The sequence below is a fragment of the Platichthys flesus genome, chromosome 16 (genome assembly GCF_949316205.1).
Source record: "Platichthys flesus chromosome 16, fPlaFle2.1, whole genome shotgun sequence".
In the NCBI taxonomy this organism is placed as follows: Eukaryota; Metazoa; Chordata; class Actinopteri; order Pleuronectiformes; family Pleuronectidae; genus Platichthys; species Platichthys flesus.
In genome coordinates, this window is record NC_084960.1 from 5,817,964 (window position 1) to 5,890,052 (window position 72,089).

A 72,089-nucleotide genomic window follows, 5' to 3' on the forward strand; every position below is an offset into this window, starting at 1 on the left:
TCTTATAGGTTCAATTTGATTCTATATCTTCTGGTGTTTGCTGTGTGTGTGTGTATGTGTATGTGTATGTGTGTTTGTATGTGCGTGCTTATGCAAACCCCAGTGTCGAATGTGCCTGTAGGGACTCGGGATATGGATCAATTCACACATTTATTACCAGACAGTCAAAGGTATGAGGTAGGCAGATTATGCCCAGAGGGCACACACACAAACACACACACACACACACACACACACACACACACGCACACATACACACACACACACACACACACACACACACATCACATGCACACTCACACACACCACATGCACCTCTTGTTGCTGACAATTACGAACAAAAAAGAAAAATGAAGACTTACAGTCCCCAGGATTATTTCTGCACAATATCCCCCAAATGTCTAATCGTTTAACAAAAATAAATAATAAGAATTGAGATAATTTGCTTCACAAAAAGAGGAAACATCCAATTAGAAGCAGAACAAGATGCAGTGGTGGAGATTGAAGACAACAGAAAGAAATGTCAGAGAGAGAGAGAGAGAGAGAGAGAGAGAGAGAGAGGGAGGGAGAGAGAGAGAGAGAGAGAGAAGAGGAAAAAGTAGCAATTTCAATTTGTGTGTGTGTGTGTGTGTGCAGTTGCGAAATATGTTTAATCTGTTACAGTAAGGAAAGTCTCCTCCCATTCAAGGACCCTACAGGTCTGGTCAAGAACATCGGTTCTGATTTGGATTGGACGTGTCACTGTTGGTTGGGTGAGTGGAAGAATAAACGCTCTGTCAACACAATGCATGTCCAAGCTACACAAACAGGTTGACGTGTGTTCTCGCTGCAGTGTAGCTGCCGGCCAACCCTGAGCGTTTGTCTCTTTCACCACTTTGTGTTAAATGATTTATATGCAGACAGGCAGTTTGATTCCCTCTCTCCCTCTCCATTGTTTCTCATTAGTCCATTCCACTCTATAATGTCTCGGTCTTACTGACTTTCTCCCTCCCTCCTCTATTTCTGTCTCTCCGTCGTCCATCTCTCGACTTCAGCTGCACATTACAGGGACAGAAGCAGCCTTTTACCTCCATCTCTTTCTCTCCCTCTATCTCTCTCTCCTCTGCTTAAGAACAGATCATTATATACCACAAAGTGCAGACTCACACAACTGCCTTTTGCTGGGTGGTGAAGGGTAAGAGGTTGGTGACACTTGATATTAGGGGGTGGGGATACGGCCGGAAACCTCATGATACAATATGTGATACATGGGCCACGATAACGATCGTATCGATGAAGCTGTACACTTTTCTAAAAAGTCTCTGCATCAACTAAAGAAAATTCGCAGGCTGTTGTTAAGACTCCCTGTGAGCAGAGTACAGTAATGGTGGATCTGTGCTTTGTAAAAGAGCGCAAAGAGAAAGAGAAATCACTGTGAAAGAATAATAAACAACACCTGCCTATACCCGACTCCCTCCACACACACACACACGTTTGAAAAGATGATGTTAAGTCCATGTAGTTATCAGCTGACAGTTGCAAGCTGGAGAAAGGCCAATAAATAATTTAGATTCTGCAGTGAACGTAGATCACTGACTCTCCACATCCACCCCAAAACACCCCGGCCCGTCTCTAAGTCTCACTCTGTCTGTCTCTCTTCAGCCCTTATACACTGTCCAGTGTCCATAGCCTGACTTTGTCTCCCATGGGCCTCCTGGTGTCATGCTACACTAAATATGTAAGGGGGGGTTCAAAATATGCTGCTCACTCACAGACCCTGTGCTCCCTCTCCCCAATTTCCCGACACATTCAGGAGGAAACAAATACAGCGTGGCACCAACCAGTATTTGTTAGCAGCAGCACTAAACTGGTGATAGTGGAGGCGGAGGGCAGGATGACAACATGTATACGTGGATAACACAAAACACACGACTTTCTATAACTTATGGAACTGGATCAATAGACCACATACGTCAGCCAAGGCGCAACAGTGCCGTTAAATTCAATCGAGTTGCACTAATATCTGCAATTTATCATCGATAACAATTCTGTATATTTGCCATTTTTTTCAATAAGATTCTTATATAATCTGACAAATCAACAAGGTTGAACACCACATCTTTCCAAGTTTCATAGTAATCCAGTAGTTTTTGCATAATCCTGTTAATTAACAGACAAACACCAATTAAAAAATAACCTCCTTGGCAAAGGTAATGAGGCAAATCTATGATCTGCAGAGCTGCAGAACTGCCTTTAATTAAATGTTTCTCTTTTTTACCACAACATTAGAAACACGACAGAGAAGCAGGAGGAGCTTGACTGCTCAGTGAAACAGCTGAGCCAAGAGATTAAACTCAAATGTCTTGAATGGTCATTTGTTCTCTCATTGATTCTGGGTCATGTATGATCAGATATAGAAGAGGGAGATTAAGGCTCTGCTCTTCCCACACACAACACAAACATCCTGTCCATACAATACATACAATGAATAGTTCGTGGATTATTCTCAATAATTTCTCAGAATTAATATCCTCTGGTTAAATCATAAAAAACTGATCTGTGTTATATTTCATATTGAGCTCTTTCTTACTATAGATAGCTAGAACATATATTGACTTCCTCTCCATTTACAACAGCATGGCAAAACACACTTGAGTGTGTGCTGATGACGCATGCAATACCATATGGTGTGCATGTGTGTGTAATTGTTTGTATGCTTAATTTAATGTCCTGCAGAGGCACATATTTTAAATTTGCTGACAATTGGCAAATATTTAGAAAGAAACATCAAACCAATGCGTTTGCCAGATAACAGGGTTCTCGATTCGTTCGTAGAGCCGGTGTATAACCCCTGATATGGATTTCACAAGGTCAAAGGGGCATTAAGGGTCAAAGATCAGATGAGGATTTAATTTCTACAGTCCTATAAGACTTCCTGTGGAGTTTCAAATTTCCCCCAGCATGTAACATAATAACCTTATATATCTGAGCACATTATGAGGACAATAAGAGCCCAATCACTACGTAGGATGTTGACTATTTACATTTTGTTGCTTTTGGTATATGATTGAATGATGATTATAGATGATTTTCAGAATCATTTTATCAATAGTACTCGAATGGAAATCATCTTGCGACCGTCCTTCTGGGTCTTGTGACGCCCTGGTTCGTCAACCAGTGAGTTAGAAAGGCAAAAGGTTCAGTTGAAAGCTACAAAACCATAATGACACCACTGCCAACGCCCAATAGTATCAATTTGCACCAACTTGCCCACGTGTTTTCAAATCACTCCCCTAAATATTCCTTGATTTTTTTCCATAAAGATCCTTGAATTCTTTCAAGGACAACATCTATGAAAAATTGTAAATCTTGCTATTTGAAATAATAATCCCCTCGACTAACTTTCGTGATAATCCGTCCGGTCTTTCTATTTGCATCATCTTACTTACACACAAACCAACCAACAAATAAATGCAAAAACATACAACTCCCTGGAGGAGGTGAAGACAACAAAGAAGCTAAAAACTAACACAAAACGACACACAACCAGAGAGAGAGACAAAACCACTTCTCTGGTAAGAACGCCAATCCTATGTTGGGGGGTGGGGGGGTGATTGTGTATGCCCAGGGCATCTTCACCTGTACCTGGTGATAGTGACCGGATTAATAAGAAACCTTCAAGGCACCAAACTACAAACAGTAAACACAAGCACTGATGCCCTGGATGAATCACAGTGGATGTGTGTTGTTCACAGTTCACCTGCATGTGTTCATCCATCCGCTGACATGAGGCCTTTCAAACATGTGGGTCCACATCATGTAAACACACCAGCAGGCCTCAGGTAGCTGCTGCCTCACCTCCAGTGAAACCAGACGCCGACATTAGCATTTCTCCCCCTGCAGTGGACCGCTCCGGTCCATGACTTTGCAGGAAGGACTTATTAGATTAGCAGCAACGTTTGTGGAGCCACCGTTTGTTTCCCCCGTGTGAGGCCGAGGACAGGAAGCTGTGTGCGGGGGCAGAGCCGCACCAGGAGCCGTGGGAGGAGGAGGGCCGGGTCGCACACTTGATGGACAGGTGCACGAGCACTGCTTTTTATTATTTTAATTTCCCCTCATGCTTGCAGCTCACAGTCTTTGAAAATACATTGATTGACCATTTTCCTATAAGGGTAAAGGGGAGGAAGACTTATTTTTTTATCTGTATACAAGTTTTGTCCATAAAACAATGTCAATAAAATAATTCATAACTAAAATAAAAAAAAATTCATCAAAAGCTGTGTATTTATTTATATATATATTGGTATTTTGTTTGTGCATTGTAACACTTGAATGGGTCTGAACTCTGTGGTTCTGATTCTCATTTAGCGACCAACTATTTGTCTACTGTATCTAAATGTGGATGTGAGCGAATAGTTATTTATGTGGTTGTCCCATGGTTCCAGAGTCAGTTCACAACTAAATAAAGCTGCAGGTCATAATTCTGCTGAATGGCGGTTCCATCGAAATTCACACTTCAGGTGTAAAAGAAAAAGAAACTGTTAACTACAGATCTGCATGTACCTGATAAGACCTCTGTTGGCTGCGGGTTCTGATAAAATCCCCTCAAATTCCTCAGTATTTCAATGAACTATTCCACTAATATTTCTGAGCTCTTCTCTGCTTTGTATTAGGGATTAGGATTTACTTAATTGCTGGTTATTAAACTGTCAGTGAGGTATTACACAAGTATCAGTAGAGAAGGAAAAACCTCTTAAAATGAAAGGTGTGAGATGGATTTAGACCGAAAGTCAATCTTTGACATCAGCAGGGAAAAAGGTCTGGAAGCTCAAGGCCGTTCAAATGAGGCTCACATGTCATGGACGTGTGAGGCGGAGAGGTGCAGTGGGGTCGGAAGTTAACTCGGATGACCTTTTAACTGAGACAGACCTCGTCCCTACACCACCTCCCGCACAGTAACTCGTTTAGCTGGAGCTAAACTTTTCAAAAAGGACAATTAAACATGAATCGGACAGATTTAATGAAACCCTTGGCAATAAATGAGTAAATTAAGAACTGATTATAATTGAGACATCCGCAGTTTCAAAAACACAAAGAATTTTGTCATTGAAATATTGTTCGATGAAAATTCGGATCTGTAATTGGGGTTTCACCACGAAATCCATTTGGTTCCTTCTTCTGACCTCAGCTTGGTTAGTTTCCCCACATTTAGCAACATGATGACACCATGTATCTCAAACTTCCTCAGGCTGGGCCACAATACACCACATTTGGTCAGCATGTGAGTATGTGCTCATTTTAGGGAGGGAGGGTAGAAATGATATGTTACTATAGGTGCACCTGGCCATTTATTACAATCCAGTAAACAGCAACACCGCAAAGCACAGCCACAGAAATCCAAGAAACCCTAAAAGCGTTTATTATTATAGTTTCCATCACTCGACATCAACTAAAATACACAATTTCTCTGGAACAGCACCTCTCAGCTCGTTCACTTTACTTTTCACATTACAACACATATTGAACTGGTTCTCTTCATGTTTTCGATTCTATTTCACACAAACACTGGAGCACAGGGGCGCCCTGGCGTCCCCGGGTTTGTGGCTGACCTTTCATAAATGTCTCTCTCTCTCATTTCCTGTCTTCTTTCCGCGTTCAGCTACCGTATCCGACAAAGATGTGTGACGGCTGCCAGTGTTTTGTTTTTCTTTTGAAAGATACCAGCTCTATTCTTGGGTTGCTCCTGCCTCCCTCTCCCCCCATGCCCCATGCTGATGGCAAAAACAAGAACACTCAAGGCTGACTGTGTGCTTAATTTAGCTAAAGATGTTTAAGTCTGTGCAGTGCTCTTTCAAAGAAGACAAATTGTCAGGATGTAAAGCACACAGGTAGCTAAACAATAACATTGCCTTATTTCTCATCCACGTGTCCCACTTAGGAATGACCGTAGAGTCAGCATGCACAACCACAGAGCCCTAAAGCTCAAGCAGCTAAATGGAAATCAGCTGTCATTAATTTATTTACACATGTGCTTTTCCAACTGTGACATATCAACATGTCTCCTGATTAAAAAGGTTGTTTTCGCGGGACAGAACAAGAAGTAAACTTTAGTTTTCTGTGCAAAACTATCATTCTCACTCTTATTCCTGTTTTATTTTGTTCTATAAAGTATTTTGGAGGCGAAATCTGTGGATATTCAGCATCACATTTATTAGACAACTCTCTCTCTCTCTCTCTCTCTCTCTCTCTCTCTCTCTCTCTCTCTCAAACACATCTGTCATTTAGACTAGTGAATAGACTATGATTCAGAGGCGTTATAAGTAGCTCCTGCAGTTCCCCCGAGCAGCCCAATTAGTGTGTGTAGTTATGTCATAGCTCAGGCATCAGAATGGATCAATACAATCATTATTCCAATTTCCGCTCTTGTCATTAACACTCACACAGAGACTTGCTTTTGTGCTTTTGGACAAAAAACACAAAGCCGAAAAATTGAGATTTCGCACACTCCCTGCCCAGAATGGTGCAATATGTGCCGGTTTCTATAACAGATGCAAATGTGGGGGGATGCTGCAAATTTGACAATATCACATTCTGTGTTGGTAGTATGCACGCACACACGGGCACACACCCCCACACCCCCACACACACACACACACACACACACACAAACTCAAACACAAACCAAAACAAAGATTGAAATGATAGCACATTCATTCAGTGACACCTGCATATCATGATAAAGAGGGGGAGTTTCAAAATGAGACCAAATGATAAAATAACCTACTGTGTCAATGCACAAGTTAATAAGCTACCATGCTCACACTCCTCTCTCTCTCTCTCTCTCTCTCTCTCACACACACACACTACCTAGAGACACCTGCATCGTGCTGATATGGGAGCTTGTGTGTACACTGCAAGGATACACACACGAACACACACACAAACGCACACGGAGTCACACAAATTGTAGCTGCTTATTTTCATCTCTCTTCCTCTCTGCCACCTTTCCCTCCCTTCCCCCTCTCTCTCCGGTGCCTCCATACCCGCGCTAGGCCTTTAGCCTACTGTACATGCTGACATCAGCAGCCAGCAGCGCCCCCTAGACCCCCCCCCCACACACACACACACCCAACCTCCACTCACTCACACACACTGGGAGCGCATATCAAAGCAGGTCCCAGACCTGTCTGGAAATGACTAACAAATGGAGCTGGTGTTGATCTACAGCCCCATAAAAGAGGCCCCTGGTTCATGTCCCCTTCCCCTTAATTACCTATAAATTAGCCTACATGTCCAGCGTGTCTTGGGCCCCCCCGTGCCCCCTCGCGTGCTCTTGCATTGATGCATCTTACACCTTTGACTTTGGGTCTGAGTGTAAAACCTACACCTCACGGAGCAAGAACAAAACAAGTCAGACGTCTGTCAGCACTTTACCTGATCCGCGGGCATGGGCTAACAGCTTTCACTCACTGTACACTGCCAGGAAAAGGATATGGCCATTCGGTGATCTTTTTGGCGTATTTTCTCACGAAGTTGTCCTCACTGAAAATGAACAGCGAGCGGTTGACGGTGAAACAGTTCTGGCGCACGGGGATGGGATTGTAGAGGGCCATAGTCCGGGCTCTCTGCGCCATAGACTGCTTGTACATTCTCTGGGTCCCGGGCCCACCGGGTGGACCGTGGCCATGGCCGTGTCCGTGGGGGCCTCCTTGCCTGCTACCACCGCGGCCGCCCTGGCCCCCTCCGCCGGGCCCTCCGCCATACCTGGACTGTACCTCGTCTCCGAACCGAGCCATTCTCTGGACACCGAAAGCCAATCTTCACGAAGCAGCGGAGAAGGAGACCGATAATGCTCAGCTGTGCAGCCACACAACATTACATCCCATCTGGATCGGAACGTCTCATATGCACAACGGGTTGTCTCCTGAGCTTCTGCCGAACACCTGCACCCGGCGAGCAGTTCTGCAGCTCTTGGCTTTAGTGGACGAGGACGCCCATGTACCGTCTCCGTCTCTGCGCGTCTGTGCCAGCGGCCGATTGTAGGTGTGAGGAAATTGAGCGTGTGGTCGGCTGGTTGACTGGTTGCAGCTTGTGGTGATTGTGTGGTGTCTCAGTCCCTTCGTGTGTCCGCACAGAGCAGGATTTGTCCCCAGCATGAAATCATGGTGAGACTGTAGCGCGTTAACATGAATGTTTCATGTTCTCCATGGTTCATGCCTGTATCAGAGCGCACAGCCTCCTCAGCCTCTATGAATTTATGTCTTTCCTGCCATGATGCCTGGTAATGACTAAAAGATCTTAAATATCACACAGGCCTCAATTAACCAAATTGTTTAAAAAATACCGGAATACAGGTATGAGCCTTTACAAACGGCCGTCAGTGACGTTCGAGTTGGCATTTTGGAAACAGATGCGTCTCCGAAGATTTAAAAGGCATTGAAAAGGAAAAAGATCCTGCTATATATTTATTTATTTTTGAAATATCCGCAATGTTTGATACAGTGTGTGGCGATAATGTGGCTCTGGAACCTCACAGTTGTATTCCCAGTGCGCTCCGACAAGCCCTGAGACCAGGGAAATTGTTGCGTTTCACGGGTCTGATTTTCAGAAAAGCACAATCTCAAGTGGAAAGAAGGAGAAATACCGTTTTCCCCGTTGGAACGTCGCTGTCATCGTTCGTCTCGCGCCGTGGATGAAATATGTTTTTTCTCAGACAGACATTTCGGCTGCATCCTCCTTCGTTACGACCATCATCTTCTGTCCGTCACCTGCGCGGCCATCCAGACGCTGAGCGAGGGACACACGGACGGCGTCGTCAAAGACAAGGGTACGACGGCTGCTTCTCCGCCTTCTGACAGCCTCTCATGATCGTGGTCCGGTCGTTCGAGTTCCAGCGGTGCCGAGAAAGTCCCTCACCATCCCCGCCCTGGAAAGTCTACACCTTCGTCCGCAATGATAAGCCTAAATGTCCTGGCAGCGCGTCCTCTCTCTCTCTCTCTCTCTCTCTCTCTCTCTCTCTCGCTCGCTCTCTCGCTCTCTCTCTTGCTCCCTCACTCTCGCTATCTCTCTCTCGTCCTGTGAGGTATAGACTGGTGCGCTCCTCACGGCCTCCTCTCTCTTCCTCCAGCGGCCCCAAGGGGAGGAGGAGGAGAGGGACCGACGGGAGGACGGATGGATGGAGAGATGGATGGATGGATCGGTGAATGTATTGAGACAAAAATGAAAGGGAGGAGACCAGGTGTTTTTGTGGAATTCAGTGCAGAATCGGCCTGTTCGTGAGATAAATCGCACCGTGCGCGAAATCGTTGCCTCCGCGGCGTGTGCGAACTGTAACGAGAGCTCGGTCGGTTCTGCAGCTGCAGCACATGACGCACGCAGCTCGCTCAACTTCCAGACGTAGGTCACGGATCGAGGCACCGTCTCTCGCCTGTTTATTTCACGGTGCTTTGGTCTACATGGCCCTGCCCAGTTGGACCGGACCGCTCGTGTCCATGCGTAAAATAGCCAGTTGGCGTAGATGCTGAGGAGACATCTGCAACTGTGTGTCTGTGTTTCTCATGTTTCCACACCTCTGCATCAACAACACTTTGCTTATTATAGCCAGGTGTGCGTGTGTGTCTGCGTGCGTGTTTTGTGAGGAGTGGGGGGAGGGTGTGGGTGTGGGTGTGTGTGTGGGGGGGTGTTGTTGGCATCACGCAGCTCCTGCAAAGATACAGCTGCAGCCCAAACTGACAATGACTGCGCGCCCACATGTAGGCGCGTGAGTATTGCGCGTCAAAGTGTGTCCGCGCGCGAGTCTTCGTGCGTTTGTCAGGGAAGGTGGAGGGGGGGGGGCTATTCTTAGCAACAGACATTTGGAAATTAATGGACGTAGAGAGCTCCCTCCTCCCTCCCACCCCAACAAAAACGACTCGAGGATCTGCTTCCTCCTCTTCTCTCTCCTCTCCTCTCCTCTCCTCTCCTCTCCTCTCCTCTCCTCTCCTCTCCTCTCCTCGCCTCCTTCTCCTGTCCCCTCCTCCTCCTCTTCCTCCTTGACCATATAATTTGCACTATGGCACAGGCACAACAAGGCAAGGTGTTTGACCAAGAGAAAAGAGAATAAACTGGAGTTTTTGTTTATGTTTTTGCTGCAACATGTGGGCTAATCCACTAAATCTAGAGCTGCTGAACAAAACGGAAATGATGCTGTTTGTGTTTGAATACTGGTTTTATTTCTATCCTGCTTGGACATAACTACTAAATTGTCTGTTTATGAAGATTATAGAGGTAGAAAGTCTCATATTCAGTGATTGCCATGAGTCACCATTAACTACACGGTGAGCACAGAACACTGCTTCTGCGTTATGTCAGGCCTAGAACGGGAATCGATCACATCACAGGACAACATTTTCTTAATCTATCATGTGACCTAATTGACTGACTCCAGAAATAGCCGCCTCTGTGAATGGGAAATGATCATACACCTACAGCGGGCTGTGCGGGTTTAAGGGTGACCGGGGGAATTAATTCACCTCACCAAGAGATCCGTCAGGAGAGAAACCTTGCACGTGGAAACGCTGATCGATAACGGCACGACCTTAAACGTCCATATGATATGTCAGAATGGGATCGTTTTGCTTTTGTGTCCACTTAAGCAAGGCTTCCGGCTGTGAGTGTGAGACCGACCCCACCACAAGGGCATACAAGATCATAAAATGTAATTCTCAATCATGGATAGATAGACAGATAGATGGATTGATGATGGATGGATGGATGGATGGATGGATGGATGGATGGATGGATGGATGGATGGATGGATGGACGGATAGATGGATAGATTATGATTTGGCGTTCGAAAAATAAAATTCAATTGAACAGACAGACAGAGATTGATAAATAGGTAGATAGCTGTTTAAAATAGATATGATGAGTTTAAAAACAATAACGAACGTCATCATCCTCATTATCGATCGTGGTGGACCCTGATCGAGTTGGCAGGTGATGGTGGATCCGGATGGCGGCAGTGGAATGACTGTGGACTATAGTGGCATTCTATCTTGCTGGCTGCTGACCACAGACTCTGATTGCAGCAGGACTGCTTTATATATTGTGTTTCTCCTCAGATACTTGACCATTACTGACATAATCCATCAATTCATTGACCTTCAGTTATCCTTCAAAATGTTTACCCTCATCAATGCTGCTAAAACCTTTATCTTGATGAGGTTCACCTTTACACTTGACATCTATTGCACTTCTGACCGTCCTGGGAGAGGGATCCTCACATGGCTCTCTGAGGTTTTTACCTTCTTTTACCCTGTTAAAAGGTTTTTCAGTATTTATTACTCTTTTTGAGGGTTAAGGGCAGAAGATGTCACACCATTTTAAAGCCCTATGAGACAAATTGTGATTTGTGAATATAGGCTATAACAATGCAATGTGATTGAGTGATTGATTATGATGTGGAGACGGTGTTCCATCATTTCCTGCTGGCTAGCTGTTTCCAACTGGTGAAAAGAACTAGTGGTTGCCTCATTAACGAGGATCATTTATTCACCTCTCTGAGAGATTGAGTCAGAACAGGTCAGGTCACTGACATCAGAAAAACATGCAGCTGACATCAGGGGTGAGTGTCACACTTCTAACCTCCCTGTCATCATTTGAGCACCATGGACAGCACAGCGACAGCACCAAGAGTATATGGGGCAATCATGTCAGGACCATGGAGAGCGTCCCACAAAACCAGAATTAATGCCCCGCTATTGTGGTCATATCAGCACCACAGACCTCACTATCTTAGCACACTAAGATTTATAGAAATAAATGTTCTTACTTCGCCACAAGCACCACAACACTAAATTACATACAGTGTAATGGGATGAGTAAGATTGAACCGCAAATAGTGGATTGTATGGTCATGAAGAAGCTCTGGAGAATTTAAGATGACAAACTCCTGAGATAGGGAGCAGCCATAGTCTTCATTCACGTTGTACGTTTTGATTCCAGATGTGTCCTTATGTCTCACTGTTGAGCTGATTGTTTTATGTCTGCTGCATATGTTCGCATCTTAGTATATTTTAGCATCAAACTAAATTTTTTTTTTATCTGTAGTCTAGTTTTATGGGCTTTCATATCTTGTGTGTGTTTGTTGTGTTTACATTTGGGTGAGATGATCTGTGAAATCCTCTGTTGTCCCTCAGAGCTGCAGCCCTCTGTCCAAACCCGTTCTTCCATATAGCACAGCGCAAGAAGCACGGAAGAGCAGCGGTTCCAAGGCCAGCCATGCATAAAACATTCTCAGTGTACAAGAACACATGCACTGTCTCTATAGATTCATGCTTAACATGGTGTACATATAGTGTGTTTGGCTGAGAAAAGAATCCATCATGATAGATATCTTTGTCCTACAGCTGTGTCTTTGTTAGACTGTAATCCCACCTGCAGAAGAAAACAGGTCTTTATGTATAATTTGAGAGAAGGAGAATAACTTGTTATGACAGGTGCATTTAAAAATAAAACCTGCACATGGGGATCTTAACAAGGAGGGAAATATAATCAGTTAGTATCTGCTGTTGTTACATTGTGTCTTAGATTCCAGAAGGTTTTATGTAGTTACTCTCTCATGTGATTTACCTGTTACAGTCCATTTACATATAAAATAAATTCTAAAATACTACGATGCCCTTGGATATTGAAAACATGCAGTGTTTAGACTATTGGCATGTTCCAGAAATAATGCTTAGTTTGGTGCAGTTGAAGATTTACAGTTACATTCTGTCTGGATGCTGAGATCTGTGAGGAAGCAGTTGTGATGACAACCCCATTTTCCAAAATTTGGTAATGACTCAGCACAGCTGCTTTTGAGGACAAAACAAGGACAGCAAACAAATTAATGAACCCAACGGGTTGAAAAATATTTTGTTGACTTGAAAATACATTGTGTTTTTATGTACATGTCATTCAAGTGCCAGGATTGTTTCTCTGTCAGATGTTCTCATAGCGGTTGGCTGTGAGGCTGGAGCTCAGAGACGGGGATCTAAAAAGGAGTTTTGTGACTCAATGATTCATAAGGCTGAATAATTCAATGGCTGGATGCATGTAGAGCACTCCGCCCCTGCTGAACTCGGTCCTCCACCGGCCCAATGCTGACTTACATGTGAACCTCTGCAAGACTGCTCCGCACACACCAACACGATTCAGTGGGAGACTGTGGTTGACGAGCAAATGTAAGTTAATAACATCTTAAGGCATGGGTCGAAATTGTTTATTTTGCTGCGGCAGAGACGTCAACCTTTACATAACCAGAGTGAAAAGTGAAGGAGGTGAAGAAGTGCTTCGCCAGTAAACTGGGTCAGATGCTGGGGGTGAAACAACATTTTATTTAGGTGTAACATGACGCTGTCAAACACACTGCGATTGATATAAGCTTTAAAGGATAATTGAATAATGTTGAAATCAACAATCAAGGGGAGAGAGACCTGTCAAGCGGCTCTGAAGGAGTTGGTTTGGCCTCAGATCTATTGTCCCAAATCCAAAGACAGACTGGTTTATCAGGAGAGACCACAGAAACAGATAAATACAGATGCACACACAGGAGGTCAGGTTTACCCTCCCACCTTCTCACTGCCCTCTCCCTTATGTGTACGTGTCATAAGGTCCACGTTGGTTTGTGAGCTTAACCTTAAATCGGTTTTACCTTAAAAACCCACTTTGGCAACAAGGTCTGGTTTTCACCCCTGTGTGTTTGTTGGTTAGCCACACGAAACGGATTTCCACTTCCTTTAACATTGCGAGATAGGGCATTTCGCAACCTTTTCACCATTTCCAAGTATTTTTCTGGAGATTTCTCGTTAAATTGTATGATTCAACAGAAGGGGTAAGGGGGCCTCCAGGACAAAATGACCGATGTTAATGCAGTGAATCATAGAAGCTTTAAATGAGTGCACCAACTGGGAGTTAGAATATGAATCCAAAACACTCATCGTGGCTGGATGAACGTAATGCTGGGGGCAGCACCATGGCGTCCAACAATGAAATGGACATTACATCAGTTGTGTGTGTGCGTGTGTGTGTGCGTGTGTATGTATTGGAGGAGGGGGGAATGTGAGTTTTATTATGGATGCTCACTGACCGAGACCAACAGCAGCCTCACAGATGGAGCACTAATAATCCTTGTGTATATGCAGCGGGTGGGTTTGAATATGTTGTGTGTTTCAGATGACTCAGATGTATTCAAAGCTCGATTTGTCTGTGAATACGGTGGATGTACCGCAAGGAATTCCACACAGAAAACCCACTGCATATTTCCAATCTTCTGAAATATGCACGATACATTTTCCAACGTCTAAATCTATCAACTCAGTTGTAAATTGGGGGATGGAGCCGGTCCTACACAGGCATGATCTTCTTCTCTGTCTCTCGTACTTCTCCTGGCTTGGTGGCAGTTATTCTTTTCATATCTGAACTATCTGACACAGAACACGAGCCTCAGTTTAAGTTCACTGAGATCTTGTGAAGGCAAAAGAGATGCATCTCTCTCCTCCTAGGTTTCCCGAACAAAGGGTTCACCTGGTAAGAAAGTCAATGAGGGAGCATAAGAGAGACGCTGGTAACCTGTCCTGAGCTGTAAGTAGGCCAATGCTTTTTCTTCCTCTGCTGAAATCTCTAGTGAGGATGAAGTCACTGCTTTATCTGCACTCAGAACTATGTTTTGCTCTTTTGCTTTTTTCAACTTAATTTCTTTCTCAGTCCTTCCATGAACTTTAAGGTGAGTGACTTAAGTAGGTTCCCTATCTACTTGCTCTCACTGTGAGTGCACATAAGACATTTTATGCTGTTGGATTGTTTCTGTATTTACTCATTTCATTATAGAGTTCATATAGTTCTGTTAATATAATTTGTCCATATTTCATACATTTGCTTAATTTACTCAAAGATTCATATTCATATATATTTCTCCCAACTGTGAAAATCTCTTTTTTAACCTTCACAGTGATTAATGTATGTATTCATCTCTTCTGTCTCATTAGAAAGAGATTAATGATATTAATAATTAAATTTAAATCCAGTTACTCTATAAATATTATCTTATTATAACACTTTATAATGCCAAATGCATCCTTAAAATTGGCCCTGCATTAAAAATTTCCTTTCCGAGTGTTATGTCCAATTGACTTTGCTTTGGACAAATTAGAATCACCTCTTTTTATTTAGAAGTTTTTGACAACTGGCCTGAATGTGTTAACAATCCCGGGCTGCCCTCCAGTGTTCAGAGGAAGGTACTGCAACCTTTGCATCGACTGCACTCCGTGTGGTCGCTTGACCCTTTGAGTGTTCATGTCCCAAAGCTATGGGAGCAACAGAGATAAAAGAAAGGCTGGCACTCTTCTTTAGTGCACGAAGGCCTGGAAGGCTGCACACGACAATAATATACAAACAGAAGTAGAGAAACAAGGCTGTTGAAAGAGTTAGTGACAGCACACGCATCTCTTCATTGTGGTCTTCATCGTGACCTATGACATCAGAGCCAGACCGGAAAATGTGAAACATGTTGGATAACGTACCTTTTTATCAAACCACCAATTTAAATACTTGAAATTGACAATTAAGTGGCTCTGGTAGAGGGGTAGGTGAGCATTAAAGGGATAGTTCACAGAAAAACTACTCTAATCATCACTATGCTGAAGGAGGGATGGGTGAGGTGTTTGAGGCCACAAAAGGGTGTTTCAGCCAAAGCGACCTCTTCATCAGATGAAATAAAACTACAGAAAAAATGGGTGAAACCACACAAGCAGTATGGAGGGATGTTTTTTTTTTTCTGTTGTTTTATTACGTCTGAAGAAGTGGTCCCTAGTTACTTCAGTGGATCGGATTTGGCTGCATTGTTGTTTACCCTTGAGACTCCAAAATGGTTTTGTTGACTTAAACACTTAACACACATAGTGGTGAGTAGATAATGAGTGAGAATTCCCATTTTTCGGTGAACTATCTTCCAAAGGGAGAGTGGTTCTGAAGTGCATTTCTGTATCGCCCGACACTATTGACCCAAAGATAGACTGGTTTCAAAGAAAAGCTCACAAAGAAGGGTTTACCCACCCTCATTCTCACTGCCCACTCCCTTGTGTGTGTGTGTGTGTGTGTGTGCGCGCGCACACATTGTTTTGTGCTAGTTAGACATTCCACATTTATCACATGTACACACATGTAGTCAAATTCTTTACAGCCTATGTGTACACAGGTAGAGCCAGTTCTGATCCATGTTAGAGGTAAAACAAATTAAGGTGCAGCTCACACATTGAGCTTCGCACGCACACACACACACACGCACACACACACACACACACACACACACACACACACACACACACACACACACACACACACACACACAGTAAACACAGTAAACACTAGTAAATATAGAACCAAATTGAACCTAGTGACGCATTACGATATAAGTACAGGAACACAACACAAACACAAAAACTAACACACGCACAAAACACACTTTCATGTCATAGAAACAAGAAACGTTTTACATATATTCGAATAAATAAGTTTCAAAGGCCTTTTCCCCGTGTATCGAGGTAGGACTACACCGCCCACAATGCATTGCGCTTCCAACATGGCGGCCCCCGTAACCGTCTGACATCTGCGGGAAAAAGACAACAACAACTGAGGGGAAGGTGAAAAGTAACGTGTGGCGAGTTGATGACAGTTCCGACCGGAGGATGAGGCTGTTGTTGTCGATGTGGACGCGTCTCCACAGACCTCCCGCCCTCACCGGCGCTCGGCTCTGCTCCGGGGCCCGCGGCGGTCCGCTAGCTGCCGGGGAAGAGACTCTGATCCGGTGCTCCAGCCCGGATCTGCTGCGGGCTCTCGGCTCGCAGGTGGAGGTGAAGACGGCCTTCATCACCGAGGAGGAGGAGGCGGCTCTGCTGGGGGAGCTGGAGCCCGGACTCCGGAAGAAGCGATACGAGTTCAACCACTGGGACGATGTGAGTTAGATCACACAAGGAGCAGGTTCCTGGAAGAAGTTCATCTGATCAACACGTTTCAGCCGCAAAGTGCTTTAAAATGAACTGGACGTGTAGTTATACAGCGTTGTCTCGAACTGCAGATATGTACAAAATATCACCTTGCTCAACGACTCGTCGGTAGGCGGAATGAGGGAGACGGGGATCGAGTACAGTACAACCACAGACGATGAGGTTATTTCGAAACACCACAAACAGTCTCTGAGCCTTTGGTTAGGAGACAGAGACAAAGATAATAGTTTGCAGTCATTAGACACACTAATGTTCCAAAAACGTCTGCTGTTTGGCAGACGTTTCCGGAGCATCCGAGCACGGACTACCAGACTCAAAAACAGCTTCTTCCCCAGGCCGTAAGGCTTCTGAACAATCAACACTGACCCTCTGAACAGTCACCATGTACATTCTGCTCCCCCACTCATACAAATACACTGACTTCACATATATTCGTATTATTTAACTTAATATTCCCCACTCCTTCACCCTGTAAACTGCTGCTTCATTTGAATATGTTATATGTTGTATGTGATATAGTATGTTATTTTTCTATTTTGTAAAGTCGTCTATTGTGTAGATGTTGCCTGCCATGTCACAAGAATTTCACCGCTCCGATGACGCTGTCATTGGTGCATGTCACAATAAACTTTGATTTGATTTGCACTGCTGCGAAGATAGTGAGAGTGACGCTGACTTCATTTGTGTTTTGATCCCTTACCCACATTCAGGCTATTCACGGCTACCGGGAGACTGAGCGCGAGAGGTGGGGGGAAGCGAGCGAGCAGGTCTTGAGTCGTGTCCGGTCCGTTGCGTTTCCGGAGGGCTGTTCGCTCCTCGGGCCCGTGCACGTTCTGGATCTGGACAAGACCGGCTACATCAAGCCGCACATCGACAGCGTCAAGGTGGAGTTCCCCTTTCTTTCTCTGTATGCACAGTGCGGTATGTGAGGTGGCTGGATGATCAACATCGATGAAGCATCATTTACAGACAAGAAACTGACAATCATATATCTCAGTTTTTTTAGATTGGACAGAAAAGCTTTAAAAAACAACTTCTGTGTGGAACGTGCTATTATGCCAGCTTTGTCCTTCCTGTGATTTTGCCCGTCCATCTTCTAAATTCTCAGTTTTGCGGCAGCACCATTGCTGGGTTGAGTCTTCTGTCGGACAGCATCATGCGTTTGGTGAGGGAGGACTCCAAGAACCATTGGCTAGACCTTCTGTTGCCCCGACGCTCACTCTATATACTGAGGTTGAGTAAACTTTATACTGGATTTACCATAATATATTCAGATGTTATTTTGATACGAACTGTTTCCCCTCCGGATTACCACTTCTCATGTGTATTAGATATGAAGTGCACGGCAGTTGTTTAATATTTGGAGGTACAGCTTTAAGAAGAGCAGGGATGTTCATAATGCTCTCTTGACATCTTTCCAGGGACCAGGCCCGATTTAGCTTCACTCATGAGATCCTGAAAGATGAAGAGTCTGTGTTCGATGGAGAGAGAGTTCCTCGGCAGCGACGCATCTCTGTCATCTGTCGAAACCTTCCAGACTGACGCCCACACTGACTCGACTTGGACATTCATAATGGAGCATTACTTGAATTTAAAGGAACTGTGTCACTGGTCTCTATCTTTGAAGAAATAACTAAAAGTCGTGTTCTAAAGTTCAAGAGTGAAGTGTTTATATTGATATATATAAAAATATATGAAGAAGAAGTAAGTCCTGCACAGGGGGCATACAATCTGACTTTGTCTACAGAGTTTGATCTTTAATAATACATGTTAACACGCATGTGAACAACAGCACACTTAATGGATGATATTTTGATAATTTAATCAAAGAAGTATATTAACTTCATAAAAAAAAATTGAAAAATGTCACATGGGCCTCTTGGCACCAATGATTCTTTACATTTTGAATATTAAGTCTGGTTGAACACTTCTGTTGAAAATATGAACTAACTAAGCAAACAATTATCCTATAATAAAGAATCATAAAAGATCCATAAGGATACATTAAATATTTTATTTTTATTTTATTTATTGAGTCATTAACTTATCCTCTATCCTAGGAGACTACTTTATATAACCTAAAGGGCAGGATCTGATGTTTCTTATGTCATCTTTCCCTCCAGTCGGTATAAATCCCAATATACAATGGGAAATTGATATGGGTACACCCATAACTGCAGCTCAATTGGAGGCAGTTCTTACAAAGGCTCCGGAATTATAAAATAGTTTTAGGTGCACGATCATGCAAATAGAGAAAAAACATAGGGCATCAATTACACTTTGCACATTACAGGGGATGATTTTCCAATTGAATTGTGCTGGCATTGTTTTATTAAGTGAGGTTAAATGTGCATTTGTTGTTGTTTAATGTCCTGTTCTTTAAACAGCTTTGGTTGGAAATCACTGAAAATGTCTTTTATATGAAAATTATACTTTTTAATGTTTTGCTTGAATTTTATTTAACAGTTAGGGATGACGTGCAGCAGCTTTTTAAAAAAAAAAAGCTGTTCAGTACCACTCTGTTGAAAACACTTCAGCATACTGTGTTCAACATCATTTTAATACACCCAGGCCTAACAGTCCAATCAAGATTCACCAAATTGTACACACTCATAGATGTTATGGATTTAGGGACACTGTGTTCTCTCCCCTCTCTAAGGCAGAGTGCATGTGGATGTCATGTCGGGGCAAGTGTGAGAGCTTGGGCAAGGTTCAAGGCTTCACTCCCTAGACCCCACAGATATGAGACGGCGTGAGCAGGAAATACAGTCTCCAGAAATAGAAAACACACTGGCTTGCATAGGAACTAGCAGACCCATAGACTTAATGATCTGTGAGGGTTTGAAGTGTGACTGCAGTAAAGCAGTCTTCAGAATATGAAAGGACATCCTGCATCCTGTTGTTGTATTGATGGATTCAGATTTTCTCCTTGGCCAAGCTTCAATAAATATTTCAACATAAGACATCAGAGGGCTCCTGAACACTTTCTTCCCTGATGAGTGGATCATTGACCAGGAGATTTCCCACAGCAATGGATATCCCTATGTAGATGTCCCTAAATATACTTAATTTGTTTTTTTTTATTAAGAACCATGAATTATTCTGTAGGGAAACTATGCAAATGTTAAAGAAAGTGATGAATCTGAATCTGCCCCCTGATCTGGATCTACACCGAAACTGAATGTGTTCTTTACTGACCCATACTGCAACCCGCCACCAACTTTCATTGTATCTCATTTAGTCTTTTTTGCCTAATCCTGGTAAAACTTACAACAATCACCTAGAGGACATTCCTCCTGTAAGTTTTTTTTTTTCATGAAGATCTCTGCATTATTCCCTAATTGATACAACTTTTTTTGTTTTAAATCCCATTAAATCTTGCAATGTTAAAGAAAGGGAAAATAAATCCTTGTTCTGCCCCTGTATTCAAAATCATCCCAAATATTAAGGATGAGGACGTTTCAAGCATATTTAATTTGTTGCCTCACCTTTGGGGTGTGCCAGAGTGCACATGCTGGAAAATATGAACAACTATCTAGTGTTTGCAGCTTGTTTTTAGCCATGTCTGCAAACTAAGCGGGAGTAAAGAACTTGTACAGACATCAGTGTCTACGTAAAATGACAGAAACCATCTGTTTTAATGTGGTCCTTATCTCATACACTAACGTGGAGGAGGATGGATTTAGCAGCCAACCACCAGTGGGCAATGAAAATCCTCTGGATTCACATTTGGGGAGCTGTCATTTCCATCGTTGTATAAAGTCTATGGACACAGCAGACCAAATAACACAGGTGTAAGACCTCTGAGTGTATCAAATTTAAAGGGTACATTTTATTGCTGACATTTTTAGAAAATACAAATACGTTTTAATTATTCATATGAAGCTTGCTTCAAACCAGATACATGTCACAAATCGTTGCCAATGCAAACCTGCTTTGCTTAGTTCTTCTATGACTTTTATTTACAACAACAAGTCACTGTTTATCCATGTGAGATATTGTGAGATTAGAAAGATACTAAAAAGCTGAAAGGAGGCAGAGGAGAATAACGCTAGTTTTTCATGTTTGATAGAAATGCTGAAACACTGCAGGGAGAAACCGTCCTGATGAACATGATTAAACCCCTATCCTCTGTCTCCTATTGTGTGTGAGTGTGAGCGTAAGTGTGCGCGCGCGTGCATACCTGCTTGCGTGCAAACTGTTCCTTTAAGTTATTTTTGCAAATGAGCCATATGATGTGATCTGCATCCAAGTAAAGTATACAAAGCTTTTTCTTTTCAGGTCCTGTCTTGTTAACCTGTTTTTCTGTACATCAGTCAGTAGGCCTGAGCCTTGTGAGTTTTGGTCCTGTAAGGTGTGTCTGTAAATCTGCCCATCCATCTGTCCTCCCAAGAGGGGTGTGGTGGTTTTGATGGATGTTTTCTGGAAGCAGCAGCTGTCTTACACAGAAGAGTTTAATGTAGGCTTGATGCATCAAGTGGACAAGAAGGTGGAACTATACCAACACTTACAGAGTAACATGAGTAGTCTGAAGATGTCTCATCCCTATTTATATCCCTCAAACCTATTGCAACAGCATATGTGCACTGGCGTAAGTATGAAATTCCATGAGCGTAGTCACTACAATGTACCGCAACGTGGCTCTTTGGCTATAACCTGACCTTGGGTATTGCTTTGAGAGAAGGGAGTATGTGTGGACTGAGAAAGGCTCTATTTTCCTAATTGTGTAGAGATGTAATGTGTGTTCATTTATGGTACGATGGGGATACCACACATGGATTTGCAGCATTACCTAAAAGTATTTAAGTGCACTAAAAAAACTGCCAAATGCCTGGAGTTGGATATAGGTTAAAAGCAGCCTTTCACAAAGCCTCGCCCCATAGAAGGGATATAAAGTGCTTGACTCTGTTGGTTTGACAGGGATAGTCAGCCAAGCTCTCTGTGTGAGTTAGACTTATCTATGGTTCACATCACACCCTCACCCTGAGCATTATGAATACATAACTCTCCGTCATGAGGGACCATTGTATTTTCTCTTTTTTCCATGTCTAAGGTATTTGCATCGATCCTACAGCAGCAACCCCCTCTGTCTACCCATTCATTTTCCCTGATGTGTAAAAAGCTTATTTGTATTTTTACTTAATCCAAACTTTTAAACATATCACGTGTCACCTTCAATCTGAGACGCCCACACCTGTGCATTGTGCAGCTGTCCACACTCATTAACCTTTGTTAGTCAAAGACAGATAACCAGTAAACGTCATCGGTGGGGGGGCGGGGGCGGGGGGGGGGGGGGGGGGGGGCTTAAACACTGAAACAGTGACAAAAGGTTGAACAACTTGATGGACGAGATGGGGAAGGTGATTATTGCTTGGACATTAGTGACTGTGGCTCAGTCTTCCTTCAGCTCCCGAACACACAGGTAAGGAAAAATAAAGTCCTTAGAAATGTTTGTGTTAACTGTATAAATTTAAGAAAATATTTATGTAATCATTGGGTTCATCTCCTTTTAGAGAGGACATGAACGGGTCCATTTATGCTGACAAGATGTATTTATTCGTAACAATGCAATCCTTTTTAAGTTACGTTTTCTGCGTTTTAGGTCTTTGGGTCTCTGTAAAAAGTCTGCACACTGGTCTCACTCGAATGTAATTTACTGTGAAGACATGTTTAACTGTTTAACATGACACAGTTTCACAATTTTGTTAGTACATGGTGATATTTGAACACTCACCAGGTTTGAACACTGACCAGAGGCAACATAAGGCCCTAACTAAACATCATTTTGGGTATAATTTAACTTCTAGCCAACTAGCTTAAAAAGATGACCTTTTTTTCAGTGTAATTGGAAATCTAAATATATCAGCAAAAGATGTAAATACTAATAAAATGTTAAGAGAAGAACAATGTCCTGTCACATAGTAAGGAGGAGAACAGCCCTCATGCTTTACATTTGACTTGCACTCAAAGTCAAGGTCCATTGATCGCTTGAGGAGAGAAGAGACGCGAGGACTGACAGAGTTATTCTTGTTTTCACTCACTTTCCCACTTCTTTTGCTGACCAGCTTTGCCGTCCTGGTTCTGTTGGTTGGATTGATTCCAACGAAACCTCTGAAATCACAAAATCACACAGAAAGAAACTTCATGAAAAAAACCTGCGCTGACAGCTCCACTAAAAGAGTGAACCGAATCCATCAGGTTGTTCAAGACAAGATAATCACTTGCCCATTTAATATGGAAAGCAAAACTCCACAAGATTGCATGAGCTGACCAGAAGTGATATAGTTGCATCAACATAACTTCAGGCAACAGGTCCTCTGGTTGGAGAGTTCCTGAGACTTCACTGCTACCACTCATTGTATTGGAACTGTTGTTTGTGAAACACAGCCTGGATACATACTGGAGCCTTTTGACATCACACCACTTAGTGGCTCCAGTGTGTTGTAATACTGCCATTCAGTAACAAAAAACATCGTTACTAAGTAAGGAGTGGTCTGAGGGCAGCATAAAATGGGTAGGAAAAATCATTAAATATTCAGTTAACATATATTCTATGGTGGATTTCAAAACATATTTTTGACATGTTTGTTGTGGTTTAAATGTTGTTTGGTAGTTTTCCCAGTTTGCTGCTACTGTTGTTGGGCTGGTCAGGAGATAAAAGCATAACGTTCATTTTATTGCAGTAATGCTTTGTGGAATCACAAGGTATTCAAAAACTATAAAAGCAGTTACGTTAATCATTAAAATGTATATATATAAACCACACAGGAACTGCAATAAAGATAAGTCCGTTTCATTTTTATGAACAACGCTGACTATATAATATTCATTGCACATAAACCAGGTAGGATGATCAAGTTCTTACTTCACGTTCTGCAATAAAGGTCCAGTACACAGACAATAAAGAGTTAACATATATTCTATGGTGGATTTCTAAACATATTTTGACATGTTTGTTGTGGTTTAAAATGTTGTTTGGTAGTTTTCCCAGTTTACTGCTACTGTTGTTGGGCTAGTCAGGAGATAAAAGCATAACGTTCATTTTATTGCAGTAATGCTTTGTGGAATCAAAAGGTATTCAAAAACTATAAAAGCAGTTACGTTAATCATTCAAATGTGTTTATATAAACCACACAGGAACTGCAATAAAGATAAGTCAGTTTAATTTTTATGAACAACGCTGACTATAAAATATTCATTGCACATAAACCAGGTAGGATGATCAAGTTCTTACTTCACGTTCTGCAATAAAGGTCCAGCACACAAACAAGAAAGAGTTTATATATATTCTTTTGTGGATTACTAAACATATTTTTGGTATGTTTGTTGTGGTTTAAAATGTTGTTTGGTAGTTTTCCCAATTTGCTGCCACTGTTGTTGTGCTATTCCCCCTACCAACCCTAACCCTTCAATTGAATGACTCTACTCCCAGGGTTATGTCCAGGCAGCGTCGTCAGCGCTGGTTGGTAACCTAACCCTTAAGACACAAAATCCCAACTATTCCTATCACTCTATCTGTTAAAATACATGCAAAAAATAGCTGAGTTGAGGGTAACAAGATCATATCAATGTAATTTTCATAAGCTTTAAAGTATAATCATTTCAAACTTACATATGTTTGCAAAAGTTTTACCTGCTAGAACAAAAAGAAAAAACGGTATTGCAAGTCAGCCGATTTGGCTCACAGATTATCAGTGATCGGCAGATAAAAAATGCACGTATGCCTACCACAACAATGAAATCCAAAACTTTCAGTATAATAATTAGTTGTGCATTCATTAGCCTACATAAATTAACAAATTAACATGCATAGTGGATCACAATATACGCTTTTAAATGTGTGAAATTAGCTCTTCTGTTTTAAGTGCTTTATAAACATTATTCTAAGCCAAACTATCGGTTTGCCAAGCATAGAGAACCCTCCGACACTGGATAGGTGGGATGTTGGCAGGGAGCTCCTACACTTTGAAGAGCTGCAGGACAGATTTGGATTCCACCATTGTTTAGTAACTGCAAACAAAAGCTTTGGTTTAATTAAGGTCTCAACAATGTTTTTACAAGGACATCCCAACAACGTTGACGATAACAGTGTGGCCAGAAACGCAGATTGGTCACTACGCGATAGCACTGGACATTGTAGGGCCGCCGTCTCTACATTGTGCTGTTGGCCAGTGGACAATGTAGACATTGCGGTCATATACGATTCATACACAAATAATATTACACTAATTATTAACCTAGGCCCTTATCTCAGACATAGGCCTCTTACTTGTAGCTGTTCCAAAGTTCATTCATATGCGAGCCATGCGTTCCGGGAAGACAAGTGGAATGTGTGCATAGCCTTGAGATCATCGATGGCAGCCGGGGTTTTAAAGTCCCATGCAGGCCTCTCCATTGTCCTTTGTCTGGCTTCAATCAAAACAGTCAGATAGTCTCGCATGGCAGGGATCTGCAATGAGGAAATTCAGGTTTAAAAATGTTCCCCAGCAAAGGACAACCTTCAGAATTGAGGGGACTCACACAGTTTAACCTGTATTGCTTATCGCTCCTCTACTCCTCAGTCCCCTAAAGACCGTGAAGATATAAACGATGGCCTCAGAGAGCAGCGCACAGCCAAAACGTGTCCTGGTAACCGGTGCATCTGGGCTGATCGGCAAAGCCATCGAGCATGTGGTGCTAAATGAAGGTGGAAAACTTGAGGGAGAAGAGTGGTTCTTCATCTCTACTAAGGATGGAGATCTAAGGTAAGTTGCTTCTTACCTCCTTTTGACCCATTCAACCAATTCATTTCCATGGATTAGCACAGGTGGAATGGAAATGGTGATAAATCATTTCCATGGAAGAGCACAGGTGAGAAGGAAATGGTGATAAATCATTTCTTTAATTAATACACAATTTAGAAAAACACATGCGTTAAAGCATTTATTTAGAAACTAATTCAAGTATCAATAAATGAATAGACTATGTTACAAAGTTTATAATTATTACATTCGATATTTTAATGGGCAATGAGAAAGAATTATCACAACAACCGTGACACTTGTTCACAGTGATGTCTCATCTGTGAATCATACATGTACACATACCGTTAACCCATACATATGTTTATTTTATCTCATGTGTAGACTATTTTTTACTGTCACGTTATTCATCAAAAAGAAATAGAATCCCATAGGAACTGATTTGGTGCAATAGAATAATGATTATTCCCTGTTTTGTTGATGGAGGTCGATAGAGGCTTTGCAGGGATCCATGTTAGAACCTTCAGTCAAACTACCTGTTCCTTATAGATGTTGTAAAGTAAAGTTATTGTTAAAAAATATTACTTTTTTACCAGTGTTTGATGCCCTGTTAAAGAGACTTGCGCCACTATGACATCTCGCCTATGGCTCCAACATTGCCGGGACTGGCCCTGCTAACGTGGGCAGTTCTCAAACCTTTAATTCCAGGTTGTAGCCAGACTGTAAATAGTTGTGGTGCTTAATCTGTGTAAATCTGAACAGGGATGTTGGAGAGACCAAGGCTGTGTTTGAGAAGCATCGACCCACTCATGTCATCCACCTTGCTGCCAAAGTGGGAGGACTCTTTTTACACTTGAGGGAGAACCTTCAGTTTCTGGTGAGATAATGTTGAAGAAGCACACAACGACTAATCCCATTCATCCAAAAGTGCAAAGTGTTGCAGAAGAGTCTACTTTAACCTTACTGTAAAAATGTGGTCTATGGAAAATATCGACATTAAATCTTTTTAACTGTGATGGTTAGTCACTGACAGTCTGACTACTTCACAGAGAGAAAACGTCAAGATCGATGACAATGTGCTGCACACAGCCCATGAGATGGACGTCACCAAGGTCGTGTCTTGCCTGTCAAATTGCATCTTCCCTGACAAAATTACATATCCCATCGATGAGACCATGGTGAGCTTCTTTAGGGCGCGTTATTCGCCCAATGTTGTAGTGATTCTCTAAATGACACCAAACCCGGTCCGAACTTATTAGGATGAATAAAACATGTGTAACTTGGTCTTTACTGTGATGCTCTACTCTTCAAGGTTCATGAGGGGCCACCTCATCAGTCCAACTATGGATACGCGTATGCTAAAAGAATGATCGACATTCGAAACAGGTAAGCGTTATAAACAGGGATGTGTTCTCCAGTCAAATTGCATTTGACTAGAGATTATTTTGTTGCTTTCATTTATCCTGTGGTTTAGCAACAGGAAAAGCTGACGAAGGCCAACTGCACTTTTCAGAATATCTCATTGTCTGTAATACAATGAGCTGCAGGTGCACATATACTACTATGTGCTCTCTTTTCAGTCCAGTTCATTACCTGACCTAATGCCTGTACTGAAGTTGAGAGCTTCGACTGAACTTAATCTGATCCTTTGTTTCTGATCCTTTGTGTGTGTGTGTGTGTGTATGTTTGTGTGCGTGTGTGTGTGTTGACAGGGCATACTCCCAGCAGCATGGACGCTGTTTCACATCGGTTATCCCGACCAACGTGTTCGGGCCCCATGACAACTTCACTGCAGAAAATGGCCATGTGCTGTCAGCCGTCATTGGCAAGACATACAAAGCCAAACGTGAGAAACTCGCTCACACTGATCCGTCAATGATTCCAGTACACACAGACCACAAGCAGTTAAAGAGTGGGTTTTCTCCTCTGTCTCTCACAGTGAATGGAACTCAGGTGAACATGTGTGGCTCTGGAAAGGCTGTGAGGCAGTTCATCTATTCTCTGGTAAAGTATCTGTGCGCTGGAACCTACGTGTGACTGAACAGTACATGTTTTACACGGCAACTTCTTGTAACACAATGAACACACTTCAACATGTTGAATAAGAAAGTTCCATTGTTTGTGTTTATTCTCAGGACATGGCTCGTGTAATAATTTGGGTCATGAGAGAATATAAAGAGGTCGAGCCTATTATCATCTCTGGTGAGTACAGCGCTGCGCTCACCCTTCATATGCGTAATCTGCTCATTGTAAAAATCTTGTGTGATACAACACAAGTAGGAATTTAGTTATTAATTCGAAACATAGAGGTGTGACACACTTTGTGCCCTGTTCATTCATTTTTAACTGTTGTTTCATATCAGTGGGGGCGGAAGAGGAGATCTCCATCAAAGAGGCCGTCGAGATGGTAGCAGAGTGTTTGGACTTCAAAGGAAAAATAGAGGTATCTTTCAAACATTAACATCCAGTGATGCAGCTCCATCTGTCCCTATTGGCTGGCGTCATTATGACGTATGACTCGATGACTGAAATTATTTGGGAATGAACAAAACATGTGTTGCTGCGGAACTAAGTGAAGCCAGACTATACTGCAGCCTGTTAAGATCAAAACAGCCTCAATGACCATCTGGGTTCCCCTTGACTCTTCCCATCAGTACGACAACACCATGTCCGACGGCCAATTGAAGAAAACGGCCAGCATCGCTAAGCTGAGAGGCTACCTTCCTGATTTCGCCTTCACGCCCGTTAAAGAAGGTCAGAGTCCATTGTGCTGTGCATCTTAACGATGAAATTGATATGTAATATTCATGCATTCTACTTAATGCTAAGTGTTGTGTTGCAACAGGACAAAACCATCAGCAAATGTTGATTTGTGTAAACTTTATGTATCCAAGTGAAGTTAAACTATCCTTGTTTCTGTCTTTCCAGCCATAAAGATGACCTGCGACTGGTTTGTGGAAAACTACGACACTGCTAAAAAATGAATGTATACATGTTCCTTAAATATCAAATGAAATGTGTCTTTCTTAATCAATGTTTTGGATTTTCAATTTTGTAGTTTTTTTGGGGGGATTGATGATGAAACCTGGGGGTGGGTGATGTAATCTATGAACCTAAAGGTCATTCTAACCCTGATCTGAGCAATAAAGATTTTTTTTTTTTTTAAATGCTGTTGTTTGTATTTCATGTTGAAGAAACTATAAGTATCAGAACACAGATAAGTAGTAAAATGATGTGCAGTTCAAACACAACAGACATTTACAGACACTGCTGTTGTTGTTTGCTGCAATGCAGATAAAACTGAATGATATCAAAAGTATTTCAGTTACAAATAAAAAAAAATTGTAACGATGATTACACAATGAAGGAATGGATGACCATGGAATTGGGTGGAAGATTCTCCTATGTGGACCAGGAAAGAATCGTGATGCAGATCCAGCTCAGTGGCAGAACCAGGAATTTGTTTTGAATTTGTTTAACATTGTGAAATATTCATGGATCTTGATGAAAAACATCAGGTACATTTAGGGAACTTATATCTATGAGTGTGTAACAATTTGGTGCACCTTGATTGAATTTAAAGTGTTAATACAGATTTAGTGTAGCAACCGTTAAATATGAAGGATATGGGGTATTGTATAAATATTCAAAACGGTTTGCTGATATATGTCAAGATATGTCTCACTTTTTTCACTTTTCTTTGCTGCTGTCTTTCTGTGTTCTGAAGAGAGACGGCCACGACCCATTGGTCTGTAGTGTGGGCGGAGCTGTGTGCCCTGACGCCAGTTCAAGTGGCGTGGGCTATTTGCATATTTCCTAAATATTTAGCTTTACATTAACATTTAACATGGAGATATGACATATACAGTTATATTTCTTATTTTTTTTGCATTTACATTTAGATGTACTATTTACATTTAGATGAAACATTTACATTCATATTTAACATTTAGATACAAAACTTAGATTTATATTTAACATTCTACATTTACATTTATATCTAACATTTATTTAAAATTTAACATGAAACATTTAGACGTAGCATTTACATTCATATTTAACATTTAACATTTAACATTTAATGTTAACATATTGATATAACATTTAACATTCAACTTATATATAACATGAATTTCTGTAAATTTGCTAAACATGAGGAAAGTGAGCTAAATATTTGAAATATATCAGCGAAAACATTGTTTATTCATATTTTCATTTGGATCCCCATAGAAGGAAGCTCCAGATATAGTCAAGTTAGGCAATAGCAGGCAATTTGTATTTGTAAAGGGCAAGTTTAAAGGTTCCTCCTCACGTTTGGCAGCTGCTGCCTTAAAAGCATAAGTCCTGTTTCTTCTTCATTTGTATTCGCAGGGATTTGTTAGATATTTACATGAAACCTTCTCCATCATGTCACAGTTTTACAAGACAAATGGACAGTGAGCGCGTGCATGCCGTCTCCTGAGGTGCTTCACAATTTGTATCCCAGGTAAATACAACAGAGTGGTGCATTTGATCCACTGAGCTCATATACTGTACACTTATATTACACCCCCCCCCCCCCCCCCCCAACTAAGCATGCTATGACACATAACTGTTTTTTTAGCTTAACATTTTACGGTTATTTGGTTTGACAAAATCAGTTCGGAGACCATAGACTGAAGTTCCTTCCCGTCCAGGGGGAATACCTTAGTTTTGTTCAACAAAACATAACGTAATGTATCACAGCATAATACAACACAAATAAAATATGACAGATAACACAATTAAAAAATGACAGAATACTAAACAACACAAAACAACTTAACATTACGCTAACGTAACATGACAGGACATGACATGACATGACATGACATGACACAACACAGATATAAGATAGCACAACACAAATAAAAATGTGCACAACACAACATATCATAACATGACACTAAGATAAGGCAATATAAGGTAAAGCAACATGACAAACTGCCACTATTAGCTCTGTGTCGGTATTCGACCATTTCATCTTCAGTCCTTATTGAGTTGCACAGATTGCAGTGCAGTGAGCACTCTCCCCTTTCCACATCTTGACAGGAGCTTTGTTAAACTTAAAGATTTTCCATTGCAAGAAAGTGAATTTGCATTGTTTTTTGCATTGGTGCCAAACCTTGTAAAAACAGCTTTTGGCTGCAGTGCAAATTCTGAAATCTACATGGGAGGTAGCTTTAACAGTCACAAGTGCGGTTTGACTGAGAGCGACCTGCCATGATGAACTGCTGCACCTGCATACTTCTCTTAGGTATGTTTATTCATGTTTTCTATACAGAGGTAAGATAATTAATGTTGACCTGGTTTTCCAGTTTGATTGATATCTGGGTAAACGGGATCTGATCTTTGTTTAAGATAATAGCCCCTTAGCGATTGTAATATTTGTGTTGTGCGACTCTTTACCATGGTGACGGAAAAAGTGAGTGAGCCTTTGTATTTGATAAGAACCGCAAACAAGCAAAAGCAAAACAACATCAGCTGCAGATCTGACCTGTAACTTTGGACCATAGCTCCTGCAGAACTGCTTCAGCTCAGCCGTACTTTTGGGACGTCTGGTGTCAAAATGTCTCTTGAGCTCGTCCCACAGTGTCTCGGCTTCAAAAATACAAATTTTCATTGTTTTCATTGTCCTGCTGCATTAACCTCTGTTGAGCTCCAGCAGTGAGAGAGCCCCCCTGACTCTGTCCAGTAAGATACACTGGTAAACTTGAGAACAAATGTATCCCTCAATGTTTTTCCCACCAACATACACTGTGTATTCATTTTCAATATGGATAAGAACCAAGTAATTAATGAGTTATTATTTAAATGTTGTACTAAATTGAAGTGACAATACACCATACTGAGAAAGATTCATAGAGAAATACTGGTAATTCCGAAAATTTTCTTAATCTTTTCTCGCCTATGTCGTTGATCAAATACAATCATTTTGTGTAATAAATATAAATTATTACACTAAATCAAACCACAGAACACTTGTATGTTCTGTTGGACACATCCACTAAAAGACAAACCAGCTTCACAATCCTCTGAATCAGTTTGATCTGCACCTGGATTCAAAATCAGTTTTAGTACATTTAAAAAAAAGTATGCTGTTCTCTTGTGTATAAATGGGTTCATACATTTTTCATCTATCGATTTTCCTTTGTTAGATTACAAGACAGACATTCTTCTGGTCAATAGTAAGACGTGGACATATGCAAATGCTTCATGTATTTGATGTATGTTGAGAAGTTCCCTTTTTGAAACCGCTGACATTACTTGGCAGAAACACTTGTTTCCTCTTTGTGCTTCACAGGTTCACTCCTCCACCTCACCCACTGCATCTTTCCGTCTGGTATGGCTGATACTTAAATTGTAAACATCAGAGTCTGGCTATGGTTGAAATGTTTGTGTTCTTTTTTAACACTCACATTTTCACCTTCTGCTGTTTCTCTTCAGGTTCTTGTGACGGATACGAGAACATAACTGACCCATGGCGCAATCTGTTATTTAGATCAACCTCCTTCACTGGCTACCCAAAAAACGATGTACCGCTTCTCAATAAGTGGTGGCGCTTCACAGGGATTGGTGGAGACAGAATCATTACTTCATGCTCCAGTAGGCCTGCTGGTGGTACCGCTTATCCTGCTTATGTTAATTTTGCATATCCAACAACTGAATCTGAAACTCCAACACGAGGGACTACGTATGGCAACGCTGGAGGCTGCAGTAATTATCCTAACACCATGAATGTGGTGCTCTGTCCTGGAGGATTCTACATCTACAAACCAGAAACTCACTCATATGGCAATTTAGCATATACAACCCGTAAGAAATTATTACTCGTGGACACTCTTTGCTTGATATTGACCCATGTGATGCTAACAACTTTTTGAAACTTACACTTTAATAGCACTTAAATGGCACTTACTTATAGCACTCTGTAGTTTTGCTATATTTTGTAGAAATTGTACTTTCTTGATTGTTGTCGTCCTGGGTTTTTACCCTCGGGGTTGAATGCACTTATTGTAAGTCGCTTTGGATAAAAGCGTCAGCTAAATGAAATGTAATGTAACGTAATGTAACTGCTGTTAACGAGACCTACTTGTCACCATGAATATAATTTGTGTGTTTGTTTGTGTGTGTGCATGCGTGTGTGTTGACTCTTTTTAGATCACTATGAGTGTAGCTCAGACTCCTGCGGACCGCTTGCTAACTGCGTTTCTGGGGGGGGTTGTTCTTGCATACTCGGGTATGAAATTCCTCCCAAACACCTACCCACTGGAGATTCGTACGGTTGTGTTGGTAAGTGCATTTGATTAAATTATTACTGGAGGGCATGCACTACACTTCCCGTCTGGAACTCCTGTCTGAAACATCTCTCAACAGACATAGATGAGTGTTTGACGACTCCGGCCCTTTGTGGTCCTTCCTCCACTTGTATCAACAACCAAGGATCATACGGCTGTACCTGTGTGAAAGGATACACTGCCACAAATACAACATTACCACCTGGAACATCCAACATATGCATAGGTAAGAAACTCTCTACACCGCCTATCTCAATGAGGGCGTCTTTCTCTTGAGCTGCTTTGGCATCGCTGTCTTTGTTCTTTATAGATATTGACGAGTGCCTTGAAAACCCCTGTGGAGACCAGGGGACCTGTACAAACCAACCAGGAACCTTTGTGTGTAAATGCAATAAAGGCTACAAAGTTGTACTCGAGGCAAATCCAATTTGCCAAGGTAAGTTCACAGCACTGTTACACTTAACTGTGTATTAGAGAACCATTAATAAAACAACAATCACCAGGCAAATTTGATCATTGAGTCTTTTCTTTGCCACACACTCCTATATAATACTTGAAATTAGATTCCCATCTGTTCAAAACGGAGGCCCCTTTTTCACTTGTCAAAAAAACATTGCAATGCTTTGGTTTTGGGATAAATCCACATCATAGACGTGAGCCTTGTCCCAACTGTGTTAACTGTTCCCTCCTCAGATTTTGATGAGTGTTTCAACTCCACCATCTGTGGCCCTGATTCTATTTGCACCAACGAACCTGGCACTTATGACTGCAAGTGTCAACCGGGCTATGAACCAACGGAACCAGAGCACAAGCCCAACCAGACCAACATCTGTATCGGTATTTGGAGCAGCTGGAAAAACTGCAAAATCCAGTGTCAACTTTTTCTTGTTCGTAAGACATATCGAGAGACGTACGTGAAATTGTGTGTTTGATTGTTTGTTTTGTCATTGGCAGATGTTGATGAGTGTGTCCAATTCAAAGCCATCTGTGGTCCTTATTCCAACTGCTCAAACAACATTGGCTCGCATCTCTGTTTCTGCTTCTCTGGTTTTCGGCTGGAAATCAAACCCAAGGAAATAGCCAGCCAATCAAACCCATGCACAGGTGTGTATGTGCACACACTATAGACCTGTTCGACATATGATTTTAGTATCATAGATATTACTTTCCTTTGTGTGTGTGTTTTCTTTCTCTACAGATATAGATGAGTGCATTGAGACACCAGGAATATGTGGAAAACAGACTACATGCACCAATGTCCCTGGGACCTTCTTTTGCTCTTGTCCAGAGGGATTCTACCCCTCAACAGGAATTGTGTGGACGCTGGGTACTTCATATTGTAAAAGTAAGCTTTGGATGCAATCGGTTGAAGCTGTAGCAACACACTGACATGTCCTGATGTGTAGAAGAACCCATTTTTCATTTTTCATTTTCTCCTGCACCGACTCAACAGGTATTCAGCTGATCCTAGATGAGATAGACGTCCAAGAGGTAAATATGACGGCAAAGTGACATCTTCAAAGCAATAACTAGTTTCGCTTTTCCGCGAAAACACATGTGTAAGAATATACAGACTTTAATTAAATCCAAGAAAACTTGAAAATCTGTATTACGAGTCTGTCAGAATCCAATCTAGGGGCCATGCTTGTGGATACATCAGAGATACAATTGGTGTGACTAACTACTCTTTTCATTCACAAAGAAATAGTTTGGATAGAGGTCCTTTTGTGTTATTATCAGTCAGTACGGTGGATTTAAGTTTAAAGTTAAAGTCATGCACCAGACACACATGCTCTAAAACCATCACACTTGTAACACTACTAGGCAGAGCTGATAATATCTGGTTATTATGTTGTTATATGCACAATTGTTATCAAAATTCAGTCATTGTGATTACTGTACATGAACTGTGACACTTTTCGTATTGGCTGCAGGGTGAGACCCCAGAGAGAGCTTTTCTTGGCAATATGGATAAACAGCTGAGAAACAATACAGGCATGGTCATACCAGGACCGGTAAGTGGATAACTCAGCGTTGTTTCCTCTGTAGAAACCTTTAAAAATACAAGATTGTAAGTTTAAATTGGTTTCATCAAAGATATAATATTTACGATTTCTTTTTAAAAATGTCTTCAAACGACCAAACGTATAATGATAATGTTCTTACATCATCCAAAATCTTTCAACAATGTTCAAACCAAGAGAAAACCACAATTTGTTTTAAGGTGATCATGGGACGTTTCATTTCAGATCCTTTTAATTGCATCATGTCCGTTTTATCTGTGACTTTGCTCATCTCTGCAGGAAAAATACTTGTAATCGATCATTATTCTGAGCAGTTTCCTGCATTAACTAGGGTTGGGGTTAGGGTTAGGGTTAGGGTTAGTGAATTACATCGGCATCAAAAAAGGAACTTATGGGGAATTTTCCGAGACACTGTGTTCTCTCCCCTCTCTAAGGCAGAGTGCATGTGGGTGTCGTGTTTGGGGAAGTGCAAGCTTGGCTAAGGTCCAAGGCTTCACTCCCTAGATGCCACAGATATGAGACGGCGTGAGCAGGAAATAATGTCCCCAGAATTAGAAAATACATTGGATTGTTTAGGAACTAGCAGTCCCATAGACTAAATTATCTGTAGGGGTTTACAGGAAAGCAGACTTAAGAATATGAGAGGACATCATGGACACTTTTGTTATTGTTATGATTGAGAGACCTCATGGGCCAAATTTACATATTGCATGTTTAAGATAAGGTCCTGGTCAAACCAGTTTCCGGAAGAGCTTGGTTCCCGTAAGATAAATCGGACATTGATTAAACTCCAGTTTAAGTTTAGCTGATGTTGTGTGGATCAATCAATCATCAATCAAATGTAATTTGTATGGCCCATATTCACAAATAACAATTCGTCTCATAGGGCTTTAACAAGGTGTGACATCCTCTGCCCTTAACCCTCAACAAGAGTAAAACTACAAAAAAAAAAGTGCAGAAGTGCAATAGATGTCAAATGTAAAGAAGAACATCATCAAGATTGGATACTGGATGTGGATGACACTGCATTAACCTTATTCTCCCCCTCTCTCTTGTGCTCCCTCTGCAGACTGTGGCAAACAGCTTCACAGCATCTATGGTAAAATAAATAATGTCTTTTACGTTTTTTATTCTAATTTCCGATGGCAACATCAGCCGGCTGAGTAATTTCTCACCATTATTTGACTTGTTAAAGGAAGTGGTAGGTGTTGGATCACATGCCAGGTCATTCAGGATGAGCAGTGCCGGCGATGGGGATACCGGCAGTATGATCCTGGAAATCTCAGACCGCTTAGTGTCGGGGATGGTGGTCCCAGGTCAGAACCAATCCAAAACGAACGTGAGGAGTTCAACTCTGGGTAAGATCCACTCTTCTGACTTGACTGCCGGCCTTTATAGTGTGTCCATCGAGAGGATTTCAGTTCAAGCTGTTGTAACATAAATGTGTGATTTAGATTTAAGTCTTGAAACTATTGGACCCGGGAACAGCATAGGGGAGAACTCTCTTCTCTCTGCTAATGGAAACACCATGCAGATCGACCTGGGAGGTCTCGCCAAAAACAACAATGGTGAGTGAACGCGCACAATTAAAAAGGCTGGGGATAATGAACTGGTTTACCTACACCAGTAATGTTGCAGCCACGGATTCTACACGTTAGGTAGAAGCATTATGACATTTGCCCCGCCCTTTCAGTGACATCAACCACATTAAGTAATTTGATTTCAGTCACATGATATCCTCTAACTTATAGTAAAAAGTCCTGTTGACTAGATTTAGCTCGAACTGGAAATAAACAGACTGAAGCTTCGGTTCACTCTTATAATGTAGAATAATTGAAAAAAATCACAACGGGGGTTGTGTAAGTGTTGATATGTAGCATGTGTATGAATTCCCAGATTCTGCAGCAGTTGCCTTCATGACGCTACAGGGAATGGAGAGTCTCCTGAGTCATCAATACTTTCCAACAGAAAACAGGACAGAGATGTACTCTGACGTCATCACTGCCATCCTGCCCTTGATGAACAACACTAACCTCACTGAGCCCGTCAATTTCACCATCTTTCACAAGAAGGTGCTCTCCGGCTCTGAAACTGTTGTGAGTCCATAACTTAAGCATCTCAAAAACTAATATGGGGAAATGTCTGTTTGTTCCGGCAGGGAGTGCTTGAGTCTGGTTTGGTAACCTGTGTGTACTGGGAGGACAAAACACAGGAGAGGAGGTCTGTACAGTGGTCAGTCGACGGCTGTGTGGTTGCATACACAAACGAAAACTACACAGTGTGCAGCTGCACCCATCTCTCCACATTTGCCCTGATCCTGCAGATCGCGGAGGTATTTTATCGTTTAGTGCAGGGGTTTTCAACCGGGGGTCCGCGGCCACCTGGTGGCCTTCGACGGAATTGCAGGGGGTCCGCGAAATTCGCTTTGATATTTCAACACATTTCCTGATTACTCTTGAATATCGTGAAAAATATCTAAAATAAGAAAAATATGTCTAAAATAATATAAAGGTCATGAGGGGAACCTTGAAATCGGCTTGGGGCTAGAAACTGCCAGTAGTTTCCCCCTGTGCATGCGTGTTAAAGGTAGATGTAGAAGAGCAGTTGAGCTAGGTAGAAAACTCTCAGGAGGTCTTGGAGTTGTAGTTTGTATGATGGGAATTTTTATTTTCCCAAAAAGAAGGCCCAAAAGGGCAGAATAAATAATGAAAATATTAAATAAAACCAAATTGCAAAAAACGCACAGTCAATAACAATGTTGATTTGTATTGATCACCGTTACTTTAACGTTCTCTCAACATGTCAGCTACATGTCTACATTTGAGTCATGAACATTATATTGAAGTACATATAGTTCTGAGATGCAGAACAACTACAAACTGCTGTTTTCAATTCTTAAGCACTGAAAACCAACCGTTTTTGTTGTTATTTACACAGATTTTTCTAGATTTGTTTGAGGTTTTCAAATAAAACCAACATGGAAAACCTAATGTTAAAACTTCCTTCTATCCACATGCACGCACACAAACACACACACGTAGGCATGCAAGCGCGTAGGCACATCAGTGTGCCGCGGATTACTTTCTAGTCAGAATGGTGGTCCCTGGGACAACACCAGTTGAAAACTCCTGGATTAGTGTGTGAATGTGTATTTGCGAATATGGACTCCCACACCCAATATCACTCTCATCACACATGTACTGTGCGCTGTGTGTTTTCAGCCTCCACCAGAGGATGACTTCTTAGAGTGGCTGAACCGGATGTGTGTGATTGTCGGACTCTTCTTCTTTGCGCTCGCCATTCTCACCTTCCTGCTGTGCAGCTGGAACCCGAAGATCAACAACACCGCCCGTCTTCACCTCTGCCTCAACCTCGCGTTATCTCATCTCCTGCTGCTGTGGAATGACAAATACGTTGATCGGGAGGTACAGTAAGATCCAGAAGCAGATTGATACCATTGCGAAGGAAGCTGTGTTTGCTTGTTTGTCAATTTGTCAGTGGAATTACACAAAAAGTACTGAACCGATGTGTTCATGGATCGGGGATGAACCACAGTACATTATTAGCACACATCCACAAAAGTGCGGGTTAAAGGGCTCCAGCATTTGGACTTGAACCTAATAACAAAAAAAAACACAGGGATGAAACATGGCCTCCTTGGCGAAGGTAACAAACCGTTTCCCGAAGAATTTATTAATTCTTCTGAGTTTCCACAGCTGGCCTGCACTGTCATGGCCGGCCTGCTCCACTTCCTAATTGTGGCGAGTTTCGTGTGGATGCTGCTGGAGGCACTGCAGCTCTACCTGCTGGTCATGAGGCTCTCTAAGGTGCAGGTCATCCAGAGTGATGGCCTCCCCAGGCCTCTTCTCTACCTGGTCGGCTACGGTGTCCCCTTTGTCATTGTGGGTACCTCTGCACTTGTGTATTCTGATGGATATGGTGCGACTGCAGCCAAGGTGTGAGTAGCATTAACAGTGATGCACACGTTGGTCGACTGTGAGCTTGTGATTAGGGTTTTGTATTTTAAAAATGGATCGTTTGTTATGTGTTGTGCAATGTGTGTTGTGTGTTGTGCAGGTGCTGGCTGTCACAGGAACGCAGCTTCAACTGGGCTTTGACAGGGCCGGTGATCACCGTCATTTTTGTGAGTCCACTATCTTTGCGTTTTAATACAAGCAGCTGCAGTGAAGGATTCATCGGGCCTCCTTCAAACTCATCTCACTCTTTTCCCCCGTTAGTTAAACGGTGTCTTGTTCTGTGCTACTTTGTGGAGTCTAAGACCGACCCTGGCCAACATGAAGAGTGACGTCTCTCAGTCTAAAGACACACGGTGAATATTCATTCTGTTCATGTGCAATATAATCACACACATACTTTTCTTGTTTTTACACTGTCGGTATTAGTTTTATGTTCCATTCATATTTATTATATTTCCGTACCCTATTGCATATTTACTTTTTTTTCTTACTGATGCCTATTTCTGACTCTTGGTGTAATATTGTAACTTTTCCCATTGTAGGACTAATATAGTATAATGTTATATTATCTTATCTTATCTTATCTGTTCTTGTCTTATCAAGGTATTGCCTATACTGTGCCAAAAGGGTAGTATAAGAGAGTCGACATATTATATATCTAAGCGTATCTTAAATTGTGACCATAATCCGCGATCAGCTGCCACCACGATCATGATACATCATCAGTCTTCAAAAGTGACTCTTCAAAGTAATACATAGTCGGAGCAGTTGCCAACCGCCCTGCACTCAACTTTGTATTTGTTTTGTTCCCAGATTGATTGTGTTCAAGATCCTGTCCCAGTTTGTCATCCTGGGCTGCACCTGGATTCTGGGCCTGTACCAGGGAAATCTTTTCTTTCAGGTCCTCTTCATACTCCTTAACTCCCAGCAGGGCACCTTCCTCTTCATTGTCCACTGCCTGCTCAACAAGGAGGTAACATCACTCTCTCTGTTCTAGTCAACCTGACATGTGACATGTTTCATACGATGCCACCACTCACAAGCACGAGCACAAGACTCTGGACAGATTGTATTTCATTGTTTTTTTCTATAGGTGAGAGAGGAATACATCAAATGGCTGACTTGTTCTTTCAACAAGCCCAGAGAAGGAGGATCTGTGGTGAGCTTTATTCGGTTTTATGTCCACTATACAAAAAGTCTCTTAGTGAAACTATCATTTGTACGATGTTGCATGGAGGTCACCTGTATGTTAATGATGTAAACATGATATATTTCAACAGAAAGATGCTCCTTCAGTGTCCGAGGACTTCGACAAGGCTGAAGAATAAAGAGGCTATTGGAAATTTAACAGGTTTGGCACAAGGAAGATGGAAGACAAATGCAAACCTGACGTGTTTATGTGTTGGTTATCGGATGAGTAACCTAATACCTGCCGCAACTGTAGTGACGTTATTATTATTGGAATTATCATCCAGCTTTTAGGACCTTCTTATTAAACTGCGATTAGAATACCAAACATGCAGTTATATACTTGTGAAGTAGGGTTCTGAATAAATGGTCTAGAGTTCTTCACCGTCTCATTTGAATTGGATTTACATGAGAGCTAGGGCACTGGGATGTAAATGACAGAGAGTACACTTGTGATTCCTGTCCCTTGAATTTGTTTTGCAAATTTTGACACGCCTCAGTTTTTACATCTTATTTACTTCTCACACTTACTCAGAATACACACAAACACATATTGAAGGTATATGTTGGAGTGTCCGCCGGCTTCAACTTCTTTATGTATCACGTGTCTCCATCAGACAAAATTTAAATGTATGTAATACTGAACCCTATTCTGCCTATTTATCATTGTCAACAATATTGTGCAGTCCCCATTTTGGCAGAGGGCCACGTCGCTTATTACTATTTATATTTCCTCTGAATAAAAATCTGATTACTCTCAAACTTCCTAACGAATTATAACTCTGTAAAGAATAACGAATCCCACAGATTTTCAGCAGCCTTGTGTCTGATCTCTAAAGAAGTACATAATTAACATAACAGGGCTGAGCTCAAAATGTGTGAGTCAAATCCCAAACGTGATACGTTTACTGATATTGGTGCAGTTCTCCCTGACGACCACTAGATGGCAGCAGCTGCATAGTTATCTGGTTTCTGCGACAGCTTTGGGTTCTGGTGTAAAATCTGAACAGCTCTTATTGGCTTTGTAAAACAACCAGCACATCATTTGGATAAATATCAAATCAGTGCATTTAAAGTTGGTATCCATTACATTTTACCTTGTTTACCAGTGACTATGTTTCATTATATATATTATATATTTCAGCATGCAGATGTGTATTCAAATATATTTGAACATAATCATATGTTTGCATAGATGTATGTGATTGGACTAGAGGAATAAGTGCATTAAAACAAACCCACACACATCTATGTCTACAAAATGAATATTTGATGTGCAATATCTGAGGAGATCAGCTTGGGTACTGTATGTAGTCAGGCTGTTCTCATTCAGTTTTCATTGGAGAGACTATGAATAGTCATCCACTAGAATTTGTATGATTATGAGCCAGGAGGCTGGAGACATGTGATCTGCTGCTGACTGCTCTCTCAGTTAAAAAAACAACAACACATTCATTTTATTCGAAAGGGGGAAATTTCTTATAAACCTGGAAATGTGCATTTTATTGTAATAAACTTGTGTGTGATCTTTAGTTTATTAGTGTTTTGCAATTACTTTGATCAGATTGTTGTTGTTGCTATGTGTGCTTCCCTTACTGTTACTCACACATGTGATCCCAATCCCCCGTGTGTACCGCATGTATCCACATGAGACTGTGTTCCTGTAGTCGTCTCGTGATCCTGCCCTCAGCTCTGTCCAAGCAGGAGGCCTCTGGTGTAACAGCCTCACTCTCTTAAAAAACAGTCATTTAGTTTTTTTTAGAAATCCACTTAATAAAAATGATGACAAACGTACAAATCAACTTTCTCATATGTTACTGGAATATACTGCAGCATATAAAACAGTTGGCACCCAGCTAATTCATCACGTGAACTAATGAGAGATGGACGACTGTGCCTCAAAAAGTGACCTGACAGCACTTATACCATGTCATTTCTATATCGTCATCACAAATATTAGTTTTTAATTCTGTGTTTCTCTGAATTTAGTTTTCCCTCGATAGAAAACGCAGTTTCCTGTGTTTACTGTGGTTGTGTTAGCACCGCTGCTAATTCCACCAGAATCTGGTTCAGGCTTCATACATAAGCAATGCTTGTATTCCCTCACTGTTTGCCAAATGATCTCAGAGCATCTCTAACAACCTACACACCAGCAAATGAGTTCCATAAATCAAGAATGTGTGCATCTCTGGCGAGCTGGAGCTGGAGAGGCAATAATGATAATGGTTTGGGAGCGGAGTTGTGTATGCAAACATTGTCGAGACAGATAGTCAAGACTGAACAAATTTGAGAGCCACTCGTGCCCACCCTGGCTCTGACATGGTATCCAAGCTACAGCTGCCTACGACGGAGGGAGGGAGAGAGAGAGAGAGGAAGAAGAAGAGAGAGAACAGTGCTCAGGGTTAGCTTCAGTGTCTCTTCCTCTCTCTCCTCCCGTTGCTCCTCTTCTCAATACTACCACTTGGTTACCATGGAAACACACTTGCAGCGCCTGAGTCGTGAGGCCAGACGGCCGAGATGCCGTGTGTCTGGTAAACAGCCCTGTGAGCCCGTGCGGAAGTTGTTGGACGTATTTCAGAGTTTGTCAAATTGTGTCGACATCAGACAAAGGTCGTGGGTGCCGGTGGAGGTGCGAGGACCCCGGGAAGGAGCTGAGACGACAGCCGCGACAACTTTAAACTTTTTTTTGCTGTGCAAGTCGGGGAACATTAGTGAGATAACCCAGGCAACTGACTGCAGTCACGGCCCAACCTGATTATCTATGCACGTAAAGGGAAAAGACAGAGAATCTATAGGCATTATTAAACATAATTGCCAATAATTATGTGTCAAACTGGTGGAATTTGATGGTATATTGTACGTCACAGTAGAGCGGTGATATTCTTACCTGTTATCATCATTATCATCAGAGGATAAGTCTTGTTCATTGTGCCCATTGTCTATACGAGGAGGCCTACAGTTAATTCAAGCTCTCCCGAGACTCCGAAGGAAAAGCAGTACAGCTAATGTGTCGAGTAATGATTGCGTATGAAGATAGTTGGATGTAACCATTATCCACTTTGAGAGAATCAGTGCAAAAACCTTTGGTTCACTGTAACATGCACAGCTGAGCTGCCTTTTCAACCATTGGAATTATGTTAATTAAGAGTAGGTGGGTGCATGAGCCATCTCTCATATGCCAACTGCAATTACAGGCAGGAGACTGATGTGAATAACACTGATTATTAAACTGATGCTCGAAAACCTGCAGAAGGTCTCATAGGGATCTGATGCTCTGTACGTACAGTGTGTTTCCCCCAGTGAGGCCCAGTCTTTAGTTTCAAATTCAGATGCTTGATTGTGAGATTGAAGCTAAAACCAGCAGGCGAGTAGAATATGGCAGCAATTCTAGTCCCTAAACTTGGGAAACGGTTGTGGAACAAAGCTTGGCACACCTGGACTCACCCAGGAACGCCTGCATGGATCATGACAGTGCCACCGGAGAGGTGTTGAACTTTAAAATGGAGAAAACACTTGAGGAGACTGACCTAACACCAACACCTGAGGAAAAATGTTTTAAAAAAAAGCAAATAGTGAATTAATACAGGTTTCTCTTTTCCATCATTTCTGTAAGAGAAGGCGATTGAAAACTGCTGCTCTGTAGAGTGCATACCTCCACCATGTCCCCTTAAACTCAATCAAGCTTCACCAAATTACACCAACTCAGAGATATCCCTTCCCTAAATGGGCCTGAGCTTTCTCCATCAAGATCCATCAACTTTTCTTTGAGAAAATGGGGAAAATGTCCAATCCGCACTAAAGTGACTGGTTCTTCTCTGAGTCACCGGGTGTCCTGGCCATCTGCTCCACTTTTTAGATTGTTTTTTGTAATAGTGCTTAAAAAGATACAAACCAACCAACAAACAAACCAACATAACCTCCTGAATGGACATAAGGTTCTTTTGTTTTTCTTTTGACAACCTGTCTTTTCATCATAGTTATGGTTAGCCTCACAAGTGGGATCCAACATGAAAGTCCTTGGCAGTAACTTGAGAATATAAGAGCAGCTATTGATTGGTCGGCTGTCAGGAAAAGTGTCCTTTGTATCAAAGTGGCTTTGCTTGTGAGAGTGGATATAGAGAGAGAAATCTGAATAGACTGCTGGATGAGGCTGCTGGGAGGATGCAAGCAGACAGGACGGCAGCTTCTGGTCCCATCACACAATCTGAAAACTGGTACTTTACTCTCAGAAAAAAAGAAGAAGTGACGCCTCTGAAATATGAGCTATTTTTCTAAGCTTCATAATGGCCCCCACGGCTGACAAAGTCTGACAGTGACCAATCACTCTGTCCTGGTGTCTGCCCGACGCAGCAGTCTCAATCGAGCTGGAGGGACATGATGTTTGGTAAAGACATTCTGATCAATTGCTGTGATTAAACTGGAAGCAAACATTGTGCATCTCAAAGACTTGTGTGTTTGAGTACGTGATGAGTCCTCAGAGTCGTGCCTCTCTCACCCATATCAACGACAGGCTCCTTCTCTGCACAGGCCGAGACATTCAAAGGTTCAGTCTCTGCAGGACCACTGCACAAAGAATGCAAATTGATGCTTCAGTAGAATGTAGCATCATACTCGTCCAACTAAAGTATGCGTAGGCATGCACACGCACACGCACACACAAACCATTTCACATGCGATATAGATAACAAATCTTTTCCATGCATTTGACAAAACAAGTTTCATATCAAACAATCATCAAAAGCTAATAATGTATTATTATTGTATTGATTATATTGAAATCCATGATCTATTTCCCACTCCGTACAGCTCAGCTCTTGCTCACAGCTCAACCCATTGGCTCGAGGCCGTTAAGTGGATCAGATGCTCGAAAGGTGAAGATGTAACAAAAACTTCCAGGCCAGCTAATGACAGGTGAGTCAGGGAACGCAATCTCTCCCTCGCCTCTCTCTCTCTCGCTGTGATTCTCGCCTTCTGCTCTTGTTTTTCTCTTCCGATCGGCTAATTTCCCTAGATTGCTTTCAGCCAATAAACGCAGTCTCAGGGTGTTTGCAGATCAAAACTGAGCAATTTCAGTCTAGACGGGATTATTAGTGCGTGATTTTCTCAATTAGACCTTTGAGATACGGGTCGATATGATTAGGCTATGTGCAGTGGTGGAGGAAGTTACAACATTTACTGTTTGACTGAAAGTAGAAGATTGTTGCCTACAGTTGATCCCGTAATGCCACAGTCCACTACACATTACTCACTACACATTACTCACTACACATTACTCACTATTCCACAGTCTTGAACTTGCTATTGCAACAACACATCATCAGTAGGGTCAAACTAACCTGTCTCACAACGGTCAAGAACAAATATGAATAATCATAATGTACTAACATCCCACCATCGTATATGTGCACGATCGCTAGTATTGTGGTTGTGTCCACTGATGCAAAATAATAATGTGGTTCTGCATGAAGACATCTGTTGTGTTGTGAGAAACACTCATTGTCCATTAATGGCTTAGTGGACGAGTTGTATTTCTGGTCATGGTGCACAGTGTCGCCCATAGTGGGTCAAATCACAGGCGTTCACACGACATGTCCCCTCATAGCAGCAACCGATGTGATAAGCATCATGCCAGGACGAGCCATTGTGCTATTGCTTTACATTAGCGGCACCGATAATGAGAAAATATTAATGAGTCTCTGCACCGCGGCAGTCTCTCGGCACTAATAGACCTCCACTGACAGAGAGAGAAGACGAAGATGAAGAGGGGGTGAGATAATAAGATGGAATGTACACGTGTGATGGCATGTGTCTGGGTTGCGCTTGTTCCTGTGGCTGAGGAAGATGAGCAGATTAGGAAAGAAGCGAGTGAGAAATGAGGAGGGGAAGCGTGTTAATTGAGGATGATCACACCTCCATGTGAAAACAGGCAGAATGAAACCTCCCCGCCGCCCACACATGCCTGCAGAACATCATCAGAGGCCTCGTCAGTCCCAAACGGATTTGCACTGTTTTCCCTCCGGTTGTTTCACAGACAGCTGGAGACCCGTTCACCTCCCGCCCCCTTCCAGCACGCGCTCAGAACAACTGTAATACCTTTCATTGTGCGCCGCTGCATGGAACAGAGGACAATGCCTCATATTGTGTTTTTAATCCGTTTATTTTACAGTGCAAGTTTCCCACGAATAATCAGATCATGACTGTCAAGTGGCCATTGTTCATATAATTAAACAACCTCCTTCCTCCTCCCTTCTTTCTCTCCATCATCTTTTCCTGAGCATCACCTCATTTCTTTTGTTTGAGATTTACACAGGTGTATCGGATGTGAATGTGACAAATATCACGAACGTACGTGCATCCACGTCATGCTCTGATATTCCATATGTCCAACTGTGCAATGTATGTAAGTCCAATTATGCAGCGTGAGGTAGCTGGTAGCAGGTATCACCTCGCCAAACAGGTCCAATTCAATCACAGTCATTGACTCAGACACCAGTTATTCGATTCAGATATGTATGTGATAAGCTGCTAATGAAGATCGATGCGATAGATGAATTGATTTTCAGGAGATGTTTCCTCACGATATCTAGTTGGATCACCTTGGAACACGGACAAAGAGACGTGGCCATGACATTGTCTACTAATTGCAGCCTTTGTTGAAGCACCACATTTTGGGTATTTCCAATACAATGCTAGTTCCTTTATATATTGGATGAATGGTCGTTTGTTCTCCGGTCCTTATTGTTGGTGGAGGGGAATCTATGACTTTCTCCGATAATAAACATCTGTTTTGTAACACAACAACTTTGTGACACCCACACTTTGTGAAAGGTCCAACAGATTACCGAAGACCAACTAAAGAAGTTTGTGTCAAACCAATAGCAAGAACTGGGTCAGGTGGCTACCTAACCTCATTTTGCCAATTGGGAGTTTGTCACAAGCATCCACTGGGTTTTCAGCATATAAAGGCTTGTATGACAGGCAGGTGAGCCCCCCCCCCCCCCCCCCCCATGTTCTCCTCATGTCCTGGGTTAGATAGAAGGGCATCAGCCAATGTTCTTGCCTGTGTCTTAAAGATGAGGGGATCGTACCAGCTTACCAGAAGCTGGGAGAAGCCCGAGACAGCTCTATTGTACCAGAGATAATGATCCCTGCACTGACTGAGAAGTTGAGGTGATGCTTGGAGCCAGGTAAATGGGGCAATCAAGTAGGTGTAATCAAGAGGGATGGAACCATTGCACCTACCTAAATTGCAGAAGTTTGATGCTTAACCATTACTGAGAGATGAGAAGTATGGCTGAGCAAGGTTCATCAGTTGGCTGGTTCTCAGTGAGGGCTTCTAGCAGGACCACCTTCTTGATCCAGCCGCTTACTGAACTTCATGGTGACGACTTCTTGGGCTTCATGGTGCTCGAGCCACATGTACGGAGGCAATCTCTGGACTGTAGCTTGATGACATTATAACTTAAAGAAGATAATACAGAGAATCAAACAACAAGTGTAGATTGGTGAAGCAGGAGGTGGTGTCAGGATAGCGGAGAAAAGTGGAGGCAGGCAGAGCAAGAGCAAGCACAACCACTAGGAGGCAGGGCAAACCCTTTCTGTGCTTGGTTGGGTTGCATCGGTCTGAAACCCCTCTTCCAGTATCTGAAGGAGGCTCTGTGCTCGGTCACTGGGCCTCAGAGCTCAGACGTCAGCTTTCCCCTCACCATCAACAAGGACACATCCCACAAGAGACTCGACAGGACTCTCCTGCATCGAGAAGGAGAGGAGCCGAGGCTGGCGGCAGTGGTCAGTATGGAATCTGTTCTCCACTAGAGACAAGTTCACTCTTTCAAGTACCAGAGGAGAGAGTGATTACCCCTGGAACTGACCACAGAGCCCCCTAGTGCCTGGAGTCAATGAAAGACGGTTTCACAAGATGGTTCCTGTCCCTTAAGCTGTGCAGTTTCTATGTTCTGTGGAAAACACAGGAGCTAACTTCCTGTCCTGCACTAAGAAAGGCGAGTTTTCCAAAGAGATGGAAAATGTGTCTATACATAAATATATACATATATCCACAAACATATGGATGTTGTGCTTCCTCCTCCTAGTCAGATATATGACTAGCTGCTGACATCCAAGAGCCATTCTTCTATTAGAACCTAACATGCAGATTTGATTAATTATAATTATTTATGAAAGTATTATTATAGCATTTATTTCTTTTTAACAATACATCAGTTCAGGACAGTGGTTATTCAACCTACAGGTATTTACTCCACTGAAAACGAAGCCTGGTGAATGGGCAGAGGCTCACTGCAGTTCAACTATATTACTATACGCAGAGGTCTGTGCATCCTCCGACTCTCTCGCTCTCTCTCTCTCTCTCTCTCTGTCTCTCTCCATCTCTCTCTCTCTCGCTCTCTCTCGCTCTCTCTCAGTCATCGTCTCCCGCCGAGCTGCTGCTGAGCCTGCGACGTTCGCTGTGGATGAAAAAAATATATATTCCTCTTTGCTTCAGCCAAACGACGCATGATTCAGGAAGGGACATACGCTAAGGTACAGTATTGAAATGCACTATTTCCTACGTGTTACTTTTACTGTGATTGTTATTGCATGCAGTCTTGGTGTGATACATGAAATGCGATGGATGCAGGGACGGCAGACCGAGCATGCACCTGCACTACAGACTCCAAGGCTCTGCTGGGCTGAGTCCTCTTGGTGCAACAGAGGCTCATATGGTGGATTCTGACAGGGGCATGAGATCCTGTTTTTTCCTTTAGGGGTTGCGATTTTTAGGAGATGTGCATTGCTGAATAGCTTCCTGCTATCAGTCTGCATTCTCCTCTTTTCCTCACAGTTGTTGCTGTACACCACAGCGCGACGTTCCAGCGCGTTTGGGTTGTAATTCTTAACAGATGTGGATCAGATATGTCGCCGTGGATCTAAAGTGTCACGTGAAGTCCCGTTGGTGTTTGTGCTGCGTTCTGCGGGGAAAGAGGACGGCCAGAGAACGCGCCATGGACAGATGTGCGAGAAGGGATTTAGTGTCGAGGGAGGAATCACGCAGGCAGGGGATAAAGCTGGGGATGCTTGTGTGTGCGTACGGGCGTGCGTGCGTCTGTGTGTGTGTGTGTGTGTGTGCGTGTATGTGAGTGTGTATTCTGATCGTGTGGTTTTCTGAGGGTGAATGTCCGAGCTTTCTAGCAGTGTTGATTGCCCTGTCGCTCACTACCTGCATTGAGAGCTTGGCTGAAAAGATGACTTCAATTTTCCTGTGTGTGCGTGTGAGAGAGAGAGAGAGACAGAGAGAGAGAGAGCAGCAACAGTGTCCGACTACTGACCGATATGGACCACACGCAGATTCCGTCGCCCACACATTTAGGGAAAGCCGTGCACGGGACAACACGCACCACTGAACAACATGTTGAATAATAATCTGTCTCCACGCTGGTTTGCTGAACATCTGCGCCCAGTTGAATCCTCGTGCGGGTCCTCGGACACACAGTGGATCCGGTGCCTGAGACGCAGCGCGCGGCACCGTGCACGGCGCAATGTGCTGACCATGCGTAAAAACTGGGCTTTGGGATCCCGCGAGCTCCACATGTTGGAGAGAGTGGAGGGTCCTACGATGTGATAAGTGTTTGCTCGAGCGTGATGTGCGTAATCTAAATCCAGGCGACATGTTCCTGCTCACAGAGGTGATAGGGGAATAACAGCAGCAGGTGTTAATAGAGGAACCAGGAGATCTGTATGTGGGTGTTTGGCTGCAAATGCTGGTATTTTTTGTTTTTTTAAGCATAATTCAGTCTAGAAAATAATTATTATAATATCATATTGCACATATATATGTATAAAATTCTTAACAAAAGATATGAAAATTACAAATTATAATGTGTAGATAAGCTAACATAAGATAAGATAAGATAAGATGAGATACAACTTCATTCATCCTATGTCGGGAGCACTCACGGCAGCATTTAGTCAGAAAGTACAAACAGGCGATAGAATAAAAATAAATAAAATGAAAATACATGATACGCCTTTCATATAGTTTGTATGGATATGCACTTCAGTTAAGTGCAGCGGCACAGACTGATTGCATGAGGTGGTATACTGTATTTGTGCATTAGTATAGGGCAATACAGTATATACCCATGTACTTGTATGGGTATACATTCACCATTGTGTACTAAATCGATATTTATATAATAAATATATAGGTAAAATACAATAAATTTCATTACGTTAACCTGGTTTGTATTTATACAGAAACGAGTTACTGCCAAATGATGCTGGTGTTAAACTAAAGTGTATGGATCCCAGTAAGACAGCACCGTTTCTTAAGTCACAGGCTGATCAATAGTTAATAAGCGCTGCATCAAAACGACAGAGGGGTATATCAGTTTGATAAGTAGGTTGGGTCCTTCATATGCAGTGTAGTAAATTTGCCTTCACTCCAATCAATAAGGAAAACCTCTTCGAGCGCCCTCACCCTCCCTGCCTAAGCCGGGGCCCCATCCATCATAGGACACACCCACTCCAGTTAAGGGGGGAAACCCATAAGGAATACATGCCAGGCTATTTTACGCCCCTTCCGTATTCCCCTCTTTTATTACACACCTTTGGTTTTCACACATGGCTCTATTATTTCTCCTCACACTGCATTCATTTGTCCCATTCTACTTATCTCCCCACATCCATTTCCTCCTGATGGCGATGATACCTGATGTTGGCCTTGGAGGAATGATGAGCAGTCTGCAATCAATTGCAATCACAGCTCAGTGGTGTACCGGCAAAAAACGGGGAGGGGAAAATCAGTAGGGGCGGCAGGCCTATAGGGAGCCCTGACTAATGACCACCCACAAACTGTACCCAGTGTGAGGAGCTGTGTAATCTTCAGTTTATCAGAATACTATAGAACTATGTTCTCCATGGTTCAGGGGATCCATAGTGCTGTGTGTGGTGATGGATGTCACACTTGAGGTAACCTGAAGTGCAATTTTCATCCTGCTTTCTTCCCTCATGCGAAATTTAAGGCATGGAAAGTGATTATGTGGATTTCACTTGAGTGCTTGAAATCCAGCAAGAGGAAAGATAACAATAGTGCCAATGGGAGACTGCGGTAAGGAGGAAAGAGGGTTTTCTATTTACAATCTTTTCTATAAAACAAGAAAAAATCCCAGTACAGCATGAACTGAATGAACCGAACAGTCATTGTACACTATGCTGGTACACTCTAATTGAAATAAAAGAGCATACATGGGATGAATGTTGTAGCGGTTGCTCTCCAAAGCGAGATTGAAATGCCATTTTTCTAATAATTACCTGGGACGAGTGAGAACCGGATGAGCCGGAGCTTTAGTAGTTGGTGAATAGTTAATGGAAGCCATTAGGGCCGTCGTATTTGCTTGACATCAGTTCACTGAGAGGCCGAGACATTTGCTTTCACGGTGACCTATTTAATTCCCCTTTCACCCGGATGGTATGGACGTGATAGATTGTGTTTCGGGATGTGAAGCTGCGACACCACACGCTCACCCGAAAAATCATGAAAGATGTTTTGTACCTGAACCTCAACGGCAACAAAACACAAAGATGTTTACACACTTATGAGGATTTCTATTTGCATGACAGCACGAGTCCCTATTGAAAGTCTATACAATGAGATGTCACAGTCATGTAGTGTGTGTTGATGAATACGGAGGATGAATGGCTGCTCAGCTGATTACATGACAGACGGATTCCCTCTCAGTTACTGAATCACATTGCTCACTATCAACAGCCGATTTTGTTGTGCTGTGGCCGATTGGACACTTCATGCCGTTCATGCAGATGCAACCTTAAAGCAACTATGCAAATTTGCTGAGCACCAGCCCCTGGAGCCACAAGCAGCAAATGTATTCTCATGTTTGTCTTGAGTCTCTTAGACGAACCGTAGACTTTATATAAAGATGCTTTTCCGCTCCCTCCCCCTGCACAAAGATTTAAATATGTAGAACGTGAGTGCTGCCATCTTATGCCGGTGACATCATTTGGAGACAGAGTCCGAGCTCTAGTGTTGAGCAGCGGAGTCGGGGTTTCACTGACACGCATGCTCGACCAATCGTGAGTCAAACACATGTCCCACCTGCTAACATGGAGGAGCGACTGCACACGGCAGCCACCAGGGGGCAATCACTTCACCGTTTGGGCGCTGCCATGTCGTCCATCTTCATATAAAATCTATGGTTGCAGCAGTTTTCATGTAAAGAAAAGAAAGTAGAGGAAGTCTTTAATCATTAAAACCTGGCTTTGGAAAGGAGCTATACAAATAAAGTGTATTATTAATATTGTTTTAATTATCAATGCCTGACCGACTGCATAGTGTCTGTTTAACTGATTCCAGTTCAGCTTTACTCTTGAACGTGTTCAGCCTGATTCCAGCTGTTTTTAAACCACGGACTGTTACTCAGTTACCCTTTCCTCGTGGGAGAGTAAACCCGCTCACCAGAGGAAACCATCAAAGAAAATGAATGAGAGAGACTCCACCCTCTCGATTCCCAGTCAGTGTTCCATCAAAAAAAAATTCAGACAAGTTCAAAATGTCACTTTAAAAGCAAAAACGTGTGAATCAAATGTAAAGAGAAACTGTCACTGCGCCACTGACAGTCAGGGCCCAGGATCTAAACCTGCCGTGACAGGCTGAAAGGCTGACAGGTTGATTGACAAGCCATTAAATAAACTGTTAGAACTGATGCTGGATAAGGTTTGTTTACGCACTCACTGTCAGTTAAATACTCAAGTTTTTATTATTTTAATTCATGCAAATATCCTTTCAATTTACTTCACGGTGAAAAATGCTAATGCATATGTCTTATATCATATACTTGTGTATTTTCAACTCATGCATTATTCATCCTGTTTCCTTTTCCATCCATTCATACTGTCTATATAAGGACATTAAAAGCTAAAAGTCTATACTGTGACCAAAATATATAAACCTCTGTGCCAATTTCAGCCCCACACCTTCTTAACCGCAGAACTGTTACACTGGCTAGCATTTCAAGGAGTGTTTATGTTTTAATAAACTTTAATTTATATTCCTGTGAGTCAGGACCCCCCCCCCCCCCCCCCCCCCCCCAGCTCCACCTCCCCTGGCCTCCCTTTCCCCAGCCACGCCTCCGAATAGATTTGTGTATCCATCAGGACGGATTATGCACAGATCCTGAGAGGGATAACCCTTGGGAGACATTCACACTTGCTCACTCCTCCACATCACATCTTTGGCCACGGCACGCTGTGCTCTCTTTCAGCCTACCAGCTGTTGCGGTGGCTCTGTGCAATCGATCCGACAGTCATGTTTCACAACAAGCGTCACTCCCTCACTGCCAGGGACATGTAGGAGGTCTCCTCGGGCAAGAGACTGAGAGACGACAGTTATTTGCTGACAAGGTTTTCTGACAGGGAAACGCGATGGAGACGACGGAGGGCTGGGGATTTGTTGTACTTTTGTGTGGTGGGAAAGTGTTGATGGGGGGAGGGGGGGGGGTGCATAGTTTTCCTCTCCGGGGTGCACTAAGATGTGAAGTGGGTGAACACTGTCGGGAAAGGAAACAGGCAACCTGAGGGAAGGAATTAAGAGGAGGAATCATGACACAGATAAAGACGAAGAAAGACAAAAAGCAGTAAATAGGGACGTATGAAACTTTAATAAACCACAAATCTTCAATGTCACTTCAACTTTAATAAGAGATGCTGTAGCTGGCACGTTCAGGCACGTGTCAAACCTGTCAACCTGTAAATATAATGAGGTAGAAGGTTGATGGAAAACCAGTAGAAACAAATGTAAAATAGTGTTTGAGCCTGAAGTGCTGTTCAGTAGAATAACAGCAGCTTCCTTGATTCACCTGGAATCCAACTCGAAAAACAATTCTCTGTTCACCTCATTCTCTTGTTCTTCCTCATCAGCCCATAGTCCCATGCGGATAGAGACAGGAATCCAAGCATCAACGTCAAGTGAATGTTCAGCTGCCTCTATGTTTGAGACTAATCATTCAGTGATATTGAATTCATTCTCTCCCAGTTACAGATTCGCAACTCGCTGCTTTATGGCTCTAATTGGAGTGACAAAGCAGCTCAGTGTGATATTGACGAAATGTTTTTGACGGGGGGGAAAGGCTGGCGGCTGTCGTGATACTTCTCTGTTTGTGGGAAGGTGGCAATGTTATGAAGCGTGAGTGGGTCCATGTGTCCCCTCAGTTAAATTGGCGGTGTATGGAAAACAGGTTCATTTGATACTTGAGGTTCATTTCTTCCAGTCTTAAAACCATTAACCGGAGTGGTGGACTTCAAAATCACCAAAAATCGAAACCACTACCTCAAAATGTTCTCAAATGATACTTTACAAACGTCCTGACTCCTTCGCTCATTCGTTCAGGTCTGTTTGAGAAGTGTGCACCAGGCCAGTTGTGTATCGTACTTCAAAATTCAAGAGCTTTCCTGATGGTTGAACCCTTTACATCGACCTAGAGTGATAAAAGCATGAGGTTATGTCATGAAAAACAACAAGTGGCATATATACATACACTAATATATGTATTCATCTAGTAATAATGGTTCAGCCTGCATTGGCCCTGCACTCTGTCACTCAATAGATGGAAATTGGTGCCATGACGCAAAAAAAAAAAAGGAGGAAAAAAACAAATTGCTGCTGTTCTTTAATGGAGCCGAGCGTTTCAGATTTAATAATCTCCTGAGGAAGCAGAAGCTTGACATGACTCATACAATATGCAGCTGTTACTGGTAGGAGTGCTATTCTCAGACCGCTACTGCAGCGAACTATCCACTAATACTGAGTGGATTTACTCCTCCTGTCAGTGCACTGCGATAGGACATTGTCTTCACCATAAAGAATCATCCTACAATGAATAAAACCGGGGCAAATAAGGTGAAGATAAATATCTGGGCGGCGTGGGCCGGTTCCCAAAATATGGAACCGTCAGTCGTCTGTGATGATAAGCAGAGTGAGTTCCTCTCAGTTTCAACATACAAAGATTAAAGCGGATAAAAGCGAAAGCAGTTTATTTAATTTGGAATGAGAGAGGAGTTTGATGCGCGACCTGTATTAATGCGAGCCGTGCACGTTATGTCATGCACTCATTCTTCCCTTTTTAAGGATGCATCTGCTTGGTTTAGCGTTTGGTGTGTGTTTGTGTGTGCGTGTAAATGTATGTGTGTTGAGTAAGGGCACCATCTGCCATCATCTTCGCTTTGTGCCAACCCCCCACCCACCACCCCTGTTAACCCACACCCGTGCTCACAGACACACAATCCTTCAGCTTTGCTCCAGTCTGATATCTGATGAAAGGAGGAAAAAAAAAGAGAAAGAAGAAGAAGAAGATCTTGTTGGAGGATCTGCGAGAAGGAGAGAGACAGAACGTGCCGGGGGAAGAGTGGGTGTGATGCGGAGAGCTCTGTCGTTGTTAGAGGATGATGAATACAATGGAGCAAGATCGAGCAAAGAGGAATGTTGTGGTATTTCTTCTCGAATCGCAGCCTCTGGCGTGTCGCTTTCACGTCAGATGAATGCTTATATATTCACACACACACACACACACGCACAAACACACACCCACATACACGCGCACAAAATGCAGAAATACAATTACGCACTCATACTTGAACACATGTACAAAGTGGATTTTGGAATAATGCCTTGTTTTTTTCTGAACTGCCCCAGATTCATTTGGCATCTGTGCTGCACACTCATCCCTCTCTCCCTCTCTCTCTCTCTCTTGCTCCCTCTCTGTTGTTATCACTCTGCTGTACCTTACACACACACACACACACACACACACACACAAACACACTCTTTGTAGCCCTCCTCTTCAATCTCTCCCTCCTTCCCTCTCTTTATCCATCCTTCTCGCTGTCTCTCTCCCTCTGTTAGTGCAGACTGCTAAGATCTGGCTATTAATATTTTAGCTCTGTCACCCACTCTGCATCTGCACTTTCACAGAGAGACAGTATCTCTATTCAGCTGGTGTGCGTGTGTATGCATGTGAGTGTGTGTGTGTGTGTGTGTGTGTGTGAGTGTGTGTGCATGTCAAGGCACAGTTTAGCTGGATGCGTATGTGATGGTACGTTCTACTGAAGAATCTGTTTGCCTTGTAGTTTGTGTTTGAATATCTCGGCCTGGGCAGAGAAGGAGCCTGATTTTATTTAAGGACGGCTGGTTTGAGTTATAGAGCCACGACTCTGAGGACTCATCACATACCAAAACACTGCACAGCCGTTAAGTCCTCACACGATGTGAGCAGTGATTTCTTAATCTGTCATCATGAGTGTGTGCAGGAAGAGCAAATACCTTGTTGAGTCGTTCCATAACATCTGAGCCGACAGGAGCCAATCCAAAGGCCTGTGTTGGTCACACAGGGGCATACAGTCAGTTGAAACTTGGCCTTAGACATAAATACAGATTCATAATAAAGTCATGGCCGTTCTGTCACCTTGAAATTGGATTTAATGCTCAGTTAGAATCTGTAAATGTGTTCATCTTGCAGAGGGTAGGTCTCTTTTTTTCTATCGGTGCTGGGAGCAAAGGTATTCATATGCAATGATAAAAAAATAAATATCTAACAGGATTTGGATTTGAAAAATGAATCACTGTCAATGTCACTTCATTGCATCAACAGCAGATTATATCAAACCCTCTCTTGTCCTGCAGCTCATCAGGTCGCCATCGACTGAATCTCCATCTCTTCACACTCTTCACATTCTGCGACAAAGGGCCTCTTTTCCTTTTGCCGGGTTTTCCAGTTTCCTGTGATACTGGTTGTTCCACTTTCCGCTGTCGAAACCGAGCCGGTGTGCAGACGTGTGCACTTTCATTGATATCTAAAAAGCAGTTTATGTTGAGATTCCTTCAGATGCTCTGCGATGCTCAGGCTGCACACACTGGGAGTGAGGAGTCACCCAGGCCTAACTGTAGAAACAAGCTGCTGGTTGAGCTAATCAATAGTCAAACAAACGCTGCCTCTCCCCACGGTCGATGATCATATTTGTTACTGTACAGCGGTTATAAAGCGGCCGGGGGAAGTTCATTTGTTCTTCTGTTTCATCATTTTTACTACAGTTTTACTGGTGGAGCTGAATCACACAGACACACACAGCAGGCCCCAAACACAAACAGACCCACACTGTCAAATATGCACAAACCTAAGCCCAACGCATACACACAGACACGTGAGATATGCGTGTGTGAGTGCGCACACAGAAACACACACACACACACACACACACACACACACACACACACACACACACACACACTGTCTACACTCCTCGTTGCACCCCTAGGGATTCAAATGATTTCACAAATGCTCCCACTTAATCCACCAGCCAGGCGACAAAAGCTTAGACGAGTGTGCGTGAGAAAGTGTGTGAGTGTGTGTGTGTGTGGCACTGGAATGCACCGTGGTTTATATGACAAAACTTGCACACGTTAAGTAAAAGATTGTGCTTGTTTACTTACTGTAAATCGGACTACACCGCCCACCTAAAGTAAAAATAGTCTCAGAAACGTGAAGGTGGTGTCTGAAAGATTTCTTTTGTCACATCTCACTCGACAAAAGAGCGATTGTTATCACTTGTGTGTTCCTGGTTTTTGTTCCTGTGAAGACGCGGCTGCATGCACGAGTTGATGAGGACAATAAACACATATCCAGACACGTGCATTGCCTGGAGGCTCTCCGTGTTTTGTCTGATGTATTTTATGAATCTGAAACCATTTTCTGTGTACATCACCACTTCAATTCAGCGGACGACCCAAACACTGAGATCAGCAAACAGCTTAGACCCTCGTTTGAGTATCAGTTGAAAGCAAAAGATTGAAGTTGAACATTTTATCGCTGCAGGAGGAATAACTTGAGATCTTGTATTATAAGGAAAGTATCCCACGGACAGAAGCTGCACAGCTTGTTTAAGTAAGAGACAAAAAATTTCTAATTAATCATTTCAAAAACTTCACTTTCTGTTTGTTTTGTGGCTGTTCTTGTTTGGTTGCTTTTTCCAAACCAGGGCTGCGTTCAGCTCCGACAAAACGTCACAAGGACATTCTCAGTGTTCTTGGAGGATGAAAAATGGTTTTAATAAATCTTCATAAAACAACTTCATTATAGGACCTGTCTTTAATCATCCTCAACTGATGCGGACACGCGTTTGTTGGAAAACCCTAGAATCCATTGTGTACACTGAGTTTTTTAATATCTTTGGGTTTATATACACGTTGCATAAAATATGGTGGAAACTTGTCGTTCAACCTGGAAACCGAAGCAAACGCCCGATGTCTCACCTGAGCTCTTTCTCTCCTCAGTCGTCAGTTGGTCTTTGTTGACTCGGATGGCACGAACTTTGACCCTTGACACCAAATAATAGTTAATAAATAATTGTGACGGAGGAAAGAAGCAGTAACTGAGTCAAGTGAAAGTACTGCGTTTGAATGCTGCAGGGGTTTGACGGAGGCTCGTCTCCTTGAAGCCAGTGGACCGACTGGTCTGTCCCGGACTCAGTGCAGCTAATAACTTTTGCCACATTGGAATTAAGTCAAGTAGTCACATATGTAATGAATAACTCTTCTACCCGGCAAATTCCCTGCCAACGATACATCACACGGAGGATATCCTTCAGATGGGTGGGTGAAAACAACATCGATAAAAGCAATTAAACCTGACGGAACCGTGACTTTATATAAACATTATGACGGCATCCCGGCACCGCAGAGATTTGTTGTTCTCCATTTGAGAGAGGTAGAGAGAAAGAGAGAGAGAGAGCGAGAGAGAGAGAGAGAGAGAGAGAGAGAGAGAGAGAGACACAGACAGGGGGGTGGGGGGATTATGAAAGTCCTCATTCTCCCTCTAATCCACTATGCTCTCCCAGGCGTCACTCTAAAACCTACACCTCTCCACCAAAGGTTTGGTGGCCGGCATTGACTGCTAGTAAAACCTTTTGTTAGACGCTGGCAGGCGTAGCTGACCACATCAACGCTGACTGCTCATCTCTGCAGCTCTGGACTCTGAGGAGAGATTCGGATTTGTGTTTACCCTGTGGAATCATTTTGTACTGGGGAATAGATGTGTGACTGTAAAAGAAATGACTCGGAGTTAAAAGATAATTTATGCCAGAATACTTTTTGTGTGTGTGTGTTCAGTGTGTGTCAAAAATAATGTGCCCTCAATACATCTAGAATGCGTTTTTGTTTAGCAGCACAAACCAACCACAGTGCATTTAGATACACACACTGATCTTCAAAGGTTCCCTCATGGATTTCTCTCTCTCTCACACACACACACACAAACACACACACACAAACACACACACACACACGCACACACACAGACACACACACGCATGCACAACGCCATGGTTTCAATAAATGGTTTCTTTACTTCTATCACCACTTCAATCTCCTTTTCTCACTCTGTGTCTGCCTCACTATCTCCCTCTCTCCAACTCGCCCGCCTGAAGCTGTGCAGTTAAGAGGCTCGGTGGCAGACTCAGCCTGGCAGTGCTGAGGACAAATGCGCCTCCGAGGAAAGACAAGAGACAGAAAGACAGATGGGTGGGCGACGGAGATATACAGTATTTGTTAGAGGCTTGATTTCACTCCTCCCCTCCTTCCCTCCTTCCCTCCTTTCGAATCCCTCCTCTCTGTCAGTGGTGTTGTCGGGGCGGAAGACGTGGGCATGATGTCAATTTACTACAAACTTACTTTAAATAAATGGTGAAACCTCCACTGACGGTTAGCCAATTTTTTGGGGATGCAGCAAAGAACCGGGTCCGACCCAAACCCGAGGCTGCTGCAGAAGAGCTGCAACCTCTAGAGTTAGTTTCTATTCTTGACATTAAAATGGTTCCATGCACGTCGGGATTCGTTTCCCCTGAAATGTCTGATTCATCCTTGATTCAGCGTGAGGAGTTGTTATCCAACCAAAACTGACACATTCACCAGATGTGGTTTTTCCTCAAGCTCTGCCGGCACCTGCCTCCCTCCGCTTTGTGACATCACCTGGTGGTGACTCACACACCTGCTCTCAGAGTGTGAAACCTCTGTCTCACTTTCCTGCCTCACAGGCTGTTTATTACAACATTAAAGGACTGCGTGGTGTGTTTTTTTAATCACAGCTGCTCCTCATGAACATGGGTGTATACACAGATAAATGAAGGAGGCCTTATGACCCAGGCAGCGTACGGAGCTGGGCCACTTCAGGGGGTGAAGCGGCACTTCAGGCCTTCTCGTGGCCCACTTGTAAAAATGCAAACGTGGTCCAAATTTCACAAAAACCTGTGAGCCTTAAATTCTTTACTCTCTGCAAGGTGTAATCTGGATTTGAACCTAAATTGGCCGACGTGGTTAATGGTGAACATGGCCCAAATAGCACAAAACTAATTTGGGCCACCTTTGGCACCTTTGTCCTGCTATGGTTTACTTGTGGCCCAGATCTGGTAGACAGATCAGTGGAACTCCAGGTAACCGTGAGCTGTAACGTGATATTTTCCTTTTCATTTTGAAATGATGAAACACAGCCTGTGACTCTATGACATAAATTTATAGAAACTGTATATGGTCTGTTTCATTCTGCACCAGGCTTCTGGTCGCGATGACCTCACCAGGATCTTGCAGCACGAGGGATGATAATCATACGTTTGCATAATCATGTACCGAGTGGGAATTGACCGGATGAAGACCACACAGCTGACTGGCTCTGTTATTCTTCTCTGTGTCAAGGAGATTTCCTCCTACACGTCGAGTACGGATGGAATTGTACATTCGTACGTGGCACAAGAAAAGCTTTTCAGGCTTAATTATATATTCTACACTGCTCTTTCAAAGCACCAAGAAATCACAAACAATGAGAGCAGGAGCTTGAATATCTCTCATCACACGGGCTTTGTATCAAGCTGATTAAGAGATGTTTTAATACAAAGATACAGACGGAGAGATCGAGACACTCGTGCTCATAAACTTATTTGTCTTAAATTATAAACTTGAGTGCAGCAAGACGTAAAACACAAGAGATGCAAAACACTCAGGAGATAACTGACGAAACAGTAAACACACCCATTGCTATGAGTACCTGCATTTAATGTAGGAAACTTTCCAAATCCACATTTCATTACAACTTATCCTCAACTCGGTCGCACAAGTTCTAATCAGGACAAAAATGATCTGACCACGTACACACACATATCCCACCACAGATCTCTGAAACCTTTTTGGATTTTTTAGGACAGTTTAAAATTCTCCTCCTGGTCGACAGAGCACTTCAAGGCCTGGGCTCCGCAGGACATTTCAAACCCGCTGTCAGTGCAGCCTCCCAGCAGGTCTCTCTCCGATAACAAGGTTGGAAAAATCTCCCCCCCATATAGCCAGAGAGCTCTCTAAGTCTGATGAGGCTGGCTGTCAGTATTGATGCACCTAAAGAACAGAACTCAGAACAGACCTCACTGCGGTTTGCTCGGTTTAACAACTTTTTTTTAATTCTCAATAAATTACTTCATGAGCTGTTTTAGCCTGTTTTTATTTTTATTTTAGCCCTGTTGCCTCAACGAAAAACTGTTTGATACACCGGCCCAACAGTGTTTTATAGTGACGATACCAAGCCATTAACCAGCTTTTAACACAAGAGCAGTAAAACAATCCAACGCTGTCCAACACAATCTAATGTCTGAACCTGTGAAAAAAATAATAAACAGTTTGACCAAAGAAACCAGAGAAAAATGAAAGCATGTCCTGTTTGACTGGGAAAGAGGCTCGAGGTGACCCAGCTTTACACAATGTACCTCATCTCTCTGCTGGGAAATGACTCCCCCCCCCCCCCCCCCCTTGCTGAGACATGCAAATGCTAGTCTTACTGTAGTGCATTAATTCCCTCAGTAAACTTCAGGAGAATCAAAACAGATTTCTGGAAATCGCCGGCTCGAAGCGAGAGGTCGCAGGGTTCATCCCCGGGAACGGAACATTAGAATTCACCCCGCAGGGTTTCTTAGTATCTTCCGCAAATTTTAATGGAAATCTTGCGATTATTCTGTGGCATCTTGGATAGAAAGTTGACAATCTGACCCTCGGGCTTGCCGAGGGGGGAAAACCCCGTGGGGAAATAAGATAGCCGAATGGTTGGAGCGTAAAATGTGTGCAGCACATTTGGCCGATGTTTCTACTGAGCTCAACTGACAAGCATAGTGCAGCGCTTTAAGACACAATATCCCTCAGAGAGTCATTTTGACCTCTGTTATGGAAACACAGCGGGACGAGTGGTACAAAAACATATTCTAAGACACCGCAGGATTTATGAGATTAATACGGCACCAGTGAGGAGTGTTTACAGGTTGTTTTATATTCATAGTTTTACGTCTAGGGATAAACACCATAAAGATAGACCTCAATGCTTGAATACTGTTTTTCACAGGATGAATTTCTTACTGAACAAAATGTTGGCAGATGCACATCATCTATAAAAGGGCTGTTTTTTTAAAAGCTGTAACCTTTTGATTTTCATTTTCATGATCATTTTCAGTTGGGAGCATGAAGCTCTTTTACTGTATGAGACAGTACATCTACTTTGTTATTGTACATTTTGCACTTTATTCGAGCACATGGATTTTCAGGTACTTCACTTTTACTCCACCACATATATTAGCAAATATCTGTAACAGTTTTACAATGCATTGTGTTACAAGTTCCCACATTTACTCAAAGTATATTCAGAAGCAAAATACCTTTTACTCAAAAGTTAATGTTTACTTTAATACATTTTTTGCCTTTATACACTGAAGTGCTCTGCAGCTTCAGTGTATTTGACTGCGAATGAAAACTCACAGGATGTGTTTTCCCCTGTGTGTGTTTGTCTGTGAGGTTTGGCGCTCGTGTGTTTTCACATGTGTGTGTTTGTCTGTGAGGTTTGGTGCTCGTGTGTTTTCACATGTACATGCATATCTATCGGGTGTAAGGCTTCCTTCTTCTTCCATTTCACTTGCAATGGAAGAGCGCAATCGGCCAGGTGTCATGCTCTGCTCACTGGGGGGGCAGCTGGCCGGGCTCTCACTAACTGATTTATGATGTCTCTTTGGCTCTGTGCTTGTGTTTGTGTGTGTGTGTGTGTGTGTGTGTCAGGGAGAGGGTGAAAGTGCTGGAGGGGAGAAAGTGAGAGAGCAGTGGAGAGAGAGAGAGAGGGGGGGAGTGTGTGTCTGTTTCTCCTGACAGTTATCTGCAGGAATTATTCAGAGCTATGCGGTGTGCTGCGCGCCGCCGGCTCGAGGTGTGTTGTGACAGGTGTCCTGCTCTGTGTGCTCTGAAACAGGGAGATAGGTAGGATCTCATTATATATAGTACCACTTACAGATTGAGCCATCTGTCACCTCCTCGCCCTCTGATGCTTCGCGGGCCATTATAGTCTTCATTATTGTGACCCAGCTTGTCTTCACGTGGTGATGGTGATTTCAGTGAAACGCGACAACAGAGGGAAAGAGACAGAAAGTCAGTAGGAAAGAGAGAGAGAGAGATCGACAAATGGAGAAAGAATAAGAGACAGAAAAGCTGACAGGCAACTTTTGTATTCCTGCACCTTCTTCACGATCTTGCCGCAGGGAAAAATCTGTATGATTCTGAAAACTCTCTCCCTCGCTGATGTGTTTTTATTGTCACTGCTCAGCCTTTCCGCTCTCTTAGAGAATCGCTGAACGGATGAAGGATGCATAATTTATTGTTATTTTCCCATAATGCTCCATTTAAATTGGTTCACTGATTTGGTTGCATGAGAAACCGCTGGAACCAAAATTTCCTATCTCTCATATCATAGTTATGGAAGAACAAAGTTTGAACTTCACAAAAAGGACTCAAAATCCACAAATCAAACTTTCTCGAGGTCTCGGTGACATCATGAGCAGAAAATTCAACCAATTCAAAGGATTTTTTGCAATTAAATTTGCTTCAAAATAGTGTTATTTGTTATTTTGATGAAAGAATTTGCTATTAGATTAACATGGAGCTGAAATTGTTTTCCACAGGTTTCTCATGTGACCAAATACCATGAAATATTTCATTAAGATCTCCTGATTTTACACATTAAAACCCAGATTGATTTTGACCTTAAGTTTCACTAAATATTCATTCCTATCCTATAAACACTTTTATGTTAGGATCATCATGGATATGATGATAAAGTATGCTTTAAACCATTGCTGTACATGAGATTTGAGATGAGTAGTTATTGAAAAATAACCAGTGAAACTCATGTATTTTGTAACTTTAGCCTTTCTTTTTATTTGTATTCTCTTCATTTCAGCCTGAGTCCGAGTCCTGTCTTCTGTGAACCTGGCAGAACCACCGAGGACCGGCACCAAGGCCGAGATGAGCAAAACAACCGGATGATTTTGGCTCCGCGGACCCTGAGATCGCTTCCCTGCAGCAGAAAGTTCTCCAAAGGATACGTGGCATTTTTTTGTCTTAACAAAAACACTCGAGGAAAAAGACCCATCACGTAGGAAAGAGGAAACAGGTGGGAGATTTTACTTCTTGCAAAATCATTTCTGTCCTGTTGTGAAGGGAGCTGAGGTTTCAGGGTTTCACAAAGCCTCCAGATACTTTCTCCTTTTGCAAATGGATTCCTTTGACTGATGGTTTCAACCTTGTGTTGCTGTTGGTAGTTCATCATTTGTGTCTCTCAGGGACATGTATGACCTTTATCTACCTTTAGTGTCTCACACACACACACACACACACACACACACACACACACACACACCCCTTCACACACACACACACACACACACACACAGAAATGAAAATCTTATGCAATAACAATATAAACTGAAACAACCTCACACTTTAATCACACACATTTATCTTCTCTACAATAACCTCAACCTTCCTGCCAGTGTGTGTGTGTGTGTAAGTGTGTGTCATGCATGTTACTTTACGCATGTGTGTGCAGTGCATGTGTGTGTGTGTGTGTGTGTGTGTGTGTGTGTGTGAAGCACAGTTTAAAACTGGGCTGAAGGCATTAGTTAGTGTCTTCACAGGCTTACATTATGCCATCAAGCCGGCGTTTCACTGCACTTACTTTCCTGGCAACACTGTCATTAGCGCCGACAGTGCTTCACTCACCAGATCTGTTATGTTCTGCCTGCATGTGAGATACAGTCAAGGAAGGAGTTGTTGTAATTTGTTCTTCTGTGCTTCAGAAAAATAAATGTAGAGAAAACATGAATCGCACCTTCATACTCATGATGACCCAGATAATGATGGTCTTAGAGTATGTCATCATATTTATTACGAGTATCATCAGTAGACTCTGTGTAGTCTATCGCCATCAATGGGTAAAAATATGAGAATCAGAATCCCATCGACGATATCACATATTTTACTAATGTCTCATTTTCTAGATAGTAGATAAACTCTTGTTCGGTGTTGATTGTTAGTGATGATAAGTATTGATTCCTGGTATTGAACAGGTCGTGAGTAGACTTACATTAAATCCTTATTTAAATAAAATGCCCTTTAATGTATATATTTGTTATTGTGCTACAGGCTGGTAATGGTGCCCAATCGCTGCTGAGGTGTGTGTCACAAATACTGTGACAATATTCAAACAAGGAGTCAATTCTGGTTTAAACTAAAGGTTAGAGCTATCTCTCAAACAAAAAGGTGACTTTATAATATCAGAAGGAGTAGTTCAAACAAACACTTTACTTGTCTTTGCTCTAGTTTAAAACAATCCCTTATTGTAGAAAGTGAGAGTTGCAAGTTTAATGTGATTTTAAAACCCAGTTTAGATCTTACGAATACTTATACTTAAATATCAAAGTGCTCAACAAGAGAAATGCTGACAGTCTGTGTTCAGAAACCTCTTAACAAGCCATTGGACTTGTGTCACAATGAAACACTCTCCGCCCTCAGCTTGTGGCATTTGGAATCTGCCCATTTCTATCCAGTCTCTACGGAGGATTATGGTTTGGTTTGTCCCCTCCAGTCGTCTCTACTGCCTCTAATCTTTTAAAAGCTTTTCTTCTGCTGATCGGTGGATTACTTTTATCGTGCCGTTTTTAAGTTTCACGTTTTGTAAATTGTGTTAATCCTGGACTGGAAACCAGCTATTATAATGGCGGTGTGTATGGCAACTTGCTTACTCACAGTTATCCACCGCCTGGAGTGGAAGCTGGATAAGCTGCAGCCCTCGGCTTTGTCTCCGGAACCGCTGCCCGCGCGAAGCATATTTCTGACATAAACTCCCCGATAAATGCTGCTGTCACGCTGCCGCTATTAGATGTTCCTACCAGGCCTCAAGGCTCGGAGCCTTTTTCCGATTGACTGTCCGACCCGTTCTCGCTGGTGCTCCCGAGAGAAGCGTGAGAGAGACATCACACAGATTTTAGATACTCACAACCACAAATATCTTGCTGGTGTTAGCAAAACTTTGAACGGAACCTCAGAAAAGTGTCAAATATGAGGCTGTTTCCACTCAGTGCTTTCAAATCAAACGTTATTAGTGTGTCCCTTTGCTGAGAGCGTGTGAGTTCTTGTACTGTACGTCTGCATGTTTGGCTTCCATGAAGAAGTTATTACTTAATTTGAAGTGTCATGTTCATGCTTTGCAATCAGCTGCGACCCTGTAAACTCATGGTCGGCTGCACCAGCTGCATCTGTCAGTGACAGAATCGCCTATATCAGGGGTCTTCAACGTTTTTCAGGCCAAGGCCCCCAAACTGGTGGAGAGACGGAGCAGTGACCCCCTACTATATATATTGTATAAAATTGTGTTTTGTTTTAAACTGGGCCTAGTGCCATATATAAACATAGCTACCCTGTTATTGTGCATTCAATACTAATCTATTCAAATATAACACAGGTTCATATATTCATGTATATTTAATTTAATTTAAACAGCTAGGTACAGGGTGGCCATGCCCCTGCCATTTATAAACATACATCTTGCATACAACACTGAGCTATTAAAGTAAGTCACAGATTCATGTTTTTGTTTTAAACACACATGTAGAAGAGACAGTGAATCCTCTAGACATCTGTGGATGGCACACATACTCCCACATTAGTAAGATGTCGGACCCTGATGGGTAGCACACAACTTATCCAACCTTGGACGGATGGAGGTTGTAAGGCAGAGGTTCAAATCAGCCTCTCAATATGTCTGATGCATGTTAATATGTATTTAAAGACATTTAAAAATTGTGGTGAAAAAATTGATTCGAAAATAAATGAAAAATTATAAAAAATTTAAGTCGCGAACCCCCTGTTGAAGACCTCTTGCCTATATGACTAAACCTCTCTGCTCTTTTATGCGTGAAGGCCTTTTTGGGCTCTGAGGACGGCACTGTCAGTTAGTCACTCCTTTCAAATCACTTCAGTCCAGACGGTTACAGAAGCACAAGGGGCCCCGGGGGCCCTTTAAAGGGCTTTTGGAGTCAAACAGGAGAACCAATAAAACTCGGTGACGCTTCTGTGGACTTACAGCAAAACATATATATCTATAAAAGGAATTCTGATGCACAAAACAACAGTGAGAAGAAATGCACTTAATCTTACTGCATTGGACACAGACTGCTGCATTCTTCAGTAATTGGTTTTCATTAAAGGAAACTAGGCCTATTTGCATAGAACCATACAATTCTCAGTACAGTAAAAATCTCCTACTGGAATGTTAAACGGATATAACACAGTGTATAGGTACTAGATATATATATATCGCAACGGTGGCTGAAGTGAGCTGAGGACACTGACTTAAGGATCTAGACGTTTACAGAGTTTCAGTTAACCAAAGGAGAAACTATTAACCGTTACAGGCTGTTAAGGGAGCCAGTTATTGACTCACTGGATGAGACTGAGGATGACATTAAGTCTGCCACTCGGTGATATAAGTCAGTACCAGCAGTAAGATCCTGTTAACACCTCATGATATGAATGGGGCTCTTTTTCCTGTCACACGTACGTTTGCTGCGCTCCTGTAAAAACCGAATCATTTACACGTGTCAGATGTTTTAGGCGTTGTTATTGATTGACCAGACGGGAAACGGGTTTTTAATATTGCAGACCGCCAGTAGCTATTTCTTCAGGCAACATTTAAAGAAGTAAATGTTTCTATACAGACGGGAAGGGCATGATGAGGGGTATATTGACACAGAGAAAGAGATGGTGCTTCCTGGCTTTAGTGAAGAAACATGTATAAGCTGTAATTCCCTAAAGATTTGATCCCAATCCTTGTTGGAGATGTTTCCACCATCGAAGTGCTCATGTCTGTAATTTATCTAAACCAAACTGGGAGGTGTATCAAATAATTTACAATCCATGCATCGAATGTGTGCAGTCTGAGGGAGTTCATCCATGGCTACTGCATTAATTCATTTCCGTGCACTGAACACTGGATTGAAACAGATGTCGATGTGGGCTGCATGTGCTGGAACGCAACCAATGGCGCCACACTTGGCAAACAAGAACCTGCAACAGCCAGAGAGGCAGTTATTCCTGTGCTGTGATTGCCAGCAGTGTGAATGCCAATGAAGGCTGTTACACAACAACAGCCCGAGGAAAGCGATGCACTGGGACACCGTGCAGCATACAGTACTCACACGATACACGTTTTTCATATAAGAGCTGTCCAGTGCAGCAGCATGTTTTGCAATTTAACCGAGAAAGATGAGCTGAATTTTGGTTTAGTGCCTCAATTTAGGGCGCATTGAAACCGATCATTGACGACGTGATAGCTCCTCCTCACAGACGGCAGGCAATCTAGTCTGTGGAGCTGTGCAAGTGGAATACAGCTTTGGTTATATGTTGTGCACGTTCACTGCAGGCTTGCAAATCTTTGTCATATTTCGGATGTTAACTTGATTAAGACACAAGTCTGAATCAGCCGCTGACATGTAAACAGCATTTTCTGGTTAACTTAACCCGAATCAGGTTGTTGCCTCGTGTAGAGATGTGTACGTCTTAATCGCAGAATAACCTCCTATTGGAGTTTGCATCGTTTTACGGCCGTTACCAACTGCTTAGAGACACACCCACTGTCCACAGGATGGCTGGTGCTTTGAGAAGTCACATTCCTGGGGTGAAGGAGAAATCCTAGTAATTGTACATGTTTTAAAGGAAACTGATGGGAATGTAATCATTTTGGATGTAAATAATCCGAACATACTCTGTAGCACGTTAATAGAGATATAAATGGAATACACTTATAGGCTTATTTGCGAACACGTACAATAATGTCTTGTTTTGAAAAAGTTGGAGTATTGACGTCCATGAACACCAAGTCGCTTTTGTAAATGTGTGTGTGCAATGACCACATGTCAAAAGCCAATGACAGAGACTCGAGTCTTCTCTGAAATGAGAACTTCTCAGCTGAGGCCGAGGTCGTGACCCCTGCTGGACTGCTCGTCTTCGAGACTGGCCTTGTGTCCACCCGTCTCACCTCAGCCCATTCAGTGGGAGAGAAAGACATGTTGCTGCTGTGAAGTGAAGCGGGGGATGACGAAATGAGAGGAGAGAGAAGAGGATGAATTTCAGTCGCTGTCTTTTGCGGAGGGGATGCTTTATGGTAATTTATTTATTTTTTTGCATGTGCCGCAGCCCGAGTGTCTGCTCACATCCCGATCCACTCCTTTTGATCATCTATCTGGCAAATCCCACTTTAATTATGAGCCACTCCTCCTTCACTCCCCAGACTCAATCAGAACCCATAAAAGAGCCTTTTCAGCTATAATGGGATTATCGATCGGGTGGCAGCCTTGAACTGAGACTTTGTGTGTGCGTCTGGCAATACAGTGTGTGTGTATGTGTGTTTCTGTGTGTGTGGGGGACGGAGAGAGAGAGAGAAGTGAGCTTTGGTGGGTGCACGTGTCTTTGTGCATGTGTCATGGTTAAGCGAGTGTGGTGTGTTGCAGAGGAAGGGGTTCGGGTGAGTCTGAATGTTTACGTGATGTAAAATGACCCCCCCCAAATGATGAGCTCAGAGCTTATTTGGACTCGTTGCCACCAGAAGTTTCATTTCTCTCCTCTTCCTTTTATCTCAGACTTCAAAGTGGCTGTGAATTGTCACTTGTGTACGAGTTGACCTAAAAAGGAACAAAAAAAGGCAGATGGGTAGATTATTTTTATTTTTATTGCTACCAGCAAATTTGGGAAAACACATTTCAGGTAGCCGGGTAGAAAAACGCGAGCTGTCAAATAACCTTTGGATTCGCAGGTTAATTTTTTCACAGTTGTCACAGTCTCACTGCCGTCAATCAGGTTTCTTGACGGCACAAACCCATTTTAAATAACCTGGAATGTTCTTGTTTTTCTTTTCACTCAGACCTGAATTCCTTTATTGAAAACATCCGTCATCATAATGTTGTGAGCAGTTACTACACCGTCCACCGGCGCCACGATTTATAATAAAACAACAATAAAATGATTAGAAAAGGGAATGTGATGGCGGCAGGTGTCAAACTTGTTTCTATCATAAACATATTTAATTAAACTCTGAACACAGTCAGTGTTTATCCCTCCGTTAGTTTTCCAACTCTATCATCTCTCTCCTTCTGTCTCTCTCTGTCTTCCTTTCTCTGTCTCACTCTCTTTTGCTCACTCTCTCTCCGTCTCTCTCTCTGTCTGCTTCGGTCTCTCTCGCACTTTCTGTTTGTCTCTCTCTCTCTCAATGTCTGTCTCTCTCTCTCTCTCTCTCTCTCTCTCTCTGTCTGCTTCTGTCTCTTTGTCTGTCTGCTTCGGTCTCTCTCTCTCTTTCTGTCTGTCTCTGTCTGTCTCTCAATGTCTCTCTCTCTCTCTCTCTGTCTGCTTCTGTCTCTTTTTCTGTCTGCTTCGGTCTCTCTCTCTCTCTTTCTGTCTGTCTCTCTCTCTTTCTGTCTCTGTCTCTCTCTCTCCTTCTGTCTGTTTCTCACACTATATGATGACGTAATGATTTTCATTAAAATAATTTTAATGTCCTGCTTTCCCTCAACACACGAGGATCTGTGCATCAGATCATATATGTAAGCATGACTCAAGCATGATAGTAAATCTGTCCACATGTTGTTTGTCTCTGTCCCGTTCTGGCTCAGCCCATTTGTTTCTCTCTCTGTGTTAATAACATTTTTGGGGTGTTACTTCAGCTCATCCTGCAGTACATCCACGCCTGCATGGGTGCGTTCAGAGACACTGAACAGACGGTACAAACACACACACACACACACACACACACACACACACACACACACACACACACACACACACAAATACACAATTAACCAATGGAGTGAAGGGAGCGTCTGATGAATTTTAAAGCCAATGAAAGATTTAGGTATGCAGTGTACCCATGGTGCCATGTTATGTCATGGTTTGGGTTTGACCTATTTATCTCTCTCTCCTGCAATTAACCAACTTCTGAACATAGTTCCCCGGCTCCCGGCGTCCTGCCTGGTTCCCTCGCTCCACTCTTTGAAGTGCTAATCCACTCGCGAGGTCTGTCGGCTAATGAAGCTTTAACCTTGAAGTGATTTTCGGAGCCTCGTGAAAGTGCCGGTGACAGAAAAGAAATACTATTTGAAAATTGCACTGTAATTATATTTCTGCCTTCTGTGTGAGTGTGAGATGGTCCATCACGGTTCACTGTTATTGACAACACATCTGCTGAGCTGAGTTCTTTAAGTGCCACATTGGTCTCGGCAGTGAACAATAAACAATTGGTCTCATGATCTCACTCATACAGTTCTCCTGCACACAAATAACTCGCAGTAGAGCAGAGTTTTGCGACGTAAAGGAAGCAAGACGATGTATATTTGCTTGTGATGAAAAGCAGGAGGCAGCGTGAACCTCAGTTCATCTACACTCTACAGC

The 72,089-nt window shown here is 42.6% G+C and overlaps 3 protein-coding genes across 3 annotated transcripts; all 3 read left to right on the forward strand.

The window, feature by feature from the left end:
• Positions 1 to 16,557: 16,557 nt before the first annotated feature.
• Positions 16,558 to 19,971, forward strand: alkbh7 (alkB homolog 7). The gene is made up of 4 exons (XM_062408804.1): positions 16,558 to 16,952; positions 17,714 to 17,887; positions 18,112 to 18,236; positions 18,425 to 19,971. The coding sequence occupies exons 1-4, from the start codon at positions 16,686 to 16,688 to the stop codon at positions 18,543 to 18,545; spliced, it is 687 nt and encodes a 228-aa protein (XP_062264788.1). The 5' UTR covers positions 16,558 to 16,685; the 3' UTR covers positions 18,546 to 19,971.
• A 5,557-nt stretch (positions 19,972 to 25,528) lies between these two features.
• On the forward strand, positions 25,529 to 28,879 carry LOC133971224 (GDP-L-fucose synthase-like). The gene is made up of 10 exons (XM_062408497.1): positions 25,529 to 25,747; positions 26,507 to 26,621; positions 26,794 to 26,922; positions 27,057 to 27,130; positions 27,457 to 27,590; positions 27,684 to 27,748; positions 27,880 to 27,946; positions 28,108 to 28,187; positions 28,399 to 28,498; positions 28,673 to 28,879. The coding sequence occupies exons 1-10, from the start codon at positions 25,593 to 25,595 to the stop codon at positions 28,726 to 28,728; spliced, it is 975 nt and encodes a 324-aa protein (XP_062264481.1). The 5' UTR covers positions 25,529 to 25,592; the 3' UTR covers positions 28,729 to 28,879.
• Positions 28,880 to 30,988: 2,109 nt separating this feature from the next.
• On the forward strand, positions 30,989 to 40,807 carry LOC133970954 (adhesion G protein-coupled receptor E1-like). Its single transcript, XM_062408117.1, has 22 exons — positions 30,989 to 31,019; positions 32,210 to 32,578; positions 32,924 to 33,055; positions 33,140 to 33,286; positions 33,371 to 33,496; positions 33,754 to 33,897; positions 34,015 to 34,164; positions 34,259 to 34,405; positions 34,514 to 34,551; positions 34,995 to 35,075; positions 36,154 to 36,183; positions 36,280 to 36,442; positions 36,539 to 36,652; positions 36,981 to 37,177; positions 37,255 to 37,416; positions 38,306 to 38,509; positions 38,801 to 39,042; positions 39,162 to 39,228; positions 39,323 to 39,414; positions 39,875 to 40,034; positions 40,155 to 40,220; positions 40,342 to 40,807. The coding sequence occupies exons 1-22, from the start codon at positions 30,989 to 30,991 to the stop codon at positions 40,387 to 40,389; spliced, it is 2,910 nt and encodes a 969-aa protein (XP_062264101.1). The 3' UTR covers positions 40,390 to 40,807.
• The last annotated feature ends 31,282 nt before the right edge of the window (positions 40,808 to 72,089 follow it).

Bases quoted from the DNA above. Each gene is read 5' to 3' on its own strand.
- LOC133970954 (XM_062408117.1), top strand. From the start codon at position 30,989: ATGAACTGCTGCACCTGCATACTTCTCTTAG. The intron at 33,056-33,139 runs GTAAGTGCATTT...ATCTCTCAACAG, and splicing joins AGATTCGTACGGTTGTGTTG to ACATAGATGAGTGTTTGACG. The intron at 38,510-38,800 runs GTACAGTAAGAT...GAGTTTCCACAG, and splicing joins ACAAATACGTTGATCGGGAG to CTGGCCTGCACTGTCATGGC.
- LOC133971224 (XM_062408497.1), top strand. From the start codon at position 25,593: ATGGCCTCAGAGAGCAGCGCACAGCCAAAACGTGTCCTGGTAACCGGT. The intron at 27,591-27,683 runs GTGAGAAACTCG...TGTCTCTCACAG, and splicing joins CAAGACATACAAAGCCAAAC to TGAATGGAACTCAGGTGAAC. The intron at 27,749-27,879 runs GTAAAGTATCTG...GTTTATTCTCAG, and splicing joins GGCAGTTCATCTATTCTCTG to GACATGGCTCGTGTAATAAT.
- alkbh7 (XM_062408804.1), top strand. From the start codon at position 16,686: ATGAGGCTGTTGTTGTCGATGTGGACGCGTCTCCACAGACCTCCCGCC. The intron at 17,888-18,111 runs GTGGAGTTCCCC...CTAAATTCTCAG, and splicing joins CGCACATCGACAGCGTCAAG to TTTTGCGGCAGCACCATTGC. The intron at 18,237-18,424 runs GTTGAGTAAACT...ACATCTTTCCAG, and splicing joins CGCTCACTCTATATACTGAG to GGACCAGGCCCGATTTAGCT.